This window comes from Theobroma cacao, chromosome 9, assembly GCF_053813885.1.
Source record: "Theobroma cacao isolate CCN51 chromosome 9, ASM5381388v1, whole genome shotgun sequence".
Taxonomy (NCBI): Eukaryota; Viridiplantae; Streptophyta; class Magnoliopsida; order Malvales; family Malvaceae; genus Theobroma; species Theobroma cacao.
Genome location: NC_142647.1, coordinates 11,869,223 through 11,941,311, shown reverse-complemented (window position 1 = coordinate 11,941,311; position 72,089 = coordinate 11,869,223). Strand labels below are relative to the sequence as shown.

General features: G+C 32.8%; 2 protein-coding genes and 2 long non-coding RNA genes across 6 annotated transcripts; 2 read left to right on the top strand and 2 right to left on the bottom strand.

The window, feature by feature from the left end:
- Positions 1–36,041: 36,041 nt before the first annotated feature.
- On the top strand, positions 36,042–39,107 carry LOC18589208 (uncharacterized). 3 transcript variants are annotated; one of them, XR_016028195.1, is made up of 4 exons: positions 36,045–36,426; positions 36,499–36,564; positions 36,961–37,134; positions 38,883–39,107. It is a non-coding gene; the product is annotated as an uncharacterized LOC18589208 (long non-coding RNA). The 3 variants fall into 3 exon arrangements; XR_016028194.1 differs by having other exon boundaries at positions 36,047–36,426; positions 36,990–37,134; XR_001929161.2 differs by having other exon boundaries at positions 36,042–36,426; positions 36,499–37,134.
- Positions 39,108–58,151: 19,044 nt separating this feature from the next.
- Positions 58,152–59,134, top strand: LOC18589207 (pathogenesis-related protein PR-1-like). The gene has a single exon (XM_007014075.3). The coding sequence runs from the start codon at positions 58,341–58,343 to the stop codon at positions 58,839–58,841; it is 501 nt and encodes a 166-aa protein (XP_007014137.1). The 5' UTR covers positions 58,152–58,340; the 3' UTR covers positions 58,842–59,134.
- Positions 59,135–59,959: 825 nt separating this feature from the next.
- LOC18589206 (CAP (Cysteine-rich secretory proteins, Antigen 5, and Pathogenesis-related 1 protein) superfamily protein) lies at positions 59,960–61,171 on the bottom strand. The gene has a single exon (XM_007014074.3). The coding sequence runs from the start codon at positions 60,949–60,951 to the stop codon at positions 60,364–60,366; it is 588 nt and encodes a 195-aa protein (XP_007014136.1). The 5' UTR covers positions 60,952–61,171; the 3' UTR covers positions 59,960–60,363.
- Positions 61,172–62,047: 876 nt separating this feature from the next.
- On the bottom strand, positions 62,048–64,498 carry LOC148760724 (uncharacterized). The gene is made up of 3 exons (XR_016028504.1): positions 64,364–64,498; positions 63,631–63,714; positions 62,048–62,761 (listed from the first exon to the last, which is right to left on the bottom strand). It is a non-coding gene; the product is annotated as an uncharacterized LOC148760724 (long non-coding RNA).
- Between the last annotated feature and the right edge of the window lie 7,591 nt (positions 64,499–72,089).

The following is a 72,089-nucleotide window of genomic DNA, read 5'->3' as shown; positions in this document are numbered from 1 at the left end:
CTCCATGTAGAATATTGATGATGATTTTGATTTTATTTCAAGTGATTTGGTTAGGAATTAGTGATTTATGGTGTGAGAATCAAGCTTGAAAAATTATAGTGTTGATGCACCCACCATGGCTGAATTTTCCAAGAGAAAATGTGAGGATGATTTTGCCATATTTCAAGTTATTTAATTTGTGTTTGATGATTTGGAGTATTGGGAGAAAAATGCAATTATTTGGAGTTGAATTGGACATATTGGCCAATTAATCGAGTGATAGATCGAATTAGGCCAATATCATTTTATTTAGGTACACAATTGAATTTGTGTAGAACATCGTGTTTAGACGATAATTCGAACAATTTACATCCCATTTCATGCATTAGTATAGAGCCTGAATTGGTTTTATAACAATTTAGTATAAATGTAGTAAATGGCTTATTGTGCATTATGTCTAGGTGGTGAGCATTCTGGCAAAAGTAAAGAGATAGTACCTGAGGATCAAGAATCAGAGTACTCGAAATTCGACTCCCGAAATAGTGAGTAACCTTACTATCATCTTAATTATCTAAAGTGGTTTTTATACGATTTGGTGATTTTATGAAAAATGAGTTAAATGGTAAATCTTTGTGTTTTGTAATTAAAATGTGATTTAATGAAATAATTTTATAACATTGCCTTGAAATGAAATGATGGTTTGAAAATAGAGTAATTGGAGACTAATTGTTGTGTTATAAATCATGGTTTGAACTGAATGGCTTATGATAATATTGGCACGAATGGTTGATTTGGTAAATGTGCTGAAAAAGTATGAACTGTTCATTTGCCTTGAGAGGCTGTAAAATGAAATAATTGTCATTTCATGCTGTTGAATTTTATTGAATTTGTGGGTTATAATTGGTCACTGCAGTGGATAGGTTTCGTGGACCAACCTATTAGAGGGGCACGGTAACTCTATTATATTCATACCTCAGTATGAGAGGCGTGGATGGATAACTCCTAAGGTTAACATTTTAGAGTTCACTTCACGCCAAACCACCACGTGAGGGTGAACTCAGCCAACTCCAAGGAACGGCTATGTTTTCAAAATAAAAACACGATTTATGCATACATGATTTTTAACAGCCTTGGCGGACTCGGTTGGGATAGCCCTCGACCAAGGTATCCTTAATAACTGAGTATGAGAATGATTTTGACATGAGCCAAACTTTTCAAGAAATCATAAGCCTCGTTGCTTATTTGGGTGAAATGAATCTATTTTATCTTATTAAAATAAGTTCGAAATGTTGTGAATCATTTTTATGTTAAACTATTTTATTTGTCTCAATTTACTCAGCTTTAGATATTTTAGATGGTATTTGTTTACTCACTGGGATTATATAATTTCGCCACCCTCCTTTTCACCCATTTCAGGCTCAAGATAGTCGGTAGATAGCTCACTTTGTTGAGGGTTACAGTTGGACTTACATCCTCAAAAATTGTAGGTTTATCGCTTTTGATACTTTTGGTCGTTCGTGAGCCCACGTGTCACTGTAAATTAAATCTTATGCTCTGGTTATTTGTATTACAGTATGTATGAATTTATTTAGCTTTTACGCTACAAAAATTATTTATCGGTAACTCTATAAATATTATTTTATAAGAAAATAAAATATTTTATTGAATATTTTTATTACATTCAAATAGTTATAGTTTCACTTTAAATGAATGTTTTAGATATCTAAACTTATTTTTTATTATGAAATATGTGTTTTCCACTTGCATACTATATTTTTAGTTGGTTTCGAGATTTTTGAAAAAAAAGACCAAAATGCGCTTGTGAGATAGAAATCATTTTTTTTTATTCATTTGAGTTGGAAATAGCTTAAAATCTTTTAGAACATGATATTTGGCAACGGTTACTTACAGGGAAAATGAGAAACTGATATTAAAGCCTTGTAGGGTTCCGATTGACATTTCGGGCAATGAGTGTCGATCGGGACACCGAGGTGGTTATCATGGGCTCGAGGGCAGTATTGGGTCGTGACAATGTCATCATCCAATTTCATATCCGTAAGTGTGTCTGACACTTGAATGATTCAGTCTTTAGCTGCGATTGCGTCCAAATCACCCGTAAAAGAAATGCAACCCAGCTGCCTAGCCTTCTGAAGTTTCTTAGAAATGGTTACATCAGGTACCTGTGGTGGAACAGGAAGTGGTGGTGGTGGCACTGAAGGAGCGGCCGGAGGAACAGTAGGAAGAGCTTGATCAGCCTGAGCCTAGCCAATAGTAGCCGTGAGGAAAGCTACCAATGCTTGAATTGCCTCAGGAGGCATGACAGGAATACCAGTAGGTGGTGGAAGAGGTGGAGGATGTGGAGGAGTCTCGGTCTGCTTAGCAACAGCTGCTACCCGAAAAGTAGACGTAGTCAATTCCCCCTCTACAGGATCTGGCTGATGATGTTGAGAACGACCTCTTTCCCTTTCGATTGATCTAGAGAGAGGTGGGCGTCCACGTCGACAAGGCATGGTGATCTATAAGAAGAAACAAAGTGAGTTTAGACAAGCTAAAGTTCTATATGCTGATGCATGCATTCACCTCAACCTAACCTAACTTAACTAGGGCCACACTGACACTGTAATTTTTAAAACAACTTTAAAACCAATGGCTTTGATACCAATAGAAATGTCACGACTCGATACTCCTTTCGAGCCAGTGACATCCGCTGCGATGTCTTGATAGACATTCATTACCCGGAATGTCAATCGAAACCCCGCAAGGCTCTTGCATTAGTTTTACATCTCTCATGTGAGCAATAATTACTAAATATCATGTTTTAAGGGAATATAAATTACTTTTAAATCAAAACAAACAAAAATAAAAAAATAATTTCGATCACACAGGGATATTTTTGTCATTTTTACTCAAAAATTTTGAAACCTGCTGAAAATATAATATATAGGGAAAAATACACATTTCATAATTAAAAACTAGTTTTTATGTCTTAAACATTCATTTAGGGTGAAATTGTAGGTAATAGAATAAAATAAAAATATTAAATGAAATATTTCATTTTCTTATAAAACAATATTTATAGAACTCTGCGTAAATAATTTTTATAGCGTAAAAGCAAAATAAATTCATACATACAGTAACACAAATAACCAGAGTATGTAATTTAATTTACAACGACATGTGGGCCCCCGAATGACCAAAGGTAACAAAGGCTATGGACCTACAATTTCTGATGAGGCAAGTCCAATAATAACCCTTGATGTAATTAGCTATTTACGAACTGTCCTGATCCTGGAATGAGGAGAAAGGTGGGTGGTGAGCTCATATAAACTTAGTGAGTAAACAAATATCATTTAAAATATCTAAAGTCGAGTAAATGGAGACAACTTAAAATAGTTCATCATACTATGATTCATAACGTTTCAAACTCATTTCAACTAAATAAAATAATTTCATTTCACTCAAATAATCAACATGGCTTATGAATTTCTTAAAAATTTGGCTCATGCCAAAACTCATTCTCAGGGATACCTTGGCCGAGGCATCCAATCGAGTCCACCAAGGTTGTTAAAGAAAAGTTCATATACGCATAAAACACATTTTTACGTTTAAAAGCATAGCCATTCCTTGGCGTTGGCTGAGTTCACCCTCACGTGGTGGTTTAGCGTGTAGTGAACTCTAAAGCTTTACCTCAGGAGATACCTTCTGCGCCTCTCGTACTAAGGTAAATATAACGAGGTTTACCGTGCCTCTCTAATAGGCTGGTCCACGAAAACCCGTCCACTGCAGTAGGCTAAATACATAACCCACCAAATCAATAACATTTTGGCAGCATAACATGGCTAATATAATACTATCCAGCCTGTTAAGGCAAAACAAACAATTCATACAATTTCAACATAATTTTCAATTCAGCCATTCATGCCAATATCACCATAAGCCATTCAATTTAAACCATAAATTTATAACGCAATCAACAGTATCCAATTACTCAATTTCTAAAATCATCATTCAATTTCAAAATGATTTATAAAACTCATTTTATTTAATCACATTTTACTTATAAAACATAAGGATTTACCATTTAAACTCATTTTTCTATAAAATCACAAAAACGAATAAAAACTAATTTAGATAATTAAGAGATAATAAGGTTACTCACAATATCGGAGTCGAAGTACTCCTAGTCTTGGTCTTCGGGTACAATCTCCTTACCCTTATCAGAAGTTTCACCACCTAAACATAATGCACGATAAGCAATTTACTATATTTGTACTAAACCGTTATAAAACTAATTTAGGCACTATATGAATGTTGAAATGGGATGCGAAATGTTCAGATTATTATCTAAATATGGTGTTCTACGTAGCTTCAATTATGTATCGAAATAAAATGGTATTGGCCTAATTCGATCTATACACCGGTTAATTGGCCAATACATCCATTTCAACTCTAATTAACTTGATTCCACTTCCAACACTCCAAGTCATTAATTACAAGTTAAATAATATGTAATACCACAAAAATCCATCATCAATATCTTCCTTGTAAAATTCGACCATTGAAGGTTTAGGGTACAACATGTAATTTTCATGCTTGATTTTTACACCTTACATCATAAAACAACTAAAAACACCTAAATAGCATGAAATTCATCAAAGTCCATTATCCAATTTCTCTCTTGAAATTTTCAGCCAAGGAGTGTGGGTGAAAGGCATGAAATTTCTTTTTTGTTTTTCATGCTAAACATCACCAAACAACTAAAAACACTAAGATACCTTGAAATCTAACCAAATAAATCATCAAATCCTCTCTCTCTAAATTCAGTCAGCCATGAATCCTTCATGAGATCTTGAATTTTAACCATGGTAATTGAAAAGGAATGCATAGGAAAGGTAGATCACAAGCTAGAATTAAGAAATTTTACCTTTACTTTCTTAATTCCTTGAAATCCAATGAATTTTCTCTTGATTTTCTTCTCTAGGGTTTGTTCTATGCTTTTTCCCTTTTGTTCTTGCCTTGGCCGGCCAAGAGAAATGAGATGGGAGAGTTTTAGTTGTGTTTATAAAGGAAAATATAATAATATTAAAGCTTGACACTTGTCACCATGTGATTGGTCCATACATAAAACTTAATAATTAGGCATTTCTTCTCCACCACATAAAATCCCTTAATTATCCAAAGTATAAAATGAATTTCATGGGTTTGACAAGTGCCAAGGTGGTGTAAAATTCCAAAAATTCTAATTACGTCCTTATGAACATGTGAAATGACCTTTTTACCCTTATGTTTGAAAAATTGTCAGGGTTAAAAGTTTTCACTTGTCAAGCTCAAATTATGTTCCAAATAGTCAAACGTAATCAAAATTTCATCCACCATCCTAAATTTGCCCTCGAGTGGAAAATTGACAATTTTATCCCTACGTTATGAAAATTTCAATTTAACTCCAAATCAATCCTCGAACTTCGAATCACCATATTAAGTCATTCTAAGGTTTAATAACTCTCAATTGCATCTTAAAATCTTTATTTGAATTAGTTCGAGGCTTAAATCAACTTAGTTGTACCATTAGGTACACTACCAACTTTTGACAATTTTTTCGAGGTATTCAAGCATGCAAGCATGTTGTCAATACATGAATGACATGGCAAGTATATTATAGGGCTAGGTTTGACACAATTGCTCTAATATATATTGACATCCTAGTACTCCAATAAGGGTAATTTGGGCCATCAAATAGAGGTGGTTTGTTTGTTAATTGTCCCTCAGCAACTATGGATTTTTAAATAGCCATTTGGATCTTCCCAAGGGTGTTAGACCTTAACAAGAGGAGTTAGGCTTTGATACCACTTGTTGATCGCAAGTAAATGTGCTAGAGAGGGGGTGAATAGAACAATTTGACTCTTTCTAAAATTGGTTCTAAGTGGGAACAAATGCAAGATAAAAAAAGGAATGAAAATGAAACAAAAATAGAATAGACAACACACTAGAATTTAAAGTGGTTCAGTCCAAGACTTACATCCACTACCTTGATTGTTTAATCAAGGATTTTCCAAACAAATCTATTATGAAAGGTGAAATTCACAAGCTTTCACCAAGCTTTTACCATGACTTTTACCAGGCTCAGCCAAAACCTTTCACATTAGTTTTTATCGGAATCAACTAAAGCCCAACGCCTAACTTTTTAAGGCTAAGTTAGAACCTATACTCAATCAAGCAATTCTAGCTTAAATCAATCCCTTTAGAATGACTTGCTCACTCTAAGAATACAATGTGATAAGTGATAAGAGTGTACCTATGATCACAAGATTGATCTAAGTGGTACAAAGTGAAGTGCATATCATAATTACAAAGATAGGAGTTGAGTGCAGTAAATGAGCATAGAGTATTTGCTGATTTTTGAGCTCTTGTTGGATTTGGAAGCCTTAATTACATTTCTAGCCGTTGAAAGCCTTTTAATTACTTGAAAAATCAACTCTGATAGGGGTTAGGTAGTTTTTGACCATTGGAAATAGTTTTTTTACAGTTTTGGCCGTTAATCTGTCTTCTAGTGCACAATTCAAATTTTCTAGCAGAATGCTCTTAGTCACCTAACATAAGTCTTAGTCGACTAAGTTGTCTCTATTTTCTGTTTTCAGTTTATAGCAGTGAGCACTTAGTCGACTAACTTACTTCTTGGTCGATTAAATTGGTTCTGTCTTAAAGTCCACATTTTTGGCAGTAGACTCTTAGTCGACTAACCCATTTCTTGGTCGACTAAGTCTTTTCTGTTCCTCAATACTTTTAAGCCGTCCAACTTTTGATTCGAATCTTCGTTGACTAACCTTTCCTTATTCAACTAAGGAGCTTTTGTTTTGTTGATTAGTTGTGGCTTCTTATTCACATACCATTTGATATGTCCCATGGAATTATTTATTTATCATTGGCATATAATTCTTGTCTTGCCAAGTAGAAATATTAGACACAAATGAATAGGAATGTTTTATTATCATCAAAAACTAATAGAGCCAACACATTCTTAAGTGAAAAACAAGATTGGAACATAAGTATGTAGCTCCAATGTTGTCACAGTGCAAGGTGTGGAGGAAGAAGAGACATGCAATTCATTGAGAAGATTCTTGATCCATATTAGTTTTGCAGTGGGGTTGGCAATAGCTCTATGTTTAACTTCTGTGGAGGATCTTGCCACTAATCTTTGCTTGGATGATATCAAGGATACAAGATTACTTCCAAGATATATTATGTAGGCAGTAGTGTAGGTTCGATTATCAAGATTTCCAGCCCAATTAGAGTCACAAAAGGTAGAAATATTTAAAGATAATTGTTTGTTTAGGTGCAGCCCATGATGAATGATGCCTTTCAAATATCTTAGAATCTTTTAACGACTTGACCAGCGAGTAAGAGTTGATGAATGCATGAATTGAGATAATTTGTCGATGGCATAGGTGATGTCAAGTTTGGTCAGTGAGAGGTATTAAAGAGAACCAATGAGCTTTCTGTAATATGATGCATCAGCTAATCTAGTTCCATCTTTGAGTTGCAACTTGACATTGGTGGCCATTGGTGTGGCAACTTCTTTGGCATTGTCCATTTTAAATTTTTGCAGCAATTCTCTTATATACTTGTGTTAAGATAGGAACATGCCTGTAGGTGTTGTGGTTACCTCCACTCCTAAAAAGAAATTTAAAAGTCCAAGTTCTTTCAAAAAGAATCTCTTAGAGAGCTGCTACAAAAAGTTTTTCAGTGTTGTATCATGATTGCCAATAACCAAAAAGTCATCAACATATACCAAAAAATAAATAATGGTAGAATTTTTTGTATAAATAAATCATGAAGCATCTGGAATTGAGTTTTAAAACCATAACCAGTAAGAAAACTGCTTAATTCTCAATACCAAGCACAAGGAGCCTGTTTAAGACCATAAATTGCCTTGTGAAGCTTGCAAACATGAAAGGACTTGTCTTTGTCAATAAAACTAGTGGGTTGTGCCATGTAAACCTCTTAAGATTAAGTGCCTTAAAGAAAGGCATTATTGACATCAAGTTGTTGAATAGGCCACCGAATAGATAAGGCAATGCTTAGAATAATCCTAATGGTATTAGGCTTAATGACAAGACTAAATGTGTTTGTATAGTCAATGCCTTCATGTTGATGAAACCGTTTTGCCACTAATCTCACTTTATACCTATTTATTAAGCCATCTAGCTTTTTTTTTACCTTGAACACCTATTTGCAGCCTACAACATTCTGCTAGGAAGATAGAGGAACTAATACCCAGGTTTGATTCTTAACTAGTGGATTGAACTCTTCTGTCATTGCTTGTCTCCACTTTGGGTCTTTCATAGCTTAGCTAACACAAGTGGGTTCAATAGGACAAGAAAATGAATGTTTGATGCAATGAACACTCTTTTGGGTTTAAAGATATTATTTTAGGATCTTGTGGTCATGGTATAAGCTCTAGTGGGTTAGGATTGAGGCAAGCTCAAAGGTAAGTTAATAATTGGTATTAGAGGTGAATGAGAACCATTACTTGATGAAGAATTCAAAGTAGTAGGAAAGAAGTGATTAGTTTGAGTAGGTGTCTGTTGAGTAGATGAGCTAGTTATATTTTTTGTATTAGCAACATTTTGGATTGAAGAGCTATAAAATTCAGAAGGTTGCCGAGCTGCAATTGAATTTGGAGAAAGCCATTGTTGAACGAAGGTAGTTTGCGTCTTGGTTGAGGTGAATGGAAATATGTGTTCTTGAAACATGACATGCCTAAACACAAAAATCTTTTGAGTTTTAGGATAAAAGCATTTGTAGGCACTTTGGTTGACAAAATATCCTAGGAAGACACACGGTTTGGACTTTGGTTGAAGTTTGTGTTTGTTGTAAAGCATGAGCCATGGATAGCAAAGCCAACCAAAAACCTTAAGTTTGCAGTAGTTTGGTGGAGATTTGAAAAGAATTTCAAAAGGTGATTTGAGATTAAGAAGTGGTGCTGGAAGTTTATTGATTAGGTAAACAGTAGCTTGAAAGACATGCGACCATAATTTTAAAGGCTTAAAGGCATGATGAAGTAAAGTTAGACCTGTCTCAACTATATGTCAGTGTCTGCTTTCTACAGCTTCATTAAGTTTTGGTGTGTGTGGAGGGGTTGTTAGATGAGAAATATCATGCGTTGCAAGATATTTGGTCACTTCTAATATTCTCCTCTATTGTCAAAGTATATGTAAGTGATGGATGTGGTAAATTTTTTTTCAACCAGTGCTTTGAATGTGGGAAACAAAAGGTAGACATCAAATTTGTGTTTCATAGGGAAAAACCATATATACTTAGTGAAATGATTAATGTATAGACCATAATATATAAAGATTTCAATGGAAAAAATTTGAGCAAGCCCCCATACGTCAGTGTAGAGTAATTTGAAGGGTCTAGTGCTTGACAAAGCTAACTGACCGAATGGCAGTTTATGACTTTTATTGCTAGCACAAAAATTACAATTAAATGCTTCGTTGGAAGTAGTAGATGGTAAACCAAAAGATTTTAGCATAAAGGTAAGGATTTGGATGATGGATGACCAAGTCTACTATGCTAGACATCAAAGGAAGTTTTGACACTAAGGAATGTCATTACAATCATTGAAGGAAGTGACATGCATCTTGGAAGCTCATACAGACCATTCTTATTCAGACATCTCAATAGTGGGGCCCTTGTGCTTGAATACTTCACCAGAAAATGAAAAAGGAAAAATTCAACAGATACATTGTTAGTTTTACAAAAATTTGGATACTGATACGAGGTTTCTTTTCATGTTAGGTACATGTTAGACATTTGTTAATTTGGGAGGTTTATTAATGGTAGAGATAACAAAAAAGCGACTATGATTAATTGACAAACCTGTACCATCACCAACAGTTAACTCTTCTAGACCACCATATTCAGTGTACAGTGACAGATTGTTCAAGTCTATTGCCACATGGTGAGATGCCTCTGAGTTTACCACCCAATTCTTGTTATCATGAAATTGAGAGGCTATTGCAATGTTGGCAACTAGTTCCTTGATGCTTGATTTGTTGAGCCTACAAATCTTTACAGTGTGACCTGGTTTCTCACAAAGCTAACACACTGGATTATGAGTATTATGTGCATAATTTCCAGTGAATTTCTTTCTTGAATAATGAGAGTTATGATGATTGGCATTAGATATGAAGTTATTCCTGGAATTACCTCATCTGGATGTATAGTTACCTCTAGGTTTTCTGATGACATAGTTTGCTATGATAGGATAAGAATCATCATGTTTCAATGCTGTCTCAAAGTTTATGAGTTTGTCATAAAGTTCTTCAAATGATATGGCAGACTCTTTTGCTCTGATAGTTGTTGATAATTCCTTGAATTCAGGTGCTAGGCCATTCAATATGAATGTAATGATCATTCCCCGATCACTATCGACATCCGAGACTTGCGAGAAAACCCACCAAATCCTGAACAAGCCTTAATTGAATCTTTGGTTATTATGCCATCAATTTGTGAAACTATTTGAACCATATATCTCTTTGTAATAAGGATTAAACATAATCGTAATAAACCATCTTAACCTTTATTCACCATACCCGTAAAGATTACATTATAGTTTATAATTATTCAATTGTACACTTTCATTGACACTACTTACAAATACATTATACTATGAACGACTCGATCTTTAGTAGCGGAGCGACTCGGGATAAAGTGCTACGAGATGCCTTTACCTATCCACGGCAGACAACATGTGTCGATGAACGCACACTAAGCCAAACACTATATGCAAAAGGGAAATAAGGGGGTGAGTCTCACAAACTCAATGATCATTGGCTCCGTGAGTAAAGACTAGATGGGAAACAAGCTTAAGGCAGATCATTTGATGATAAAACCAGAATAAAAGTAATAATCTTAGAAAAATCGAATCACAAGTAGAGTGTTTGTGTCTTGTAAAAAAAATGATGTTGTCAAATCATCGTGTAATATTTCACTTGGCAAAACGATGCCGAAAACAAGTGTAGCAAAACCAAGTTCAATCATAGAAAACATCACTTACTATCAAAATGCGAGAAACAATATAAAAGTATGCACACTCTCAAGTTGTGTGGCACGTAAAGAGATCAATTTATAAAGCCACATAAACCAGCTCATGATCATCAAACAAGCACTGAAAGCTTTTATTCAAATAAGGGGAGCTATAGAAAAAATCTTAACTCTCCACCATGCAAAATAGTACACGTAGAAAAGCTCACAAGGCTCTTAAGTAGGAAAGTATAATATCAACACGTGGACCCACTTCCACATAATAACAATCCAAAAGCACCGTTTCTACTGGATTCCCATGTACCATGGCAGTCTCGACGATGTTGGCAGACATCAGAGAATCAAGCGGTTGCAACCGTGAATATCACTTGTGGCTTTGCCGCATATAACAACCCATGGCCTTACCATATATACCACAAACCATGGCCCCGGCCATGTCTAATAGCCCGTCGATGACCCAAAGGTCTCTAGCTATAGCTTACTTGTGCACAAGGGTCACACTTAATCGAAGTGACATCCAACCTACTCTCAACGCTCTCGATTTGTCAAAACCATTTTCGAAACCAAATCAAATTTTTCAAGACTTTTTCCTTTAAATTGAATGAAATCAAGGTTTGATAACCCGTCAAATTGCATTTCTCATTAATTGGCATGGTGTAAACACGTGTACAAAGGTTGGAATAAAATCGATACTCAAAACTTGTATTTAAATCATCTTAACAAATGCATTTAGCTATGCAGATCACACAAAAATAAAAGGCATAAATTTTGATGCAAACATCGTAAAAAGGCTTGTTTCTCAGTTTTTAAAACACTTTACATATATAGATTATCTATAGGCATATCCAAACTAACTTTTAAAACAATTTGCATCCACAAAATACCTAGGATTCTACCAGCTCATGCGTTCCACAAATTTGCATTTAAAATAAATCATCACATTATATATTATGGAAATTTTGAAATCGACACCCCCTACTCACTTTACAATAGCGGGACACTTTGTTGCTATTGACTCAGGTGTGTATCTAGTTATTTCTACTTGCAAGTCCCTCATTACCTCGTCTAGCAATCCACCATGGCAAACTTTCCTAGCAACAAATTAAACTCAATACATTTAGTGTATATCATTTCCACTTCTCTTTCTCATTCAATCATGAATCCTCATTCTACTAACTTGAATCTTAACACATTTTTGATAAGGTTATTTGTATCCTTTGTTTGCATAATTCTTTAGATTATAAGTACCGTCAACTTATTCATAACTTTAGCACACATATTAATCTTTTCGATATTTATCAAGTTCAACTATCATTTTCACACCAATAACCTCGCATATGGCAGCAATTATAAATCTAATTCCATCAAGCATATTCTAAGTTTACATGCACCACAATTCACATTTACATGCTGCCTCCAAGCATAACATCAATATTCATTCATATGCATAAACATTCATAACTTTTTAAACCTTTCACAAAAACACATATCCACACATTACACTTTTCTAGGCTTTCAACTATCATAATTGCTTTTAATTGTACCCATGACGTAACAATAACACTACACATTGCATGCCTTCCCTTGTTGGTTCCTATAATATATGCTAGAGGGGGGTGAATAGTATAATTTGGTTATTAACAATATTGGATACTAATTTTCAAAACCTAAGAAAATAAAAACAGAGTATAAGATGCACAGTAATTTAGAGTGGTTCAGTCCAAGACCTACATCCACTACCTTGATTATCCAACCAAGGATTTTTCCAACAAATCCACTAAGATTCGGTGAAATTCGCAAGCTTTCACCAAGCTTTACAATGGTTTTTCAAGGCTCAGCCAAAACCTTTTACACTAGTTTTTCACAGGCTTAACTAAAACCCAAAGTGGTTTTCCAAGGCTCAACCACAACCTACAACAATCAAGTTATCCCAAGCTTGAACAATCCCTTAGAGTGACTTTCTCACTCTAAGAATACAAAAAAAGTAGTAAAAGAAAGTACCTATGGTCACTGGTTGATCTAATTGGTACAAGATTAAGTGCAACATACAAATGCAAAGAGTAGGCATTTAAGTGCAGTGAAGATTTTCTGGTTTTTCAACTTTCTATTGCTCAAATCTCATTCAAGGCTTCTAAAAACTTGTTTCTAATTGTTGGAAGACCCTTTTATACTTGGAGATACAACTCTGATGGCAGTTTGGCAATTTTATGTTCGTTAGAAACAATTGAGGATGAGTTCTAGTCGTTAATCTATCTTATAGTGCTCTAATTCAAATTACAGACAGAGAGCTCTTAGTCGACTGACTTGGTCGACTAAGTTGGTTCTGTTTCAGGTTGTAGATTCTGGCAGAGAGCAGTTAGTCGACTAAGTTGGTTCTGTTTCTCAAACTCTTCAGCCTGTCATTCCTTCAATTTGAAACTTGGTCAACCAATATTCTTCCTTGTTTCACCATTAGGCTTCCTCTTTGTTAGATAGTTACATCTTGTTACTTTTATTCCTCTTTTTCTTTTGATATACTCTTTGAGGAGTTAAATGATTAATTTCATATATTAATTTTCTTGCACACTCAAGTAAAGATATTAGACACAAATGAATGGAAATGTTTTATTATCATCAAAAACTAATGGAGCCAACATACCTTTATGGTGAATTTGACCTTGCATGCAACCTCAATGCTCTCCCAATATTCCACTCACCAAGCTGCCAACAATTGCACAATCATTCCTCACAATATTCAACTAAACGTAGGCTTCAAAACATAGTGTTAAGCTTACCGCTTTTCTTTCACCTTGAACCCATTATGCACCCACGGGTTTGGTGGCTTGCATGTCACCAATTTCTCTTAGTCATCAACTCATTTTTCAAGATTACTCAAGCTAAAAACAAAAATCCTTACCTCTCTTTGTTTGAATCACAAAACCAAACTTTATACCTCCATTGACTCTCCACGACTTCTCTCTTGAGTATTGAAGGTTTCTTGAGTGAAATAATAACATAAATCTACAGGATGAGGGAGGAAATCTCACAGTTCCTCTTGGTTTTGTGCAAAACTAAGCCTTTCCCTCCTTTCTCTCTTTTTATTTCTCTCTTTTTTTCCTTTCCTTTCTCTTTTCTTCTTTCTTTCCTCTCCTTTCTCTTTTTTTCTTGGTTATAGGCAGACTTCTCAAGGCCAAGCCTTGAAAATGGCTTTCATTTTTTCATTTTTCTCTCTCATGGGTGGATTGCCCAAGGTCACTCACCTTTTTCTCTTATTTCCTTTTCTTTTCTCTTTATTTTTGTAAAGCCTAACCTTATAAATATTTTCCATGACATACATGTGATGGATAGCATGTTTGCATGTTAGGAGAGTCTCAAAAAATTTACAAAAGTCTGTATTGTACCTAGAGGTACAACAAAGTTGATTTAAGCCTCGAACTAGATCAAATAGAGATTTTAGGGTGAAATTCAAAATTTTTATAGTCAAGGAATGACTTAAAATTGTGATTCGGAGTTCGAGGATCAATTTGGAGTCAAATTGAAATTTTCATAACCTAGGGGTAAAATGGTCATTTTGCCACCCGAGGTTAAGATGTGAGTGTTGGATGAAATTTTTTATTAAGATTGATCAAGATTGACTATTTAGGATAATTTGAGGTTGAGAAGTGAAAAATTATAATCTTGCTATTTTTCAGAGTATAGGGGTAAAATGGTAATTTTACCACCCTATGGGGCAAAATAGTAATTTTCCACCACCAGGACATTTGTCTAGCACATGGTCTTCCCTTATCATCATTTTGACCTTTGACTAATCATGTGGTGGAGATAAAAGGATTAAAATTTTTAAAGTTTTAAAAATAGATCAATGGAAACATGCCATGTGTCAAGCTTAGAATATTTTATTACTTTCTATAAAAATCAGCCTATAAACCCCTCATTTCTCTCTAAATATTTGGCCACACCAAGAACAAAAGGAAAAAGGAAGAGAACAAACCCTAGGTGGGGAATTTGAAGAGAAAAAGTGTGGAAAATCAAGGAAAATAAGTGAAAAAGGTAAGATTTTTCAATTTAAACTTGAAATCTATCTTCCTTAAGCATTTCTCCTTATTTTTCATGGTTAAATTACATGTTTTCATGATGAATTCATGGCTGGTCAAAATGGGTATGGAGAGAGAAAGACGTTGGATTGAATTGATTTTAAGTTATGTTAGTGTTTTTAGTTAGTTTAGCATATTTAGAAGCAAAACAACAAGAAAGGAATCCATTTTCCCCATGAATCTTCATGGTCGAATCTTCCTTGATGTGTGTAGGTGATGGATTGTTATTATTTCAAGAGAAATGGCTTAGAAAATGATGAATAATGGTGAGAAAATTAAGTAGGAAAAATCACGGTGTTAATGCACTGTAATGGCCGAATTTTTCCATGAAGAAATGGGAAGGTTTTGATGTTGAAATTGGTGTTATTTGAATAATGTTTGGTGAATTGAGGTATTAGAAAAGAAATGGAGTAATTTGGGATTAAATTGGATGCGTTAGTAATGAATCGGGTGATAAGACGAATTTGACCGGTACCGAAATTTAGATGGTTACTTGTGCATTTTTTCATTCCATATCATGCATTAGTAGTCTAAATTAGTTTAATTTCAATTTAGTACCAATGTGGTGAATTTTTTGATTTTGTACTATGTCAAGGTGGTGAGTCCTCCGATAAAGGCAAGGGAATTACACCCGAGGACCAGTAATCTGAGTATTTTGAGAATCTGCACTCTAGACATTGTGAGTAAACTTACTGTCATTTTAATTATCTAGGGTGGTTTTTAGATGATTTCATGAATTCTATGAAAAAAGGGATTTAAAAAGGTAAATTTTCATGTTTTATGAATAAATGTGTTTCAATAAAATTAATTTATAAATTGTTTTGAAATTAATAATGATTTTGAAAAATAAAGTACACGGAGATTGTTAATTGTTGCAATTCAATTGTTTAAATTGATTGGCTTATGATAAATCGAGCATGATTGGCTAAGTGGCAATTATATTGAAATACGAATTGTTTGGTTGCCTTGAAAGACTACGAATTACAAAAATTGCCATATCATGTTATTGAGTTTTATTGTATGGTGGATTATATATTAATTAATCACTGCAGTAGGGGGTTTTTGTGGATCAGCCCTTTAGAGGGGCACGGTAAACCCCATTTTATTCTTACATCGATCGGAGAGGCGCGTAGGGTATCTCCTGGGGTAAAGTTTAGGGTTCACTTCACGCTAAACCACCATGTGAGGGTGAACTCAGCCAACGCCAAGGAACAGTTGTGATGTCCAACGAAAAATGTGTTTTATGTGAAATGTGAGTTTTTAACAGCCTTGGCAGTCTCGGTAGGATGCCTCGGCCAAGGTGTTCCCGAGAATGGATTTATGGCACAAGCCTAGTTTTATGAGATTCATAAGCCTCTTTACGTATTTTGAATTAAATGTGTTCTACTGCTGTGACCCAGATTCCGATGATTTATTTTATTGTCTCAATGTACTCAACTCTAGATGTTTATGATGATGTCTGTTTACTCATTGGGATTTTATAATCTCACCACCCTCCTTTCCATCCATTTCAAGCTCAGATTAGATTGTGGATAACTGATCTCATCGAGGACTATTATGGGATTTGCATTCTCTAAATCGTAGGTTCACAGTCCTCTTTACTTTTGGTTATTTGAAGGTCTACCAGTTATTGTAAATTAAATTTCGTACTCTAGATATCTATACTACTGTATGTAGGAATTTATTTTGCTTTGACACTATAAAACTTATTTACGCAGTGTTTTAAAAATATTGTTTTATAAGAAAATCGAATATTTTACTTAATATTTCTTTATTTTCTTCTTATGTCCAATTAATCATAATTTCATTTTAAATGAAGATTTTATACTTTTAAACTCATTTTGATTATGAATTATGTGTTTTGTACTTGTAAATTACATATTAGCCAGTTTCGAATTTTTTTGGAAAAAATGACCAAAATACCCTTGTGAGACGAAAATTATTATTTTATTTGTTTTAAGTTGAAAACAGTTTAAAATCTTCTAGATCGTGGTATTTGGCAACAGTTACTCACAGGGGAAATGAGAAGCTGATATTAAAGCCTTGCGGGGTTCCGGTTGACATTCGGGGCATTGAGTGTCGACCGGGACATCGCGGCGGTTGTCACGAGCTCGAGGGGAGTACTGAGTCATGATAATTTTTCCTTCATGGGCAGGTTACCCAAAGCTTGCTCATTTTAGCCTTTTTCCTTTTTCCTTTTATGAGGTAAAATTGCAAGTCAAAAGGCCTTTGAACCATTCCACCCGTCCTTCACTTTTCATTGTCCATTCTTTCTTCATTTCTTTTTCATCTCTTATTTACATGCCATGCCATTCAATTACCTTTCTTTGTTTTCTTTCTATTAAATATTATATTTATGCCTTTTTCTTTTCAAATCACATCACCTTTCTTACTTGCTTACCATGGGCTATCTTTGCCAAACCATGGTTTTCTCCAATTAAATATCTTTTTATTCTTTTTCTCTTGTCAACTTTCACATGGTGGGGTTCCACATGTTTCCCACTAACTTCCTCCTTTTTTTGCATGTAATGATTTGCATGCAATAATGAATTTCACATGATCTCCATTGGCCTCCAAATATTAAAATTGCACATAAATCCTCAAACTTTCTTTTATTTACCATGTAACCCTCTAAACTTTCATCTTTTACAACTCGATCCTTCCAACACGTTTTAAATTCCAATTTTCTTCTATTTTTCTTCCTTTACACGTGTAAAATCCAAATGTTTAAGTTGCACTTCACCAAGGCGTCACCATAATTTTTAAATATATACTTACCCGTGCTTACTCTATTTAATAAAGGCACACGGGCCCCATTAATGTCGTTTTTCTTTGAAATTCTTTCTTATTTCTTCTCTCTCACTTAGATTAGTCATATAATCCTCTTTCATGACTAATTTCAATAATAGTTAAGATATTAATATTTTAATATTATTTTATTAATAAAATATTCTTTTATTCCAAAATCTTTCACTTGTCTCCTCGGGTCTTAAAATGTCTTATTATACCCCAGTTCACTTCCAAATCACCTTTTAACTCACTAATTCATCCTTAATAAAGATATTATTATTTAATTACTAATTCCTCTCGAACGAAATATTTTATTCCAAACTAGTCCTTTCACCCTTCATCACTATTAAACATTCTAATTAACCTCAATTGGTATTCGATAAGCTTTATTAGCCACTATATCAAAGTACGGGGTGTTACAATGATGATCACTAGGCCTTCCTCGTCTATTAGAGCTTGAGCCATTTCAAGCTGATCTGCAGTGCTTTTCATGAGTTACAAATATTCTGTAACAAATCTACCTTCTTATGTTGACAATGTCAGCTTCCTTTTTAAAGACATAACTCCTGTATGAATTTTGCTGGCAAACATCTTTGATAGCTTCTCCCATACTTCTTGAGAGGTTTTTGCTGTTGCAATGAGTGGTAATATTGTTTCGAAAACTAATACCATAATGGCATGCAAAATAAACTGGTATTGCTTAAACCAGAAAGTGTATTCTAGATTTATGGTGTGTGAGCCATCAATATTCATGGCTCGAGAACAAGCCTTTTGTCTTGTAATGAAGCCAGTTAAATCATACCTTACTAATAGGGACTTAAATTGTATTTACCAAAAAAGAAAATTGGTTGAGGTCAATTTGGGAGGTATTTGTGCTGCTACACTGATAAAATAAGAGTGGTGGTGTTACATGAGGAAAGGTTGGTAGCTACCATGAGAGAGTTTTGAAAAAGGATCGCAAGGCTAGTGATGCAATATGTTTTGATACCATACAAGGAAAGGTATTTGTGTATTCTTAAATCTTTACAATGTTATACATATCTATTTATACAGATTCGTGATGATCAGTTTTTATATAATAGTTGCAGAGCATTATGGTAAGACAGATTTCATGAAGGCAAATTCATGTTTGACAAATTTTGGTAGATTTCATGCTTGAAGGCATTGATTCTGTTATTTACATTGATACTGAAAAACCTGGTGAGTTAATGTTCTGCTGTTACTTTTTGTCTTTCCTCTTGTTGTCCTTTATACAACCAACTAAGAAAACTTTAGCAATAAGTCCTTTGCCTCCTCCACTAGCCTACCACCAGACAAGTAATTTTCTTGTCTTCTTTTCCATCAATCGCCCACTATAAGCTATTTATTTTTTTAAAAAAGATAAACCAAAGATTTAGAAACATCAAATTGCAGTCAATTTTACTTGTAAAGATATAGAAAAGTAAAGATTTCTTTTATATAATGTTTTTTATTATTAGCGTGATAATTCTAAGTATTATTATAAAAATTATTATTTTTAATATTTATAAGCATTATTATAAAAATAAATATTTAATAATTTTATTTTTTAAAAAATAATTTTATATATTTTAATATCTAAATAATTAGTATTCAAATATTATGTTATTTTTGTCATATTATTATTTATTATATTAAGAGATAAAATTTAAAAAAATTAAAAATTTACATTAAAAAATATAAATTTATTTAATTTTATATCTTTATATATAAAAATAATTTTATAAATTAATATTATTCTTAATAAAGTGCTCCTAAATGGTACAATGTTGTTTTCTCAAACGTCAAAACATTTAAGCCCTAAAAAATGACATAGATCAATCAACTAGTGTACTGAATTTGACACGTGTCAAGCATAAAACTTAAATTGGGTTGAATTGAACAATACTCAATTGCAGTACTCAAACGATTGAAAAATACTAAAGTATATGTCTTCCGCTGCCAAGTTAAGGGATGCTTGCTTCTAGTCCAAAGTTTTAGTTTTTTGCACTTTTTTGTGGGATAAATTGTTTGGTTAACAAATACTTTAATATCTGTGGATCTTATATGCGTAACTTACATGTGGCTTTGACATTGCATCTAATTTTTTTTAATGGCATTTAAAACTAGCAGTGTAGTTAAAAACTTATCTATCTGTGCTTCTTTGCTGCCTTATATATGTATGTATTTAAAAACTTATGCATCATTGGATATAGTTTCACTAATTACTTGTTTTTGTTAAAAAAATGTATCAAGCAATTTTATTAATTGATGTAAAGGTGTACAGAAAGAACTGAGTCTAGTACAATCAGGGCTGGCCCTTGGGTGAAGCCACCCAAGTAAGGGCTTTAGGCCCCCAATTTAGAAAGGTCCCAAATTTGGAAAGGTTCTATAATTTTATAATATAATTAAGTATATTAAAAATATATAAAAGTTAAAAAGTAAATAAAAATAATTAATAATTAATAAACTTATTTATTTTCTCACTTTTCTAATTATGTGCTTAATAAATTTTAATTTTTTTATCATTTTTTAATTTCTAAAATGCTATTAATTCTCAATTATTTCTCTTATTTCCAATCAATTAACGGTCATATGTATTTAATCATCTCCAATAGCTTTTTTTTTTCTTACTTATTTCTCCTATTTTCAATTAACATATTTAATAAATATCAACAACTATTTTTTTCCTTATATATAAAATCAATTATTTTTTTTCAATGTATAATATCTACTTTTGAATTCTTATTTTCTCATTTGCTCTTTCTTCCTTTTCTTTTTAACTTCAATTTTCCTTCAAAGAATAAATAAAAAGTCTATTATGTTATTATCTTTATAAAACCGTGAGCCTTATTTGCGATTTGTAATAAGTATTCAACAATTAAGTACTATTGTTCTAATATTTACAGACTTTTTTATTTTAATTTAGAGTTTGTATCATATTATTATATTATCTTTATTTTATATGATAGTTGATTTATTTGAATTAAAAATTTTGATTGTTGATTTATATTAGTCATTTAAAAAATATATGATAGTCGCTTTAGGCCTTTAAGCTTATTGAGCCACCCTTGAGTATAATTCTCTATCCAGGGTTGTAGTCCAATACAAATTGGCTGCACAACAATAACTCCGCAAGCTAAGGAAGTAGGAACATTGTGTAATCATTTTACTACACCCAAGGGAAAACACGAAAGTAACTTAACAACTTTTGCACACACACAACAACGCCCTAAGAAATGTAATAACATATCAACATAATCAAAGTTAGAGATGGATTCTCAAATTTTTTTTAAATGGTGTTATAATTAAAATAATAATGATAAATAAAAAATATAAATATGTTAAAATTTATAAATTAAAAGTTTTAATATTATACCTTCATTTAATACAAATAAAAATATTTAAAATAATTATAATTGTCTACGACTGGTTTTCATATTTTGAAAATAATGCATGATAACATTAGTAGAAATATTATCAAATACATCTTTTTGAATATATGTCACTAAACAATTATTCGTCCACTCGTCACTCATTCGATATAAGATTTGAATTTTTAGATACGGAGAGTGAAAAACGCAACCAAAGACTAATAAGGGGAAACGTCATTATAGGTCTCAAGAGTAGGATTGAAAGGGAGAGTAGTTTAGGTTTGACTTTTTTAATATAATCTTAAATTATAGAAGAAAATTTTTTTATCTTCCATGTAATATTTAATTATTAATATATAAATTACCTTTTAATAAATTTACTTTCACTTAGAATCTTTGATCCCATTCCTTACAAAATTGCAATGTGTTCATTAGTATCTGCATAAAATTTAATAAAACTCTATAAAAGTTGTATTATAAGCAAAATTTTTTGCTAAATGAATAGTGTCATGTGACACCACTCTCCTCAAGGTGGGTCCGCCCTTGACCAAAACTCAATCTTAGCCATTAGCAACAACAACATTATCTGCAGCTTCTAGAGCTTTTATGTCATGACCCGAAACTCTCATCGGGCCCATGAAAACCGTCGCGACGTCTCAATAGGCACTTATTACTCGGAATGCCGATCGGAACCCCGCAAGGCTTAGCACCAGCTTTCGCATCTCCCCAGTGAGCGACAGTTATTAAATCTCACATTTCAAGAAATCATAAGTCGTTTCCAAATCAAAACAATATAATATTATTTTCTGGTTTACAGGGGTATTTTTGTCATTTTTCTTCGAAAATACATAAACCCGCCAAAAACATGATGTATGGGCAAAAAACACATGTTTCATAATTAAAGTAAATTTAGATGTCTAAAATAATTATTTGAAATGAAATTATAATTGTTTGAATAAAATACTAATATTTAATAAAATATTCTATTTTCTAAATAAAAAAATAATATTTATAGAGAAATTCGTAATTAATTTCTGTAATGTAAAAGCTAAATATATTCATACGTACTTTAAAGCAGATAACTGAAGTATAAAATTACTTTTACAGTGACACGTGGGCCCCCAACAAACCAATAAGGTGCGAGTCTGTGAACCTACAATTTTGTCGATGCAAGGCTAACTGAAGTTCTTGATGCAATCGGCTATCTACCGGCTATCTCTAGCCTAAAATGTAGGGAATTGAGGGTGGTGAGATTATAAAATCTCAGTGAGTAAATAGACACCATCTAAACTATCTAAAGGCGAGTAAATGGAGACGAATTAAAATATTCTTTTCCAACATATGTTTCATAACATGAATATTTAGTTTACTCAATTAATCAACATGGCTTATATATCTCACAAAACTTGGCTCCTGCCAAAATCATTCCCGAGGATGCCTTGGCCTAGGCATCTGACCGAGACCACCAAGGTAGTTAAATATCTTTACATCCGAAATTCTGGCCATGCCTTGGTGTTGGCTGAGTCCCACCCTCACGCGGTGGTCCACGTGAAGTGCACTCAAATCTTTACCTCTAGAGATACCCTTTACGCGGCTCTCCGATCGAGGTAAGCATAAAATAAAAATATATAATTCTGTGCCCCTTCTCTTAGGCTGGTCCACAGAACCTCCACTACAGGGATTTTGGATTATTTTATCTACCACCTGATTTATAAAATCTTTTTCTACATGACATGACAATTTATCGCAACCTAGCGTTTCAAAGCTGAATACACAGTACAAATATAATTTTGATACAAACACCGACTTTGCCATTCATGCTCACATATTGCTATAAGCCATATAATTTAAAACACAATTTATAACACAAGTAGGCAGTCTTCAATTACTCTGTTTTCAAAACCAGTATTTAATTTTCCAGAAACTTTATAAAATCATTTTACAAAATCACAATTTCTCTTAAAACATAGTAATTTACCATTTAAACTCATTTTCTATAAAATCACACAATTGTATAAAACTACTCTAGATAATTAAGACGATAATAAGTTCACTCACTGTTTTAGGAGTCGATGTACTCCTAATCCCAATCTTCAAGCACAATCTCTATACTTTTACTGGTGTAATTTGCTCACCACCTATTCACAATGTACAATACATAATTCACCACATTAATGCTTGACAATTATAAAATCAATTCAGGCTCAGTGTATATGCATGATATGATATGCAACTTATCCGACTACCGCTTAAATGCGGTGTTGACCTAATTCGACCTATTACCCGATTAAATGACTATTGTGTTCGATTTGGTTCCAAATTGCTCCATTTCATTTCTAATACCTCAATTCACCAAACATTATTCAAATAACACCAATTTCAGCATCAAAACCTTCCCATTTCTTCATGGAAAAATTCGGCCATTATAGTGCACTAACACCGTGATTTTTCCTACTTAATTTTATCACCATTATTCATCATTTTCTAAGCCATTTCTCTTGAAATAATAACAATCCATCTCCCACAAATATCAAGGAAGATTCGGCCAATAAAGATTCATGGGGAAAATGAATTCTTTTCTTGTTGTTTTGCTTCTAAATATACTAAACTAACTAAAAACACTAACATAACTTAAAATCAAATCAATCCAACATCTTTCTCTCTCCATGCCCATTTTGACCAGCCATGAATTCATCATGAAAACATGTAATTTAACCATGAAAAATAAGGAGAAATGCTTAAGGAAAATAGATTTCAAGTTTAAATTGAAAAATCTTACCTTTTTCACTTATTTTCCTTGATTTTCCACACTTTTTCTCTTCAAATTCCCCACCTAGGGTTTGTTCTCTTCCTTTTTCCTTTTGTTCTTGGTGTGGCCGAATATTTGGAGAGGAATGAGGGTTTATAGGCTGATTTTTATAGAAAATAATAAAATATTCTAAGCTTGACACATTGCATGTTTCCATTGGTCCATTTTTAAAACTTTAAAAATTTTAAACCTTTTATCTCCACCACATGATTAGTCAAAGGTCAAAATGAGGATAAGGGAAGACCATGTGCTGGACAAATGTCCTGATGGTGGAAAATTATAATTTTACCCCTGGAGTGGCAAAATTACCATTTTACCCTTATGCTCCAAATTATACCAAAAATTAAAATTTTTTTCACTTCTAAACCTCAAATCATACTCCAATACTCAAATCATATTCCAATAAGTCAAATGGGGCCAAAAACTCTTTTCTAAAATTCCTATTTTATCCCCAAGTGGCAAATGACCATTTTACCTCTAGATAGTGAAAATTTCGGTTTAACTCCAAATTGATCATCGAACTCTGAATTACCATTTTGAGTCATCTCTGGACTGTGAAACTCTTAATTTCACCTTAAACTTTCTATTTGAACTAATTCGAGGCTTAATCGACTTAATGATACCATTACGGGCAAAATCGTCTTTTAACGAATTTCTTTAACTTCCTAAATATGCAAACATTCTATTGAGCATGTAAATGACGTCGTAATTATTTTATAGAACTGGGTTTGACAAGACTACTCTCTTAAATAAAATTTTGTCCTCAAAATTTCACTTATCAAGCTCAAAGAAAATATAGGGTATTATCTTTTTATTTGATGCTCAACTTCTCATGTTATCCCCTTTATAAGGAATCTTGATTTGATCATCGAATACGATGCAATATCACAATTCCTCAGAGTCATTCCTTTGTCCTTAATCATCTTTCACGCCTCTGTATTGCTTTGTATCCTTCTTGTATTTCGACATTAATTTGTTACTTAAGATTTAAATTCATTTGAACTTTGTATACCTCAAGTATTTTTGAGTTCTAATTTCCACAATATAATAAGAAATTCTTACAGCAATATTTCATATGAACTCATTTACTACATTATTCTTGAAACCTTTATTTACATTCTCCTCGTTTGATATTAATATCCCTTGTCGCTATCTCACATTTCATCTAACTTTTCACTCACTTTCTCTAGGTTGGACTCGTGATTCATCTTCCGTTACAGTAAAAACTCTTGTCGAAGAACAAGTCTGTGGTCTAGAAGGTGGATATACTAAAGTGTTACTCTCCACTCCAAATTGCATGGTCACACCTTGCCTCTACTGTGATTCAACCGAATCTCTCCCTTGTATATCCGTACGAACTAGTGAGAATGGAGCAGCTACAGTGGCTTGTCCTAATTGGGTATAGTTACTCTTAATGTGACTGGGTTGATCACAATGAAAACATCGTACCAGCCCACTGCACAGCCTTACATGATAATTCCCACACGTTCTGCATCTATCAGAACTTTAGGATCTTTTCCCAGAAATAGTCATCTCAGACCTACCGAATCTTGGAAGCCTTTGTTGTGTCTGTGAAAATGAAGGTTGGGAAATGTTACTAGAACAGAGGTATTACTTCCTGATACAGGTGAATCCTTGTCCTTTTTTGGTGGCTAGCTGGAGGATACACTCAGATTCCTCCTCTTTGCAAACTCAACTCATATTCACCTATTTTCATTTACGAGCTTCTCAACCCTTAAAGCCAATTTGCACTACTTCCTTATGCAGCTCCTTACTAGTCACTGTCATCCGCTCTCTAATCTCATTACGGAGCCCTTCCTCAAAATAATTGGTCTGATCCTACTCACATTCACCAAATCTAGCACATATAACATTAACTCGTTAAAACGAGTCTCGTACTCCTCTACCGTTAAATTCCCCTGTTTCAAACTCAGAAATTCTCTCTTCTTTTTTTTCTGATGGAAATAAGTAAAATACTGACCATCAAATTCTCTTAGGAAGTCTGTCCATGTATGAAGAGTAGTGGAACGGGACTTCACTGAATTTCACCAGGTACGAGCCCTCTTATCTAGTAATCTCGTAGCCACCATAAACTTCATATCGTCGTCTAATCTCATGTCAAAGAAAGTATCTAAAACCTAGTTAATCCAGTCCTTTACCACAGTGGCATCCAACTCACCCATGAAAGATATGCAACCAAGTTGCCTAGCCTCCTTCAGCTTCTTAGAAATAGATACATCCTGTATTGGCGAAACTGAAGGAGTAGCTGGAGGCACTATAGGTGGAGCCTGACCAGTCTGAGCTTGACCAGCCATTGCGGTAAAGAAGACTGCCAATGCTTGTGCCATCTTAGGAGGCATGGCAGGACTACCAGTAAGTGGCAGAGAAGCTAGATGTGGAGGACTCTCTACCTGCTCAACAGCAGGTGCTGCTCGATACGTGGATGCAGCTGATCCTTCATTTACTACCTCTTATTGACGATGTTGGGGACAACCCCTTCCTCTCCCTGCTGATCTAGTAACAGATGGGCGTTCGTGTCTAGGAGGTATAGTGATCTATAAAGATAAATAACACAATCTTAGGCAACCTCAAGTTCTATATGCAAATGCATCCTATTCAATCTAACCTTACTTAACCTAACTCGAGGCCACGCAGTGTTAGTGTGAATTTCTAAAAACAACTTTAAAACAAAAAACTTTAAAATCTAAAGCTTTAAAACCAAAATCTCTGATATTTAAACAATGCTCTGATACCACTTTAATTGTCACGATCCAGAACTCCCATCGGGCCCATGACATTCATCGTGACGTCCCAATAGGCACTTATTACTCGAAATGCCGATCGGAACCCAGCAAGGCTTAGCATCAGCTTCCGCATCGCCCCGGTGAGCGACAGTTATTAAATTTCACATTTCAAGAAATCATAAGTCGTTTCCAAATCAAAACAATATAATATTATTTTCTGGCTCACAATGGCATTTTCGTCATTTTTCTTCGAAAATACCGAAACCCGCCAAAAACATGATGTGTGGGTGAAAAACACATGTTTCATAATTAAAGTAAATTTAGATGTCTAAAATAATTATTTGAAATGAAATTATAATTGTTTGAATAAAATACTAATATTTAATAAAATATTCTATTTTTTAAATAAAAAAATTATATTTATAGAGAAATTCGTAATTAATTTATGTAGTGTAAAAGCTAAATATATTCATACGTACTTTAAAGCAGATAACTGAAGTATAAAATTACTTTTACAGTGACACGTGGGCTCCCAACTAACCAATAAGGTGCGAGTCTATGAACCTATAATTTTGTCGATGCAAGGCTAACTGTAGTTCTTGATGTAATCAACTATCTACCGGCTATCTTGAGCCTGAAATGTAGGGAATTGAGGGTGGTGAGATTATAAAATCCTAGTGAGTAAACAGACACCATCTAAACTATCTAAAGGCGAGTAAATGGAGACGAATTAAAATATTCTTTTCCAATATATGTTTCATAACATGAATATTTAGTTTACTCAATTAATTAACATGGCTTATATATCTCACAAAACTTGGCTCCTGCCAAAATCATTCCCAAGGATGCCTTGGCCTAGGCATCTGACCGAGACCACCAAGGCGGTTAAATGTCTTTACATTCGAAATTCTAGCCATGCCTTGGCGTTGGCTGAGTCTCACTCTCACGCGGTGGTCCACGTGAAGTGTAGTCAAATCTTTACCTCTAGAGATACCCTTCACACAGCTCTCCGATCGAGGTAAGAATATAATAAAAATATATGATTCTGTGCCCCCTCTCTTAGGCTGGTCCACAGTACCTCCACTGCAAGGATTATGGATTATTTTATCTACCACCTGATTTATAAAATATTTTTCTGCATGACATGGCAATTTATCGCAACCTAGTCTCTCAAGGCTGAATACACAGTACAAATTTAATTTTGATACAAACACCGACTTTGCCATTCATGCTCACATATTGCTATAAGCCATATAATTTAAAACACAATTTATAACACAAGTAGGCAGTCTCCAATTACTCTATTTTCAAAGCCAGTATTCAATTGTTCAAAAACTTTATAAAATCACAATTTCTCTTAAAACATAGCAATTTACCATTTAAACTCATTTTCTATAAAATCACACAATTGTATAAAACTACTCTAGATAATTAAGACGATAATAAGTTCACTCACTGTTTTAGAAGTTGATGTACTCCTAATCCCAGTCTTCAAGCACAATCTTTATACTTTTACCAGTGTAATTTGCTCACCACCTATCCACAATGTACAATACATAATTCACCACATTAATGCTTGACCACTATAAAATCAATTCAGGCTCAGTGTATATGCATGATATGATATGCAAGTTATCCGACTACCGCTTAAATGTGGTGCTGACCTAATTCGGCCTATTACCTGATTAAATGACTATTGTGTCCAATTTGGTTCCAAATTGCTCCATTTCATTTCTAATACCTCAATTCACCAAACATTATTCAAATAACACCAAATTCAGCATCAAAACCTTCCCATTTCTTCATGGAAAAATTCGGCCATTATAATGCACTAACACCGTGATTTTTCCTACTTAATTTTATCACCATTATTCATCATTTTCTAAGCTATTTCTCTTGAAATAATAACAATCCATCTCCCACACATATCAAGGAAGATTTGGCGAATGAAGATTCATGGGGAAAATGAATTCTTTTCTTGTTGTTTTGCTTCTAAATATGCTAAACTAACTAAAAATACTAACATAACTTAAAATCAAATCAATCCAACATCTTTCTCTATCCATGCCCATTTTGACCAGCCATGAATTCATCATGAAAATATGTAATTTAACCATGGAAAATAAGGAGAAATGCTTAAGGAAAATAGATTTCAAGTTTAAATTGAAAAATCTTACATTTTTCACTTATTTTCCTTGATTTTTCACACTTTTCTCTTCAAATTCCCCACCTAGGGTTTGTTCTCTTCCTTTTTCCTTTTGTTCTTGGTGTGGCCGAATATTTGGAGAGAAATGAGGGTTTATAGGCTGATTTTTATAGAAAATAATAAAATATTCTAAACTTGACACATGGCATGTTTCCATTGGTCCATTTTTAAAACTTTAAAAATTTTAAACCTTTTATCTCCACCACATGATTAGTCAAAGCTCAAAATGAGGATAAGGGAAGACCATGTGCTGGACAAATGTCCTGGTGGTGGAAAATTACAATTTTGCCCCTAAGGTGGTAAAATTATCATTTTACCCCTATGCTCCAAATTATACCGAAAATTAAATTTTTTTCACTTTTAAACCTCAAATCATACTCCAATACTCAAATCATACTCTAATAAGTCAAATAGGGCCAAAAAATCTTTTCTAAAATTTCCATTTTATCCCTAGGTGGCAAATGACCATTTCGCCCCTAGATAGTGAAAATTTCAATTTGACTCCAAATTGATCCTCGAACTCCGAATTACCATTTTGAGTCATCTCTGGACTGTGAAACTCTTAATTTCACCTTAAAATTTCTATTTGAAATAATTTGAGTCTTAATCGACTAAATGATACAATTAGGGGCAATATCGTCTTTTAACAATTTCTTGAACTTCCTAATTATGCAAACATTCTATTGAGTATATAAATGACGTCGTAATTATTTTATAGAATAGGGTTTGACATTTTAGCTTAAAACTTTCGTCGACAGAACACCCACACACCCTAACTATTCACTAGCCAATCACACGACTAGCAATCTGAACTACAGTGGATAAGGGCTAACCAACCACATCTTGCACAAACCACAATAAACACATCCAGCTTTCAAATGGTGAGTTCCATGAACCTATTACCACAGCTCATCCCTATTAACAGTAGTGTGCACCATTGGATAAAAGATAACGTTTATGCCCCTTTTGAGGGAAAGGACAAGATTTTAACATCATCACACAAACACAACACCAACCTAAATTCCCTGCTTACCTGACAAATTCTCCATTATCACAGAAGAGCTACCCTTTAATGCTACCAGTTACCTTTCACATTGACAATCATCAATTACAACATGCACAACTAGGTTTTCTCCCTATCCAAATCCACCATTAAGTATTTGAGTAATAATGAACCATATGTAGCCAATCACACTCAAATTTGGTCAATTTGCAAAAACCACAAACAGAAACAATTTCCATAAACCATTTTAAAACCACATTCATCTAATTGAGAACCAGCAACAGCTCTTGTTCTCGTTGGTCTCTAACCTTTGCAAGCCTATCCGTCATGTCTTTTGCCTCTCTTTGTGTTTAAAGGATCTATCATCGACTAATTTGTGTCTTTAGGCATTCAATATTTAGAATGTACTTTCTTATTTTCGACTAGGACTCTTATGGATTAACGATCCATTTAACTACATGTTTACACTAGACGAGTCACTTTCAACAACAAAGCTATGGGAGTTTACCCGTTTTGAAGTAGTGAAAACCTCTAAAGCCTTTCTAATAGCAACAATTTCGACAAGGTTTGCATAATCAACACTTGTTGCTTTGCGAAACAAGATATTAGTGGACTCATTCTTATCCCTTAGGGCACCACTTATTCTCACTTCTCCCAAGATGCCTCTTAGCAACCCATCTGCGTACATTGAACTTGAGGAACTCACATTAGGGGTTTTTCCATTTTGCCTTTACCTTTTTCAACTTTTATTTCTTCGCTATTATGATGGTTTTAAGGTATTTATTCAATTCATGATTGAGTTGTTCTCTAGAAATTTTACTTTTATCTAGCTTGTTGTTAACAATATAATGAAGCATAAGAACAATACAAGAAAGCCTGAGGCATGAAACACTGTCCTTAAGGATAATTTTCGCCCCTTCGGAGTATGAAACTGGATGCAAAAAGACTGTAGTGGTTCTCCCTATGATTCAACAAACTCTTTTGATTAATTTGCACAAACTATCAAGGATACCAAGAATAGCAGAAAATTAAAACTAAAAAGTAACCTAACAGAAAAAAGGAAGGCAAGAAGTAGAAAGTAGAAAAAAGGAAGAACTGAGAGATAAGGTGTTGTGAACTAAGGTAAAGGTTGGTATTTATAGGATGAGAATAGAGGAGAATCAGGAATAACGTTGCAGAAAATCAAGAGAAAATTATAACGTTATACAAGATTCTAGAAAACTGAGTCTATAACATTATAAAAACTAAGCTTGATAGACTGATTCAATCAAAGACTAACTTTTTACCACGGTAAAAAGACTGAGTCAAGTAAAGTAAAAAATAAACCATTAAGGTATAAAATATCACTTAGGCCTAGCCCACATGTATACTTGCCCATATAGGGGGAAATCTGCAATTTCTCAAGACTTGGTTTGATCTCGTGTGCACTTGAGCCCACTTTCTTTTTTTACTTACAACAAGCTCATAATGGGTTTGTTTATATAAAGCACTTAACATCTTTTGTATCTAAACAATGTGAGATTGAAGCTTTATGAAATATCATTATTTTTTCAACAATCCTCCACATATTTCACAAGGTTTCATGATAGGAAGTTTTTGCTGGGTTTAATCTCACTCAAGTGTAATGCATCGAGACTAGTGCTTTTTAAGCTATGAATCAAGCCTAAAAGAATGAAACATAAATCATAGAATTTTGGTGAAGTTTATAACTTATATGAACCAAAAATTCTTTATGTGCAATATGATTTTCATCAATCACATTACACCCCTCAATTTCTACTATGCAATGCAATTTTGCACGAATAAACCATATGTGTGCTTGGTTATTCCTAAGTGCTCTAGAAAATTTGCCACCATTTTCATAAGAACGGCCTCACTCCATACTTATATAGGTGATTCCATGAAGTGTATACTATAATTTAATACACCACCTATAAGGAATATGTAATTCATTAAGTGTTTAACTCAACCTTTTTTGCATTGCAGTCTTGCACTATTCACACATCACAAGAGAGACAATAATTTTAATAGTGCATCAATTTATTAACAAATTACTTGTTATTACTCATACGAACCTAATTCATGAGATCACCACTCACATAGGTTGGGTTACCATTATTGTTGATTTTTCTCAATTGACTTAGTCTTATTCCCCTCGATGTATCATTAATTAATTTTCTTTCCAAGGGTTTAGTCAGAGGATAGATCAAATTCAGCTTTGACCTCACATAATTAATGGACATAATTCCATCTCTAAGCAGCTACTTTATCACATCATGTCTTAAGTTAATATGTCTATTCTTAACATTGAAAGTTTTATTTTTTGCAACGGTTATTGCCACTTGACAATCACAATGCATAGAAACACAGGGTGTTGGTTTCATCCCAAATAGAATATCTATTAAGAGGTTTCTTAACCACTCAGCGTTATTGTCAACCAACTCTAAAACTACAAATTCTGATTTCATTGTAGATTTAGTAATTATTGTTTGTTTGATTAATTTTCAAGTAATAGCACCTCCATCACAGGTGAATATATAACCACTTGTGAATTTTATCTCATCTAAATCAGATATCCAGTTAGCATCACTGTACCCTTCTAATACAACGGGAAATCTATTATATAAAATACCATTGTTTATAGTATCTCTCAAATATTTCATTACCCTGTTCAAGGTAGTCCAATGATCTTGATTGGGACTTTATATATATTTGCTCAATCTATACACAACATAAGTTATATCAGGTCAAGTATAATTCATCAAATACATCAGACTCCCAATAATCTGTGCATACTCAAACTGAGCCATACTATCACCTTTATTTTTCTTTAATTGTGTATTAGCATCATAAGGAGTATTCATAGATGTGACATTAAAATGTCTAAACTTTTTAAGTAACCTCTCAATATAATGCTCTTGTGTTAGCATTAGGCTACTATCACATCTTATGATTTTAACACTCAAAATAACATTAGCTTATTTTAAATCTTTCATATCAAATTTAAAAGTTAGAAAACATTTTATTTTATTGACAACATCAATACAAGTACCCATTAGTATTTAGAACATCAATAATAATAATAATAATAATAATAATAATAATAATAATAATAATAATAAGCATAACCATTTAAATCAAGGACTCTATCATAGGTTAAATCAAGTAATTTAAAAGCATGCTATGGTAATAATAATGAATACTATGCTTGTAGCATATTCAAAATAATGTTATGTACATGTCATTGCTCAATAAATCATGTCATGGAAAAATGTGGATGGCAAGCATCATCACAAATCATGTATCCTAATTAAAATAAAGTATAATGCACTAAAACGACCATTATATGACTTATGTGGCAACATTTTCATTTAAAGGTGAGTTAGGGAAATAAACATGACTCAAAGGCTTGTTTCCTAAGGTTAAAACCATATATATATATAGTATTATAAATATTCACTTTTCAAATCAACATTGAAATCCATGGTTTGCTTATATTAATGCTCAATATATTTTATGCTAGTGAAGGTTGTAAACACTATATTCCTCAATGCAACCACTAATGCCAAGTTTCAGTAGTTTAAGCGTTTAAATGAGACCTAAAACACCATGATATTTCTCAAATCTAGTATAAAAAATTTCCTTTAGTCCATTGTCCACAATTGGGATGCATCACAATATCCTAAATGATGTCATACCACAAGAACCTCAATGACTAAAGTAGTTTCTGCAAATTGACATAGCCTTACATGAGAAATCATGGATTGAATCAATATTGCAATGAATCCCTATGTCCCAAGAATATTCCACATAAAAATATTGCATATCCACTAATGAAAACTTTCATGCGATTAGCTTCATGGACAGCATGTGTTTCATCAAGCAAATGGTGTTATATTTTATAACACGATCCTCACTTTTTTGTTTAAGCTAAATAGAAGCATCAATGAAAACAAATAGCAATAAAGCAATCATTAATAATAAATTTATTTAAAATAAATAATGTTGTCATGCTTTTTAAATCAATAAAGCTCAATAAATCATGCTTTCTAAGTAAACTAATGGGAATTTAAATAATAATTATACAATTGAAAAAATCAACACCTAAGGCAACTATAAGCTCATGCTTCTCCAATATCAATGCAATTCAATCATGCTTATATATACATATATATTTTCAAAGTGTATTTTGAAATAGACACACCTACTTTCGTTGGTTCAAGGCTGAAAATTATCCTTAAGATTATTGGCGAAATAATGAAGCATACAAATAATACAAAAAAGTCTAAGACGTGTTTCACGGTCCTTAAGGATAATTTTCATCCCTTCGGAGTATGAAACTCGATACAAAAGGACTGTAGTGGTTATCCCCCAAGATTTGACAAACTCTTCTTGATTAACTTGCACAAACTATCAAGGATACCAAGGACAACAGGAAATTAAAACTAAGTAGTAACCTAGCAGAGAAAAGGAAAAACTAAGAGGTGAGTTGTTATGAATTGAGATAGAGGCTAGTATTTATAGGTTGAGGATAGAGGAGAATGAGGAATAACGTTTCAGAAAATCAAGAGAAAATTATAACGTTATACAAGGTTTTAGAAGACTGGTGTTTTATAACATTATAAAGGCTGAGTTTGATAGATTGATTCAATCAAAGACTAACTATTTACCACAATAAAAAAATTAAGTCAAGTAAGGTATAAAATATCATTTGGGTAGTATCAAAGACTAACTCTTTACCATGGTAAAAAAGCTAAGTTAAGTAAGGTAAAAAATAAACTACCAAGATATAAAATATCACTTGGGTTTTTCCTATGTGTATACTCATGCACAAGGGGGAAAATTCACATTTTCTCAAGGTTTGACACAATCTCATGTATACATAAATCCACTTTCTTTTCTTGCTTACAGTAAGCTTATAATGGGTTTACTTATATAAAGCACTTAGCATCTTTTGTAACTAGACAATATGGGATTGAAGCCCTATGAAATATTACTATTTTTCCAACACTTATTACTTGGTCACCAAGAATTCCTACACATTAAGAACTCTTACCTATTAAATATACTTTCCTTTTAAATAAATTTAATCACCAAATAACTCTCAACTAATAGAATTTTACCCAAATCTAAACCAATTCTCAATTGAAATTTAAGTCAAATATTTGACACTACCATTGTTGATGGTGTATCCGAATCTTGTGGCCACATATCTGAAGTAATTGTTATTGCTTGACAATGAGCTCACAAAAATCCTTCACAAGGAAGAGAACAAAATGTTATTCATCAAGGTTTGGGAAAAGGCTGGTAGAGTTTCCTCCATTTTCTTCTGCAATAATGACTCTCATAAATTGTTTTATTTGTTGCATAACTCCAAATCCACTTATTAAGATAAATTTTGTTTTGAGTTACAAGTCTATCAACCAAAACTAATTGCTTAAATTTTAATGCTTAAATAATTTTCTATTACTTTACCTAATATATCTCTTCATATTAAGCTCAATGCAAAAATTTTGTCCTTTTTTTTTCAATTCTTAAAGACTCTCGATTGTACAATTACGTGTAATTGAAAAACCTAAGCATTGAGATGCTTTTTTTAACATCCCATTTCCTGGTATATTAGGACGGTTTTGATCATCCACTAAATACGAGGGTGAAAATAAATTTCGAAGCCAAATATATAGGAATTTAAACTTGATTGGCTAAATAAATTAAAGGAAAATTATGCATGAGGATTGAATTCTAAGAACAAGAACGTAGAAAATAAAAGAATAGAGATGGAATGGAAGGAGGAACAATGAAATTTCAAGAGGAAGGATGCAATTGCATAGAGTAAAATGTGATTAGATGAAAGGACTAAATTGAAAGGGACAAGAAATATATTGGAGGACTAAATTAAAAAGGAGTAAAATCGTCATGGACTAATGAACAATTAGCCCACCCTTAAATTTAAAGCAAATATATATATAAATATATTAATAAAATATATAGAAATAAAAATTAAAAAAAAAAAGCATGGGCAGACAACACAAGGTTGTCTCCCTTCCCCCCCACCCCAACCCCAAGCTTTAACAAAATGGAGTGGCTTTCTTAAATCACTTTGGGCAATTCACCGAGCCTTAGTAAACTTAATCATTCTTTTACTTTATCATTCATGCGGCTATTTGTTTGTTTCTTGACTCTTCTTAATGCCAAGCTTTACTCCTCCAAGGATTTAGCACCTCCACGGGTTCTTGATAATTTTCCTTCTTCAAGCTGTTTCCTTGTTACACCAAGCTTATTCTTGAAGCCTTTTCAAAAAAAAAAATAAATAAATAAAATATTCCTGGCAGAATAATTTCAAGCTTCTCCCTGGCCTTCAAGTATTTGGATCTTCAATTTAAAGCTAAGAAATCAGCAACCAAGGTGAGGTCAAGCTCCCTAGCAGCCTTAGTTTGAATTTAACTGGTTGTAACTTTGGTTTTGATTATGTTTCAGCCAAGTTGTGATTTCCTTGGTTGGAGAATTTCTAGGAGTTTTGTTAAGCTAAATTCAAGCCAAAAGGTAAGGGTTAGGATGTTTTGATGTTGGGCATGAATTGTGGTTTAAAGCTGCTAGTTAAACACATGGGAAACTAGTTCAAATTTTAAATGACAATACTGGAAATTTGAACGTCCGAGAAAGCTTAAGAAAATGTATTTTGAAAGCTCAAATAAATTACTAAGATAAAGCATGATACTGGGTTGGTGATTTAGAGTTTTATATAGCATGATTGAAGGGTGAAAATTTAGCATGGTTTAAATATTTATTGGGATAAATGTCTTGCTGGAAATAAAGTATGGTCTTATGTTCCTAAGCTTAAGCTTGAGTTTAATGCTGGGTTTGTAAATAGTTTACTGGGCATTGATTTTAAATGTAGGAAGCTAAGCTTAAGCTAAATTCTGTAAATTCGAATGCTAGAAAACTGTGTTATGTTATTGGAATACTAGGAAGCTTAAGCAAATATTGGGACTTAAAGAATCTGTTGAAGCTCAAAGGAAATATTTGAAGCTTAAGGAAGCGATTTGAAGCTCAAGAGCAGTAAGTGGTCAAAGGATTAGTGGATTGGTGCTGGTGGGAAATCACACCATCAATGTGAGTGGGCGTATCTATTTCAAAATACACTTTAGAAAATATATATATATATATATATTTATGCACATAAAGCATGATTGAATTTCATTGATGTTGGGAAGCATGAGCTGGTAGTTGACTTAGTGCTGATTTCTCTTGAATTTGGTTTTGAATTGTACGAGTATGATTTGTACTACTGGAAATAAATAAGCTGGTAGCTATAAACATGATTTATGTGCTGAGTTTGGTGCTCTAAAATGTGTTGAGCATAACTTTAAAATGAGGGAGTTAAATGCTGGTTTCAAAGTGGATTTTCAAAAGAATACTACTATGTGTATAAACTAGTATATAAGTAATCTTAAATTGGGAAACAAGCCCTTTGAGTCAATTTACTCCTCAAACTCATTTTTAAGGAGAATATTGTCACATGAGCCACACAGTGGCTGTTTTACTGTTCTATACCCTGTTTGAGTAAATGATATGATTCATGAGCATGGTTGCTAATCATTAATCTTGGGAAGGGTTTATTGAGCTTGCCATGTGCATAACATTGATTTAAAATGCTGCCAACATCACTTTTCATTAATATCATGGCATGTCTTTGAAATATATTTGAAAACCCCTGGTTATATAGTTGAAAAAAAAAACCTATCTCGGGTTTAGGTCCTGTAGTTACGACAGTAAACGTAACCTATATGCACATAGATTATACTCTAGCTAGAGGGATCTGTTATGGGGGCTGATGGGAGAGGATGCCCTAGATATGTTTATATGTGGGCTGATGGGAGAGGATGCCCCATATATGTTTATTATGTGGGCTGATGGGAGAGTCCCATAGAGTTACATAGACCTACCCGAGTTTGATTTGTTGGTAATATATGACTTGATTTGCTCGTTAATACTTAGCATACTTTGAAATTTTTATAAGATGAAATTTGATCATGGCTCGGTTTGACTATTGCGTTTGGCCTTATATTTGGCATGACATCGATTTGTCCGAATATATTTACATGCCTTATGCATTTTAAGTATTATTTGGTTTCACAAGCAATGAATTGATTTAAAGGAGTATTTGACAATTAAAGGCAAGTTGAAAATGCTTTGAAACTTGAGGGATTTTCTTGCATAATTAAATAAGCAAAGGTTTTAGCAATGATTTGGCATTTGATGCACTGAATTTGATTCTGTTTTCTTTTGCCAATGCTTTGCACATTAGTTGGTTTAAAGTAAACCTGGATCCTATCTGGCTGGTGGTTTATTTATGTACTGGATTTGGCATGGTATGAATTTCAAATGAATTCATTATTTACTTGCCGTGCATTTATATCTATCACTTAATTTACCAGCCATGGAATAATTTTTGAATGAGAGCATTTGGATATTAAATACTGTTTTGAAATGTTTGTATAGCAAGAAAAGGGAAATTTCTGGTTACATTGTATTGAACACTGTTTTGGCACTAAGATGCCTTGAAATTATCCTGGTCAAGGATAGACCTTAGATCCTGGTTTTGAGAAAGATGAGTGCTCTTGAGTAGTTTTCAACAAGTTTTCACTTGGGATTTTCGTATATAGTTTATGCATGTCATGTACCCTGATTTTATTCATAATTTGAGATGTATACGACATATATTCATCATGTCACAAGCTCATACTTAAATTGTATTTAAAGGTTCAGTATTTATCCAGTATTCAACCTTTATGCTTGTTTCCCATCTTCACTCACTCACTGAGTATGAAAGGCTCACCCCAACTAGTTGACAATGGCAGAAAAGTGAATTAAATGGGGAGCAGCTGTGGTGAGGGGACTTCAACTTGCTGCATAGGTAATTGGCATCTCATAGCACTTTCCTTATGCCACTTTGCCGTTTAGAGGTCAAATTGTCTACTGTTTTTAAATAAAATGATGTATTCATAAAACTATTTTGGTCTGAAGCCCTTGGATACTGTTTGATGAAATTTAAATGGTGTAATGTTCGAAGGATTACATTTCAAGACGTGTTGTACATATATTTTAAAGAAGTTTTATGAATGTTTAAGAATTAAATTTTCAATTCTAGTTATATAACATTGTTAGTACATGATAAAAGAAAGAATTTATTTGGTAAGATTAATATGTTTAGAAAGCTTTCCGAATTGGGTAGGGTTGCTTACATGACTTGTGCGCCGGTAGCAGCTGGAGGAGTAAGTCGTTACACTTTTGCTTAGGGCTTTTTATCTAATTTACTAATGCTACAAGTAAGATTATCTTTGAGACGCCTAAGCTAGATCCAATACATTTCCAAGTGTTAAAAACATGGCAGTTTAAGGTTTTTTAAAACATTGCCTTTTATCTGTGATTTCACTTTTAATTTATTTTGAGAATCCATATTATATATATATATATATATATATTTATATATTTATTTATATATATTGTTAAAACATCCATATTCCTTGTCAAGAAGCACGGTCCTTTTGCTAGTATCAATTTAGAAGTGAACCCATTAAGGGCTTATTTTAATTGCACGACTTACTTTTAGTAGCATGTATAGATCAACCACAAAGTAGTTCACATGGGATGTGAAAAATGTGCTTGAGATTTCGTTTTCCTCTTCATGTTTTTCTCGTCTTGACATGAAGTAACTTCTTTTTTTTCGTATTTTCCTTGTCATTTTATAAGACTGTTAACAAGACAAAATATTCCAAAACAGTCGATGTTTCATTATCTTGGGCTAGGTCTCTTATCTCAAGCAAACCTTACTAAAATGCTAATATAAACTATTTTTTAATATTTTAATAATATATAACTTAACGTTTTTAAAGTGTCGACTGCACTCGGTCTGGCCTAACTCGTCTTGTAAACACTTAAATTTTAACAACCCATGAACAATTCTATTTCAATTTTATAAAAATTAAAATTGAATTTCTGACTTTAAATAAAATTTTAGGAAAACGAGCAAATGAAGGTGAAAATTGATAGAAAATTTTTAAAAAATATATTTTAAATAGAGCAAAATATTCTTCATTATTTTAAATAAGTTCAATAAGATTAAAATAAGAATTCCACCATATATAACCATGGTTTTTGAAAAATTCTACGTTAAGAGCACTTTTCCTACAAACTCATTGGGCTAGCGATAAGAAGAGTACTTACTCTTTTAAAAGAAAAGTCAAAGTAAAAACCAGATATATTTGGCCCCAACCGACAAATCATACTAGGATGGAAACAAGGCGTCGACGTCTCGTCTATTTCTGGCTCAATTCTCATGTCTTTAAAAGGGCAAAGAATAGTTCATATTGGCACATTCACTCTATAGATGGGAGAGTAAGTAAAAATAAATAACATAAAATACGCTAATCTCTACAACTTTTGATTATAATTACCCGTGAATTCTTTAGTTTTTAAAATGAACACGCCGTTATAAAAGAATATTTTCGTCAAACACATAAGTTTTGTTATTAGTCAACCATCAATATTTCTATTAGTTTGATAAAGTGACAATATTTTTAAAATAATTTTACTTTTCATTAGTTTTAAAAATTACCACTATATATATTATAATTTTCATTTAAAATGTTTTGCTCTTTTTCAAAAAAAAAAAATCTTTCGACCGACCATTTGCGGCTAACCCAAGGGAACACCGATTTGGCACTTCCTTCGAGCTCCCTCGGTGCTCTCCTAGGGAGTTTGAAATTGAACTCCCTTGATGCTCCTTTCGGGAGCTCAATTTGGGGCTCACCAGGGGAGTAGTTCCCCAACAGAGCATCAGTACTCCCCTAGGGACCCTGATTTGGGGCTCCCCACAAGAGCACATGGTGCTTCCCAAGGGAGCCTAGAGAGATTCAATCAGATTTGGTATTCTATGGTCAGATTCAACTAGTGTAAGGAAGCGTCGTCAACCGACCTGAGAGAAAGGAAGAGTGTGGAAAAAAAAAGGAAAGACATTTTAGACATTTCATAAATAGGCATTAACTTCGTTTATACATTTAGGACAGAATGTTCATTTTGAAAACTAATGGACTCACGTATAATTATGGTCAAAAGTTGAAAGGGTCAATGTATTTTACCCAAAACAACATTTACCTAGCAAAAGTAGATAACTTTTATTATTATTCTTGAAAAAGGAAATTCTATTATGAATATTTTTATGAATATCTATTTATTTTATGTATATCTAGATTTGAATGTAAATTAGATTGGATCAATATTAGACTTTAATACATCCAACTAATCTCCAAGTATTATCTTCATCTTATAAATTTTATCTAGATAAGAGATCATTAGCCTAAAATAAGCCCCTCACTTCATTTATAAATACACAATTGAATAGGATCTTTTTACTCCCTCTAAATACTTTCTCTTATATTTCTCTTATAGTTGTTATTTCAAGTTATACTTCATAATACGTTATCAACATGATCATCTAATCTCTCAAGTTTTGATATTATTTTGTTTTCATTATCTCCAAACTTCAAAAGAATTTCAATGGTTATTCTTTAATTTTTTTTTATTTTAACAAATCAAGTAAGTGACTTGTTTTCTAGTTTTAAGATATTAGGTAAGTGACTTGATATCTCTTTAGTGTTTTCATTCCTGAAAACTCAATCTTAATGTGAATTTTGCTATCATGTAGTATTTATCATATTTTTATCTTTTAACTTATTAAATTAGGTTGAGCATGAAAATATATATGATATTTAAATAATTTATTTGTTGAAGTTCTACTATGATTTTACTCAATATATGTAAATCTATCTTTAATATTATGAACTTTTGCATAAGATATTTTTAAATTGAACATATGAAATTGACTTTGTATGATATCCAACTTTGTATGATATTTATTTTGTAACAAGTGAAAAATACTTTTTTTTTGGTAATCCAAAAATACGTTTTGTTTTGGATTTCATGTTTTTATGGTTGAGCAAAATAGCGAGTTACTAATGAAAAATCATGAACCTTGTCCATTCTCTAAAATGAATGCAATATTATTTAATAATTATGGTTATGAACATGAAAAAGGTCGCCATAATAATTTACATTAATATCTATTTTAATTCTAAGAATAACTTTACCCACCAAAAGTTGATGGATAACTTTACTCGCAAGGGATGGATGGATAACTTTAGTTTTACCCACCAAGAGTAGATGGATAACTTTAATTTCACCCACAAAGAGTGGATGTCTAACTTTAGTTTTACTTACCAGGAGTGGATGTATAATTTAACCCACCAAGAGTGGGTGAATGGTAAAAAGATATGAGAAAAAGACAAAAATGTATAGAATAAAACAACATAAAAAATATCGTATTATTGATGTGGTATAAAAGGCCATTTGTCACATATTTGTTATATGTCGAAATATATTGTTGAACCTTTATTAAACATCACTGACTGCTAAAAGGAAAAAACAATGTTGAACTTTATAAAGTATCACTAAATGCTAAAAAAAATATCGAAGTAAATTTTGTTTAAGATGATTTTAACCATAGCCAAGTTGGTATAACACATCAAGATGTCGTAGATTTTCTTATCCATCCTAAAAGAGAAATTGATCATCTGATTGGTAATGAAAACATTCAAGACTAAAATTTCTTAATAGTTTGTTAGTATATTTTAATAGTATAACTTTATTATGAAGATGCTTTTATATATTCTCATTATATTTAAATGATATATTTTTATTATGTATTTTAATTCTATATTTAATGTTCTTTTGTGTTAACTTGTAAGTTTCTTATTATATATATCTTTTTTTATTAAAAAAATATAGATATTCATCTTATTGGATTCAAGATCTATAATGTAAATGTATGTCTAGCAAACATTGCTACAACACACATTATAGACAAGAAATATTTTTTTTACTTAACAATGGAAGAAACCAATGTCAGTACAATATCTGGTAGTACAAAATTAATTAAAAACTTTGAAATAGCCAATATTTTATTACCTAGAGGAACAAAGTTTATAATAGAGGATGTATCAATTTCAACTAAGTCTTAAAGAAGTTTATTAAGTTTTAAAAACATTTGTCTGAATAGATATCATATTTGTCAAGCCCGGCTCTATGATATACTTGCCATGTCATTCATGTACTTGATAGCATGTCTGCATACTTGGATGCCTCGAAATATCGTTAAAAGTCGGTATTATACTTAGTGGTACAATTAAGTCGATTAAAGCCTCAAACTAGTCCAAATAGAGACTTTATGATTTATTTGAGAATTATTGAACCTTAGAATGTCTTCAAATGGTGATTCAGAGTTCGAGGATTAATTTGGAATCCAATTGGAAATTTTCATAACGTAGCGGCAAAATGGTCATTTTGCCACCCGAGGGAAAAAATTGGAATGTTGGACGAGATTTTTGACCAAGTTTGACTAGTTAGAACATAATTTGAACTTGAGGAGTGAAAAATTTTAATTCCGAGCATAAAGGCAAAACGGTCATTTCACTTGTCCACAAGGACGTAATTCGAATTTTTAAAATTTTACACTACCATGACACTTGTCAAGCCCATGAATTTCACCTATTATCATTTTATACTTTGGATAATTATGGGATTATATGTGGTGGAAAGGAAAAGCCTTATTAGTTAAGTTTTAAATGTGAACCAATTATATGTTGCCATGTGTCAAGTTTTTATTATTTTATAATTTCCTTTATAAACTCAACATAAACTCTCCCAGTCACTCTCTCATTGTCGTTCAAGCCAAAGAACAAAGGGGGAAAGATTAAAAAAACCCTAAGGAGGAAAAATTCAAGAGAAATTAATTGGATTTCCAAAAAACGAAGCGATCGGAGGTAAGATTTTGTGATTTAGCTTAAGATCTACCTTACCCATGCTTTCTTTTTCATTTTCTATGGTTGAAACTCAAGTTTTCATGATGGAAGCATGTTGGCCAAATCAAGGGGGGAAGGTTTTGATGATGGTTTTTGATAGATTTCAGGCTATCTAGGTGTTTTTAGTGTTTTGTGATATTCGATATGAAAAAACAAGTAAGAAAATAATATGTTTTTCATCAAACCCTAATTGGCCAAATTCTATAGGGAATATTTTGAAGATGAATTTTGTCATATTTCATGTTATCTAGATCGTATTTGATGATTCGTGATGTCGGATATCGAAAATAGTTATCGAAAAGTATAGTTCCTTTAGTAAACGACTTGAACGATAATGAGAAAATTATAGTAAATGGATTTAGAATTGATTTCTAAGGAGGTATACGGACTTATTAGAGTACTGAAAGTGCAATGAATCTATTTGGAGTTGAATTGGATGTTTTGGCTAATTAAACAGTGTATAGTGCGAGTTAGGTCGAATACCATTTTAGTCCAACAACAATTGAACCTACGTAGAACACCATCTTTAAGTGATTATTCGAACACTTCTCATTCAATTTCATATTCATAAAGAGCCTGGAATAATTTTACAACAGTTTGATACAAATATATTAAATTACTTGTTATGTATTATGTATAAGTGGTGAGCCCTCTAGTAAGGGTAAGGATACTGTACCCAAGGACCAGGAGTAGGAGTACTCCCGTTATAGTGAGTAAACAGACGATCATTTTAACTATCTTAAATAGTTTATACTCGTTTTTATGATTTTAAAGAATAATAAAGTTAAATTGTTAACTATTATGTTTTATAACTAAAGTGTTGGTTAAATGAAATGAGTTTCATAATTTGGTTTGAAATTGAATCCTGGTTTTGGAAATTGAGTAAGTGGAGACTATATACTTGTGTTATATATGTTTTGACATATGGTTTGAATTGATGGCTTATGACAATGTGATGGCATGAGGGGTTGGATTTGTGTTTGTGTGGAATATATGAATTGTTTTGTTTTACCTTGACAAGCTGGGTAATATCATATTAGCCATGTCATGTTGTTGAAATTTTTATTGATTTGGTGGGGTAAGTGATTAGTTTACTGCAGTGGGCGGGTTTCCGTGGACTAGCCTATTAAAGGGGTATGGTAAATCCCGTTATATTTTACCTTAGTATGAGAGGCACGGAGGTTATCTCTTAAGGTAGTTTAGAGTTCACTTCACAGTGAACCACCACGTGAGGATGAAACTCAGCCAACGTCAAAGAACGGCTACATTTTTAAACGTAAAAACATGTTTTATGTGTATAAGTTAATTTAACAGCCTTGGCGAACTCGATTGGATGCCCGGAGCAAGGTGTCACCGAGTACGAGTTTTGGCACGAGCCAAGTTTTAAGAGAGTCATAAGCTTTACTGATTATTTTTTATGAAATGTAATTGTTTTATATGGTTGAAATGAGTTTTAATGTTATAAATCATATTATGAAGATATGTTTTAAATTGTCTCCATTTATTCGGTTTTAGATGTTATAAATGAACTTTGCTTACTCACTAGGTTTATAAAAACTCACCACCCTTCTTTTCACCCATTTCAGGTTCAGAGCAGTCTGTGGACAGTCAATTTTGTCGAGAGTTTGCTTTTAGATTTGCACCCTTAGAAATCGTAGGTCTACAGTCCCGTTTATTTTTGTTTTTTTGGGGCTCACATGTCATTGTAGAATATTTTTGTATACCCTGGCGTTGTGTGCTATTATGTATATGAATTTATTTTGTTATTACGCTACAGTAATTATTTATGTAGAATTTTATAAATACTGTTTTATATGAAAATTGAATATTTTATCCAATATTTTTATTTAGTTCTATTAGATAAAAATTCACTTTAACTGGATGATTTAGATACCTAAATTTATTTTTAGATATGAAATGTATATTTTTCATTTATATATTATATTTTTAACAGGTTTCGAAATTTTTGGATAAAAATGACTAAAATACCCCTATGTGGTAGAAATTACTTTTTGATTGTCTTTGATTTGAAAATAGTCCATATTCCTTTAAAACATGATATTTAGTAACTATTGCTCACAAGGGAGGCGAAAAACTGATGCTAGAGCCTTGCAAGGTTTCGTTTGACATTCCGGATAAGGTATGTCTATCGGGGACATTGCGGCGGTTGTCACGGGCTCGAAGAGAGTACCGAGTCATGACAATTCAATTGGAATCAGATTCATTGATTTTAAAGTTATTTTTTTTAAAAAACTACAGTGTCAGTGTGACCCCAAGTTAAGTTAGATTGAGTTGAATGCATGCATCTGTATATAGGATCTAAAGTTGTCTAAACTCGTTCTGTTTCTTTTAATAGATCATATGTGAACACGACATTTGCTTCCTTTTCTGATAGAAACCTGTCACCTTTAGAGGAGAAAATTGTAGTTCATACCCCTCTAAGAGAGTAGTTGGTTAAAAACACATGTTCTAGAGACTGTGGAATAAGGGTTGGTGAGGAAGAATTCAGGGCTGACTTAATTCCCCTAGAAATCTAAGATTTTGATTTGATATTGGGTATGGATTAGTTGACTACACAGCGGGCGAATGAGGATTGTTTTAGGAAGGAAGTTGTACTTCAAAATTCTGAAGGAGTAGAAGTTGTATTTGCAGGGGAACGCCGAGTATTACCATCTTGTGTAATCTCGGCTATCAAAGCTTTGAAACTAGTGCAGAAAGGGTATTCGGCTTATCTAGCACATGTGATTGATACCTTAAAGGTGGAACCTAAGTTAGAGGATGTCCCAATAGTAAATAAGTTCTCTTATGTGTTTTCGAGTGAATTACAAGGACTACCTCCTGATCGAGAGCTTGAGTTCTCTATTGATCTACTTCTGGGTACCACACCTATTTTCATTCTTCCGTATCGGATGGCTCCGGCGGAGTTAAAGGAGTTGAAAGCCCAACTGCAAGACTTGGTAGATAAGGTTTTATTCACCTTAGTACTTCTCCTTGGGGTGCGCCAGTCCTATTTGTAAAGAAGAAAGATGGCACTCTTCGACTATGTATTGACTACCATCAGTTGAACTGAGTGACCATCAAGAATAATATCCTCTACCATGGATTGATGATTTTTTTGATTAGCTACAGGGTGCTATGGTGTTTTTTAAGATTGATATGAGGTCTGGGTATCATCAGTTGAAGATCAAGGAACAGGATGTACCTAAGATTGCTTTCAAGACTCGTTATGGGCATTACGAGTTTTTGGTTATGCCTTTTGGTCTGACTAATGCCCCAATAATTTTTATGGACCTTATGAATAGGGTGTTTCACTCGTACTTGGATAAGTTCGTGATAGTGTTTATAGATGACATCCTGGTGTATTCGAAGGATGATGATAAACAAGCTATCCATTTGCGCATTGTGCTGCAAACCTTGCGGAGAGACAACTTTATGCCAAGTTTTCCAAATGTGAGTTCTGGTTGAAGGAAGTGGTTTTCTTGGGACATGTTGTGTTTGGAGCTGAAATTTATGTCGATCCCAAGAAGATTGAGGCAATCTTACAATGAGAGCAACCAAAAACGGTGACAGAGATTTCGAGTTTCCTTAGTTTAGCCGATTATTATAGGAGGTTCGTTTAGGGGTTCTCATTGATAGTTGCTCCTCTAACTCATAAAAGAATCAAGTTTGAGTGGGATGATGTTTACGAAAGTCGGTTTCAAGAGCTAAAGAACCGGTTAACCTTCTCTCCAATTTTGACACTTTTTGTTAGTGGGAAAGAATTTGTGGTATACAGTGATGCCTCTAAATTGGGATTAGGGTGCGTGTTAATGCAGGATGAAAAAGTAGTAGCTTATACTTCTCGGCAGTTGAAGAAACATGAGATGAATTGCCCTAACCACGATTTAGAGTTGGCAGCAGTAGTTTTTGCATTGAAGATCTAGAGGCATTACTTATATGGTGAGCGTTGTAAGATCTTTATTGGCCACAAAAGCTTGAAATACTTGCTCACCCAGAAAAAACTCAACCTAAGACAGAGATGCTGGTTAGAGTTGATTAAGGATTATGACTTAGTGATTGATTATCATCTAGGGAAGGCAAATGTTGTAGCAGATGCCTTAAGTTGTAAATCCTCATCTTCGTTAGCATCATTTCAGAATTCTTATCTTCCGATGCTACTTGAGATGAAATCTCTAGGGATCCAGTTGAGTAATGGCGAGGATGGAACCCTACTTGCTAGTTTTATTGTGAGACCCTCACTGTTGAATCAAATCAGAGAATTGCAGAAGTTTGATGATGAGTTGAAGTGGGAAGTTCAAAAGTTACGAGATGGAGAAACTAGTGAGTTCAGACTCGGTGATGATGGTATTTTGATGCTTGGGAATCGGGTTTGTGTCCTTAAGGATGATCAACTAAGACAAGCTATTTTGGAGGAAGCTCATTCTTTCGCCTATGTTTTATATCCCGAAAGCAATAAAATGTATAGGACTATCAAGGAAAGTTACTGGTGGCCGGGTATGAAACGAGACATAGCAGAGTTTGTGACGAAATGCCAACAGATCAAGGCGGAACATCAGAAACCATCGGGAACTCTTCAACCTCTACCTATCCCTGAATGGAAGTGGGAGCATGTGACTATGGACTTTATATTAGGTTTACCGCATACGTAGAGTGGGAAGGATGCTATTTGGGTGGTTGTGGATAGATTGACTAAGTCCGCCCATTTCTTGGCTATCCATAACACGTATTCCATTGAGAAACTAGCTAAGCTTTATATAGATGAGATAGTGAGATTACATGGAGTCCCAGTTTCGATCGTGTCAGATCGAGACCCCCGATTCACTTCTCGATTCTGGCTGAAATTTCAAGAAGTTCTCGGAACTAATTTGAGATTTAGCACTGCCTTTCATCCACAAACAAATGGTTAGCCTAAAAGGACCATTCAGACTTTAGAGGATATGCTACGAGCTTGTGTCATTGACTTTGCTAGGAGTTGGGACAGACACTTGCCGTTGGTGGAGTTCGCGTATAACAACAGTTTTTAGTCTAGTATTAGGATGACACCATACGAGGCTCTGTATGGGAGAAAGTGCTGAACTCCACTTTGCTGGGATGAAGTGGGTGAGAGGAAATTGTTTAATGTAGAGCTGATTGATCTGACTAATGACAAGATCAAGATTATTTGAGAACGATTAAAGACAACTCAAGACAGACAGAAAAGTTACTCTGATAGACGGAGAAAATACTTAGAATTTGAAGTTGATGATAGAGTTTTTCTTAAGGTTTCTCCTTGGAAAGGTAATGATTTGAATACTTTGAGGTATTAAGTTTTATTTGATTATACTATTGTAGTAAATTGTGGTATCTTGTTGGATAATAAAAGGTGTGATTCGATTTGCAAAGCGAGGAAAACTCAATCCGAGATACATTGGACCCTTTTTGTGTCATTGAAAGGATTGGGCTAGTGGCATATAGACTAGAATTACCCCCAGAGTTGGATTGAATTCACAATGTCTTCCACGTCTCAATGTTGAAAAAGTATGTACCTAATCCTTCCCATATTCTTGTGACACCTCCGATTGAGTTGCTGGAAGATTTGAAGTTTGAGGTACAGCCTGTACGTATTCTAGATCAAAAGGATCGAGTGTTGAGGAATAAGAGCATCCCAATAGTTAAGGTGTTGTGGAAGAATGCTCGAATGAAGGAGATGACATGGGAAGTTGAGCACTAGATGAGAAGCCAATATCCCCATCTTTTCTCCTAGTCCGATAAGTGAAATTTTGAGGTCAAAATTTTATTTTAAGGGGGGTAGTGCTGTCAAGCCCAGCTCTATAATATACTTGTCATGTCATTCATGTACTTGATAGCATGTCTGCATACTTGGATGCCTCAAAAAATCGTTAAAAGTCGGTATTGTACTTAGTAGAACAATTAAGTCGATTAAAGCCTCGAACTAGTCCAAATAAAGACTTCAGGATGTATTTGAGAGTTATTGAACCTTAGAATGTCTTAAAATGGTGATTCGAAGTTCGAGGATTAATTTAGAATCCAATCGGGAATTTTCATAACGTAGGGGCAAAATGGTCATTTTGCCACTCGAGGGAAAAAATTGGAATGTTGGATGAGATTTTTGACCAAGTTTGACTAGTTGGAACATAATTTGAATTTGAGGAGTGAAAAATTTCAATTCGAGCATAAGGGCAAAACATTCATTTCACGTGTCCAAGAGAATGTAATTGGAATTTTTGAAATTTTACACCATCATGACACTTGTCAAGCCCATGAATTTCACTTATTATCATTTTATACTTTGGATAATTATGGGATTATATGTGGTGGAAAGGAAAAGCCTTATTAGTTAAGTTTTAAATGTAAACCAATTATATGTTGTCATGTGTCAAGTTTTTATTATTTTATAATTTCCTTTATAAGCTCAACATAAACTCTCCCATTCACTCTCTCATTGCCGTTCAAGCCAAAGAACAAAGGGGGAAAGCATAGAAAAACCCTAAGGAGGAAAAATTCAAGAGAAATTAATTGGATTTTCAAAAATCGAAGCGATCGGAGGTAAGATTTCGCGATTTAGCTTAAGATCTACCTTACCCATGCTTTCTTTTTCATTTTCTATGGTTGAAACTCAAGTTTTCATGATGGAAGCATGCTGGCCGAATCAAGGGGGGAAAGTTTTGATGATGGTTTTTAATAGATTTCAGGCTATCTTGATGTTTTAGTGTTTTGTGATATTCGGTATGAAAAAACAAGTAAGAAAATAACATGTTCTTCATCAAACCCTAATTGATCGAATTCTATAAGGAATATTTTGAAGATGAATTTTGTCATATTTCATGTTATCTAGCTCATTTTTTATGATTCGTGATGTCGGATATCGAAAACGGTTATCGAAAAGTATAGTTCCTTGAGTAAACGACTTGAACGATAATGAGAAAATTATAGTTAATGGACTTAGAATTGATTTCTAAGGAGGTACACGGACTTATTGGAGTACCGAAAGTGCAATGAATCTATTTGATGTTGAATTTGATGTTTTGGCTAATTAAACAGTGTATAGTGCGAGTTAGGTCAAATACCATTTTAGTCCAATAACAATTGAACCTACGTAGAACACCATCTTTAAGTGATTATTCGAACACTTCTCATTCAATTTCATACATTCATAAAGAGCCTCAAATAGTTTTATAACAGTTTGACATAAATATATTTAATTACTTATTATGTATTACATATAGGTGGTAAGCTCTCTGGTAAGGGTAAGGATATCGTACCCGAGGACTAGGAGTAGGAGTACTCCCATTATAGTGAGTAAATAGACGATCATCTTAATTATCTAAAGTAGTTTATACTCGTTTTTATGATTTTAAAGAATAATAAATTTAAATTGTAAACTATTATATTTTATAACTAAAGTGTTGGTTAAATGAAATGAGTTTCATAATTTGGTTTGAAATTGAATCCTGGTTTTGGAAATTGAGTAAGTGGAGACTATATATTTGTGTTACATATATGTTTTGACATATGGTTTGAATTGATGGCTTATGACAATGTGATGGCATGAATGGCTAGATTTGTGTTTGTGTGGAATATATGAATTGTTTTGTTTTACCCTGACAGGTTGGGTAATATCATATTAGCCATGTCATGCTGTTGAAATTTTTATTGATTTGGTGGGTAAGTGATTAGCTTACTGCAGTGGGCGGGTTTCTGTGAACCAGCCTATTAGAGGGGCACGGCAAACCCTGTTATATTTTACCATAGTATGAGAGGCGCGGAGGGTATCTCCTAAGGTAGTTTAGAGTTCACTTCACGTAGAACCACCACGTGAGGGTGAAACTCAGCCAACGCCAAGGAATGGCTACGTTTTTAAACGTAAAAACATGTTTTATGTGTATATGTTAATTTAACAGCCTTGGCGGACTCGGTTGGATGCCCGGCGCAAGGTGTCACTGAGTACGAGTTTTGGCACGAGTCAAGTTTTAAGAGAGTCATAAGCCTTACTGATTATTTTTGATGCAATGTAATTGTTTTATATGGTTGAAATGAGTTTTAATGTTATGAATCATATTATGAAGAGATATTTTAAATTGTCTCCATTTACTCTGCTTTAGATGTTATAGATAACTTTGCTTACTCATTGGGTTTATAAAAACTCACCACCCTTCTTTTCATCCATTTCAGGTTTAGAGTAGTCTGTAGGCAATCGATTTTGTAGAGGATTTGCTTTTAGATTTGCACCCTAAGAAATCGTAGGTCTACAGTCCTATTTATTTTTGTTATTTTGGAACTCACATGTCATTGTAGAATATTTTTGTATACCCTGGCGCTGTGTGCTATTATGTATATGAATTTATTTTGTTATTATGTTACAGTAATTGTTTACGTAAAATTTATAAATATTGTTTTATATGAAAATGAAATATTTTATCCAATATTTTTATTTAGTTCTATTAGATAAAAATTCACTTTAAATGGATGATTTAGATCCCTAAATTTATTTTTAGATATGAAATGTATATTTTTCATTTATATATTATATTTTTAGTAGGTTTCAAAATTTTCAAGTAATAATGACCAAAATACCCCTGTGCGGTAGAAATTACTTTTTGATTGTCTTTGACTTGAAAATAGTCTATATTCCTTTAAAACATGATATTTAGTAACTGTTGCTCACAAGGGAGGCAAAAAACTGATGCTAGAGCCTTGAGAGATTTTGATTGACATTTCGGGTAAATATGTTTATCGGGACACTGCAGCGGTTGTCACGGGCTCAAAAAGAGTGCCGAGTCATGAAAATATTGAGACAACGAATAAAAGAGACATTTAATACCTCTATATTATATCTATTATCTCAAATAAGAAAAATGTGTTGAAAAAAATTACCTGCTTTATTCTCTAGATTATACTACACAATATTAAAATAATTGAAACTCATACTATAGTAAACCAGAAGTTTACTAATAATTTTAATGTTTGGCATGACCAGTTGGACCATCCCATATCAATAATGATGCCAAAATCATTGAAAATTAATGTGATCATCCATTGAAAATCCAAAAAATTTTTTTATCTAATGAATTCTTTTGCGTTGCTTGCTTTTAAGGCAAATTAATTATAAAACCATTACTAGCTTAAATTTGGATTGAATCCCCTACATCTTTTAAATGTATTTAAGATGATATATATAGATTCATACATCCACCATATGGATCATTTAGATATTTTATAGTTTTAATCGATGCATCGACTAGTCACATGTGTGCTTATTATCAACTTGCAATTTGGCATTTACAATCATTTATTTGCAAGTACATTTTCCTAATTTTGCAACTATGATTATTCATCTTGACAATACTAGTGAATTTACATCTCAAGCTTTTAATATTGCATATTAGTTGGAATAACTGTTGAACAACCTATTGCTTATGTGCATCAACAAAATGGTCTAGCAGAATCGTTTCTAAGACACTTCCAATTAGTTGCAAGGCCATTGCTTATGAAATCTAAACTCTCAATTTCTGCTTGGAGGCTTGCCATTGTAGATGCTGTAGCACTTGTAAACATTAGGTTCAACAAGTTATTATAAATTCCTCCTCATATGATTGGTTTATGGTCAGAAATCAAATATTTCTCATCTAAGAATTTTTGGATGTGCAGTAGATGTTTCAATCGTTCCCCCACAATACACAAAGATAGGTCCTCAAAAGAGGTTAGGAATATATGTTGGATACGAATCTCTATTTGTAATTAAATATTTAAAATTGTTAATAGGAGATTTATTCACGGCAAAGTTTGCCAATTGTCATGTTGATGAAACAATTTTTTTCAACATTAGGGAGAGAAAATAAGTAGCTGGAAAAGAAAATTTCTTGAAATGAATTATCATTATCTAGTTTTGATCATCACACAAATCAATGTGAACTTGAAGTTCAAAAGATAAATCTTTTGTAAAATATAGTATATCAGTTGCCAGGCATATTTACTAACCTAAAGAAAATAACTAAATCTTATATAATAGCTGCAAATACTTCTATTAGCATTGATATCCCTGTAGGACAAGGCACATTGGAAGCATGGAGACCAATCGGTTCCAAAGATAAAATCATAAAAAAAGAAAAAGAGCAAATATTCAAAATGGTCAGAAAAAGGAAACATAAACTCTATAAGAGACCCCTGACATAATTTCAGAAAAAATTTAAGTACCTGAAATCAATGAAAATAAAGAGATCTCAGTCAATTATATAATGACTGGAAAAGATAAAACTAAAATAAAATAAACATCGACAATTTTTTTATACATAATATAACGCTAAATATTATGAAAAATTGAGGATCTTGAACTTACTTATATTGAAAAATGTAGAAATAGAATTAATTGACCAATGTAGAAAGACGCAATCAAGGTGGAATTCACTTGCGAAATTGTGGTGGATGCAATTATAATTTTATATTAATTAGTCTAGCAATACATGAAAAGATTGAAATTAATGCTTTTAATGAATGTAGCTACAACCTATTTATATGGCTTACTTAATATCGATATTTATAATAAAACCCCCAAAGGATTTAAGTTGCCTGAAGCACGAAATTTGAATTCTTAGAATATTTATTCGATCAAATTAAATAAATATGTATATGGATTAAAGTAATCCAGACACATATAATATAATCGCCTTAGTGAATATTTGTCGAAAAAAAGGCTATAAAAATGATTCTATACACCCATGTGTTTTTATAAAAAGATTTGGATCTGAATTTGTCATAATTGATGTTTATATTGATGACCTAAATATTATTGAAACTCTTGATAAGTTATCAAAAGCAATGGATTACTTGAATAAAGAATTTGATATGAAAGACCTTGAAAAAAAAAAAAGTTTTGTTTGAGTCTTTAGATTGAACACTTGACAAATGGAATTTTTGTCCATCAATCTAATTATATAGTAAAGTGATAAAACGATTTTATATGGACAAAGCACATCCATTGAGTTCGCCAATAGTTGTAAGACCACTAGATGTGAAAAAAAACCATGTTTGACCTCGTGAAGAAGATAAACTTCTTGGTCCTTAAGTACCATATCTTAGTGTCATTGGAACACTAAGTATTTTGCTAGCAATACATGACTTGATATATCATTTGCTATAAATTTATTAGCAAGATATAATTCTTCTCCAACTCAAAGACATTGAAATGGAATTAAACATATGCTTTGATTTTTTTGAGGAACAATGAACATGAGTTTATATTACTCAAATGTATCAAAAAATCAAATTTAATTGGTTATGTAGATGCAAGATATTTATCTAATCCACATAAAGCTCGATCCCAAACAGGTTACTTATTCATATATGGAGGTACAGCTATTTCATGGCATTCTTCAACCATGCAGAAATTTTCGTTATTCATAAGGCAAGTCATGAATGTGTCTGGTTAAGATTTGTAACTCAACATATTTGAGAAACATGTGGCTTGTCAACTAAGAAGTAAATTCCAACAACATTATATGAAGATAATACCGCTTGTGTAAAACAATTAAAAGAATGATACATTAAAGGTGATAGAACAAAACATATTTCACCAAAATTCTTCTTTACTCATGATCTCTAAGAAAAAATTGATACTAGTGTTCAACAAATTTGTTCAAGTGATAATCTAGTAGATTTATTCACCAAAGCCCTTCCTACTATAATGTTTCAAAAGTTGGTACAAATGATTGGAAATCGTTTTAAAGATTTTAAATAATGCAATCATCAGTGGGGGTAAAATACGTATTGTACTCTTCTCATTCATCAAGGTTTTTCTCACTAGATTTTTTTTATAAGGTTTTTAATGAGACAATATTTGAAAAATTTATTTTTGATAAGAATTATGTACTCTTTTTCCTTCACTCGAATTGTTTTCGATGAGGTTTTTTCCTTGTAAGGTTTTAACACGACATATTCTTAATATAATAGATATTTAAAGGAGAGTGTTATGAATATTTTTCTGAATATCTATTTATGTTACGTATATATAGATTTTAATGTAAATTATATTAGATTAAGATTAGAATTTAATTCATCCATCTAATCCCTTAGTATTATTTTGATTTTGTAAATTTTATCTAGATAAGAGGTAATTAGCTTATAAATAGACCCCTCACTTCATTTGTAAATACACTCGAATAAGATCTTTTTACTCTTTCTAAATACTTTCTCTTCATTTAAATACTTTCTCTAATAATTATTATTTCAAGTTATATTTCATAACAAATTCAAATATTTATTTAATTTTTGGGTATTTTAGTAAGCGTCTTTTCAAACTCATGACTGTATTACCAACTCAGTTATTCTCATTAAACAGTCACTGAATAACAAGTATAAAAAGAGCTTTGACTTTAAATAACATGAAATTTAGAAAAAAAAAATTAAATCATTACGGGCATTAGTAGTAAAAGAATTAAGAATAACAACAAAAAGTTATAATTATTTTATGGCTTATATTAAAATGATTTATTTGGCGTTCCTTCAACGTTGATCTATGCATATAAAAAAAGGAGAGGGTTGTTGCAGCGGCTCCGTTGATTAAGGTGTTCCTGAGAAGCAGCATTGATTTAAGGCGAAAATTTTGACAACTCCGCTGATCTCGGTGGCATAAGAAATGATCAAAACATTTGACTTGCGCAAAAACTGAAATAATAATTTTAAACGAATGTTATATATTTATACTTGCTTTGTTTCATAAGTACGACCAAAGGAATCTTTTTGGCCCGAAACTGGTGATCACCATTCATTAGCTATGATATGTACCACACACACAGCACAAAGCTCCAAACTTGAAAATGTCCCCATTTCTTGCCCTACACTTATTAATAATTACATAAATATGTCTTTTATATTTAATTTAATAATAAATATAATTTTTAATAAAAAATTAAATTTCGATCCTTTGCTGTTTTTTCCTAGAAATACAATTACTACTCTTTGTTTTATTTTTCTAATTTCACAAATCAATACTTTTAGTGCTAAGAGAATAAAATAATATATACTTTCTAACCTATCAATGATAAGATAATAGAATAATACATAGTCATATTTTACTTTTAGGGAAAAAAGAATTTGTTTCTCCACCGCTTTTCTCTCTTAAACATTAATGACAACAATCCTTGTTATTGGTAAAAGAAGTTAAACACATTCTTTTGCGTATGCGTAATTTTAGGAAAATATTCTATACTACTGGTGGACCACATTCTTATCAATTTTCATGGAAAATCCTTAAAACTTCTCTATATATTTTTTTGAAAGTGAAGATGTTAAAGTTGAACATGAAAACAAAAAAAAAAAAAAAAGATTGTTGTGAAATCCATGAGTTTGTGAGATAAAAAAATTTCAAAGAATTTAGAATTCGTCGATGATGAATTGAAATAAAAAAAAAAATTGTACAACAATAATAGCCGAATAGTACCTCTTTATTTTTCTTTTAATGGGAGGATTTGAATTTGAGAATTTAACAAGGAGAGTGACCTATTATTAAGTCAAATGTTTGAATTTATCTATAAATCTTGAATATGTCAGAATATGTTATTTTTTGTTATTTTTGAAGTAGTAAATTAAATGTAGGAAAGTGTACAAATAGTAAGAGTTTGAGAGCATAAAGTTTTAGAATAAATCCATATTACAAAGTGTGAGAGAGATGGAGAGATGATAACTTCTTTTTTATTTTTGAGAAAATTAATATAACCCATTGTTTAAGAAAAAAAAATACATAAAGTTGGTCTGTAGATTGAAGAATCATTAAATCAGGTAGAGTGTTTGGAAAATAACCAGCAATTTAGCATTCTTAGCTGTATGGAATCACTTATTATAATATTCAATATATGATAGCTTTAACCAAACACTTTTACGTGACGTGGTGTAGTCTGATTGGGCTTATTGAGAACTAGATTTTATATAAAAATATGAAGTGAATATCATATAACTATAGAGAACCTTGAACAATTCTAGTCTATATATATCTAGATAATCTATTCCAAGACCAAAAAAGGAATAAATATTATTCAAAAGAAATGTAAAATGAAGACAACCTAATGCTTCCAGTCACCAGTGAGAGGTTTTGTGTCGTTTTATGTGTTGTATTATCGCAAACGTGAGGCGTGGATTGATCAAAATGATGACATGAGAAAAGCAAGCGCCAGTCTTGAAAATTATGAAATCTTAGAAAGTAAAATTTAATCTTTGAAAACCTTTGTCCACCCCACATTAATAACAAATGTGGCAATCATAATCGAACATGCTTGCCACCCCATAGTTGAAACCTTTTATTCAACTCCTTTCTTCCTTATCTAACAAAATTAAATAAATTAAAATTCTTCATCTTATATACCCTGAAATCCTTGTTGTACATTGGCCCCCAGAAACAACATTCCCCTGATGGAAAATTCTCAAACAAGAGCGTGCTATGGCGCAATCATCGTTTTCCTACTGCTCATCTCAACCACTCAGGCCAACTACCTGAGCCTGGTTAACCAGTTCTTGGCTCCTCAAAATGCTGCTCGTGCCGCCATTAGGGTGCGCCCATTGGTGTGGGATGCGAGGTTGGCGCGATATGCTCAGTGGTATGCTAACCAAAGGCGCAAGGACTGTGCTTTGAGGCACTCCAATGGACCGTACGGGGAAAATATCTTCTGGGGAAGCGGCAATGGCTGGACGCCGGCTCAGGCTGCTGTGGCCTGGGTTTCAGAGAGGAAATGGTACAATTACTGGTCTAACTCGTGCGCCGGAGGGGAGGAATGTGGGCATTATACACAGATTGTGTGGAGCAGAACCAGAAGAGTTGGGTGTGCCAGGGTGACTTGTGATGGAGGGAGAGGTGTTTTCATGACTTGCAACTATGATCCTCCTGGGAATTATATTGGAGAAAGACCTTACTGAATTTCATCAATGATTGCTTTCATGAAATTTTGCAAGTGGAAGTTTATATATGAAGATCAAATGTGAGATTAACTTTTCACATATATAGATATAATGTATGGGGTTAGTGTGATTTTATATGTAAGTCCTTTATTCCCCCCCCCCCCCCCCCACCCCCTTTTTTTTTTTATTTTAATTTGCTGATATTCATATATCGATATGGAATCTAAGCTTGGGAACAAACAAATATTTGGTACGATAAAATCTTGATTTTCGTAATCAAATTTTCTGCACATAGGAACCTGTTGCCTAAATTGTAAGGTTTTCCTTGCTTTTTCTTTGATTTATTTATTTTGGTTTTCTCTTTCTTTAGTGGAATAAATCAACCGCATGCCATGTATGTCTTCAATAATTTCATAAGAATTTGCGTATTAAGGACAAAAGCACGGCAATTATGGTCGCCCAATATTTTATTCCAGATTGGTAATATTACGTATTAAATAATGTCTCAGAACAAACTGTACATGGATAGATGAGTAGCATTGTAGAAAGAGAAAAAGGAAAGTGGTAATAATGTTAGGACCAATCCAAATGAGACCACTTGAACGCAGATAACATTGTAGAGGAGCGATGCAGAGCATACATGTATAACCTTGCAGTTGCGGTCGTGGCGCATGGGAAAATCACAACCACAGAGTAGTATGTGGTGACTTTACAGATGTAAAGGATTTGGTAGGGAAACGGTTGTCTTGTCTTCACTCTTGATACTCGTAACCAACTTTGTCCTCTATTCTTCTTCATCTTCTTCTATTTCCTCCTTTTAATAAAACTTTCTTCTATTCTAGCAATTAACTAAATACGTCCAATCATCCATAATATCCTTTCCAAATTCCAATCCTATCTGATATCACGAGGTTTTTCTTTTTTTTTTTTTTTTAGATTAACTTAAATGTCCAATATAATTTGAGCTACAGATAGTCCATCTCAACCAGTGTGGCCCAAATTTATGTTAGCCCTGATTCAGAGATAATCCAAATCTATAGGCCTGACACCAAGCAAAAAGTTTGTCATATGTCCTTACTCTTCCTCCCCTGAATATGAGTTTGGTACTTGCAATTGCGAGGGTTACAACAAAGAGATTGCACAAATTGCTTTCTGCCGAATTCCAGCAGAACATGCAGGATTTCAGATACTACTACAAATACTGAGAACAATACGCAGGACATATTCAGAATTCAGCCCCCTATTCCAGGTTCCATTTGATTTACACCCGAACACTATAAGATCTAGCTATTTCCACACTCAATTCCATACAAGTACAAAGTATATATATATATATATATATGTTTGCAGTGGATACCTTAAAATACTTGTTCAGTTCACTATTTTTGGAAAAATTTCTTGCCTTCAATGTAATAGTTGCATTGAAGTGAGCCAGCTAGCATCAGAAGTTTTTTCGAAAATAGTACTGAAGTTGAACAGGAGTAGTTAAGGTACCCCTTGGAAGAAGTTTACTACTAGTAAGAATATTCAAACTCCAGCATCAATATGGCCTTTCGCCAATATAGTTACCCGGCGGATCGTAATTGCATGTCATGAAAACATCTCCATCCTCACATACGACTCGAGCGCAGCCAAGTCTTCTGGTATTCTTCCAAACAATTTGCGTGTAGTGCCCGCACATCTGTCCCCCCTGGCACGAGTTGCTTGCATAGTTATAATATTTTTCTTCCTCAGACCATGCACTCACAGCATCACTCGGCCTCCACGTTGAGCCACTGCCCCAATATATGTTCTCCCCAAGCTTGAAATCACCCTCTGGAAAAGAGTGCTGAAGCTTGCAGTCTGCTTTTCTTTGGCTTGCCCACCACCGAGCATATTTCTCAAGCTGGAAATCCCAAAACAAGGGTAGCTCCCATTTTGCTGCCCTAACCAAATTGTGTGTGAACAAAAACTCTAGTGACTCGCCAACACAACCCCAACAGAGTTGCTTGGAAACTTTGTATATTGTTTCATTGTCGGGTATTGTGCCATGAGCTCCAGGAGATGGAACTGATTGGGAAGTTGCCAAAAAGTTACCTACAGCGAGAGTGTATGATAGAACGAAGAAAAGGAGGAAATGGGGCTTCATTTCACTTGGTAAAGAGCGGCAAAACAGGAGAGACGGTTAAAAGTCTTAGGTCGGGATTGTGTGTTGGCTCTGATTTTGGAGGATCCCTTCCTAATTTTTATAGGCACTCGAAGATGGGTTGGGCGTACTGTTGGATGACTAAACGAAATTACATTATATTGAGTGGATCACAAGCTCCAATAACTTGTTAATTAAAATGATTGTTCATTCTTTTCTGCTTTTGCCTTTTAAAGTGTGTGAGTTGGTGTAAGAAATGTGATTGGTGGCTGTGAATTTTTAGCATGCAACAATATATGATTGAAGGTTGTCTCGTGAGCTTAGGCTATGTGGTGCCCGTGAACTCTGTCTTGTTTGTATTATGGGACAATGTGCCCACTTTGGTACATTCTAGATTATCAGCAACGATTTGGTTCACGCGCGTCCGCCAACTACGCATTCATATGTCCGGCAATGATTTGATTTGTGCTACTGAGGCCTGCTCAGCTATGCCTCCGAGTTATCTGTTCTGGTATATTAAAAGTCTTTTGTAAGGGCTTCAATTGGACACCATCTGGCTTCTTAATTAGATGACAAGTGGCATGTAATTGAATTCGGAAAAACTATTTTTGGTTGTGGCATGTAGTTGGATTGGGAGAAATTATTCTTCGTTAAGCAATAAGATGTTTTCCTTGTATGCAGGCAAACGCAAGAAAATGAGCCCATTAAACTAATTGTCGGACACATGGATCATATTTATCTATATCTATATATTAAATTTGTCTTTTGAGAGGTCTACTTGATTTCGCGTGTCATGTCCAATTGATTACCACGTGGAAATCAATTGACTAAGTTGGATGAGAAGATTTTTTTGCGTTTGTTTCATTTGAAGATCTCTTTTAGTCTTTTAAATTTCTAGTCCTTTTTTTTCTTGAGGGCATTTTCGGATTTATAATTTGTTTTAATGTCTTTTTTTGTCTTTTTATGTTGTTCTTTCTTTTTGTACAATTTTCTTCTTCTCTTTCTCGAGTTTAATGCTTTTATTAGGTAAAATATTTGAAAAGCAACACATACAAAAATTTTATCTTTTTTTATCATAAAGTATTGGTATAGACGGAGTACAAGATTATTACTTGCATCAAATTTTGCATGAATCAGTATTTACAAGCAAGTATTTATAATTTAAGCTTCTCAAACATGCCAATAAAAGCACATAAGATGTCACGACCCAGAACTCCCCATCGAGCCCGTGACAACCGCCGCGAAGCCTCGACAAATATTTTTCACCCCGAATGTCGATCGAAACCTCGCAAGGCTCTCGTATCAGCTTTCGCACTTCCCCGGTGAGCAATAGTTATCAAATAATCAAAATACGAAAGATTACAAATCATTTTCAAATCATAACATAACATGTTTTTTTTTTGGCTCACAGGGACATTTTCGTCATTTTTGTCGAAGACCTCGAAACTTGCTAAAAATGTAGTAGGCAAGTCGAAAATATATATTTAATGATAAAAAAAATTAAGTATCTAAAACGTTCATTTGAAGTGAAAATTTGACCATTTGAATATGATAAAAATATTCAATAAAATAAACTATTTTCTTGTAAAATAATTTTCATAAAACTATCGGTACATAATTCTTATAGCGTAAAAGATAATTATATTCATATATACTATAAAGCAAATAACCAAAGCATAAAATTTCTTTTACAGTGACACGTGGGCCCATATCTATCCAAAATGCATCGGAAGCTGAAAACCTACAACTTTTACCGATTCGAGTCCAAATGAAGGTCCTTGTTCAAGTCAGCTAACTACGGAATTCCCTGAGCCTGAAATGTGAGGAAATGAGGGTGGTGAGATTATAAAATCTCAGTGAGTAAACGGATACCATCTAAACTATCTAAAGTCGAGTAAATGGAGACAATTAAAATAAATCATCATACTGTAATTTCATTACCATTCAACTCATTTCAACCAAATAAAATCAATCCATAAAAATCGAGTAATCAACTTGGTTTATGAATTTCTTAAAACTTTGGCTCGTGCCAAAACTCATACTCGGTGATACCTTGCGCAGGGCATTTAACCGAGTCCGCCAAGGCTGTTAAAATTTCGTATACACTTAAAATATATTTTTAGTTTGAGAAAAATACAGCCGTTCCTTGGCATTGGCTGAGTTCCCCGTCACGTGGTGGTTTGGCGTAAAGTGAACCCTAAGCTTTACCCCAGGAGATACCCTACACGCCTCTCCGTTCGAGGTAATAATATAATGGAGTTTACCGTGCCCCTCTAATAGGCTGGTCCATGGAACCCCCTCTGCAGTAAATAATTAATATATAATCCACCAATCAATAAAATTCATTCTAGCATGACATGGTAATTTATCGCAACCTAGCCTCTCAAGGCTGAATACACAGTATAAATAATTCTAACACCAAAATCAGTTTAGCCATTCATGCTCATTTATTATCATAAGCCATTCGATTCAAAACCATAAATTTGCAACACAAACTAGCAGTCTCCAATTACTCTATTTTCAAAACCAATATTCGATTTTCCAGAAAATTTATAAAATCATTTTATAAAATCACAATTTCTCTTAAAACATAGCAATTTACCATTTAAACTCATTTTTCATAAAATCACACAGTTGTATAAAACTACTCTAGATAATTAAGACGATAATAAGTTCACTCACAATGTCTAGAATGCAGACTTTCGAAGCACTCTGTCTACTGGTCCTCGGATGCAATTTCCTTGCCTTTATTGGAGGACTCACCACCTTGACACAGTACAAAATCGAGAATTTCACTAAGTTGGTACTAAATCAAAATTAAACTAATTTAGACTACCAATGCATGATATGGAATGCAAAAATGCACTGGTAACTATCTAAACCCGGTATTGGCCTAATTCGTCTTATCACCCGATTAAATTCCTAACGGGTTCGTTTAAACTCCAATTTAATTCTTTTCAGTTTCTATACCTCAATTGCACCCAAATTAACTTAATGTCCCTCAGTGTGATGCAAATTATCAGTCTCAATAGCAAATTACGAAAATACCCCTAGTGGGTAAAAATTCGTATTTTTGCTCCGAAAATTCCCATTATTTTTCTAAGCTCATAATTCATTATTCCTTAACCAATTCTCCTAGAATAAAATCAAACTCATCCTCACTCACTACATGGTAAATTCAGCCATTAATGGTTGGGGGAGAAAATAAATTCTTTTCTTATTGTTTTGTTTCTAAATATGCTAAACTAACTAAAAACACTAACATAAATTAAAATCAAATAAATCCAACAACTTTCTCTCTCCTAACCCATTTTTTCACAATTGAATTCATCATGAAAACATGTAATTTAATCATGGAAAATAAAGAGAAATGCTTGGGAATAAGAAAACTCAAGCTTAATAGAAAAAATCTCACCTTTTTCACTTAATTTCCTTGAAAATTCACACTTTTTCTTTGATTTTCTCTCTCTAGGGTTTTGTTTTCTCCTTTCTCTCTCTTGTTTCTTGCTTGGCCGAATGTTGAAGAAGAAGAATGGGTGGGCTGATTTTTTTATGCCTTTTTATTGTTTAATGAAATAATATTATTTTATTCATATTTTAAATATTTTATTAATTTATTTTTTTTTCTAGCCATCCACTTGTCCTATTTTTTCCACCATGCATTCCCTTTGACTTATCCAAGTCTTAAGTGAAATTTCCAGATTTTTCCAAAGTTTTGGTGGAGCAAATTTTTCAAAATTACACTTTTGCCCCTGAACTTTTCAAAAATTACATTTTTACCCCAAAAATTGAAAATTTTCCATAATGCATAATTTTCACTCCTCATACTCATTTCACACTCCAAATAATTAAATTTGATCAAAATCCTTTCAAAAAATTAAATTTTCGATTCCGAATGGTAAAATTACCATTTTATCCTTTTACTACAAATTATACCGAAATTAAAATTTTTCACTTCTAAACCTCAAATCTTACTCCAATAAGTCAAATTATACTCCAATAAGTCAAATGGGGCCAAAAAATCTTTTCTAAAATTCCCATTTTGTCCTCAAGTGGCAAATGACCATTTTGCCCCTAGATAGTGAAAATTCTGGTTTGACTCCAAATTGATCCTCAAACTCTGAATCACCATATTAAACCATTCTGGGACTTTAAAATTCTTAATTTCATCGTAAATTCTCTATTTGATCTAGTTCGAGGTTTAAATCAACTTTGTTGTACGTCTAGGTATAATACCGACTTTTATAAATTTTTTTCGGGACTCTCTTAGCATGCAAACATGCTATCCATCACATGTATGTCATGACAATTATTTTTATAGAGTCGGGCTTATCATCTTCTCCCCCACTTGGATCAACCATATGATCCTTCTTCTTGATTGACTTCGACATCCCACTAAATATTAATATTTTAATATTATTTTATTAATAAAATATTATTTTATTCTAAAAATTTTATCTTGTCTCCTTGGTACCCAAAATACCTTATTATGCCTCACTTGACTTCCAAATCGCCTTTTATCTCACAAATTCTCCTCCGATAAAATTATTATTATTTTCTCACTTGCGAAATATTTTATCCTAAACTACTCCTTTCGTCTTTTATCACTTCTAAATATTTTAATTGACCTCAATTTGCATTCGATCAACTTTATTTATCACCATATCAAAGTATGGGGTATTTCATAAGAAGGTTATTTTCTTAACCTATCTTAAGTAAAATTCTTAAAGATTTTAAAATCATGTGGATCACAAATAAGAAAAATTCTTCTAGATTTTGTTCATTTTAGTATTTTAAAATTACTAATTGTGAGAAAATAGTTCACAAAGGTTGCTTTTGTTTTAAATGTTGATTAATTTTAAATCTTAAGTAACATAAAAACATAGTAACACGCGTGTGCGGTAACTTACAATAGTATATTGTAAGATAGTCATATGACAGACGTATCTTAATTTGAGCAAAATGGTTGATTTAGTGTCACGATTCATGAAGTGCTATGTCATGATATTTACTTGACATCTACTAAATATCTTTGATCTATAATACTACAATTCCAAGTCTAAAACATAATATCTTTTATATAAGGTGTTATGGTAGCAAGCATAATACTTGATATCTTGATCTATAGTGATACAGTTCAAATCATTATACTTGATATCCTTGATTTGTAGTGCCATGCTTTCAAGCCTAATGTTTGATATTCTTGATCTAGGGTACTACGGCTTCAAGTATAATAAATGATATCTTTGATACTACTTAATTATATCTTTAATTTGTAATGCTACGTTTCAAAGTATAAAGCTTGATATCCTTGACTTGAGGTCTTACAGTTCTAATTATAATGCTTGATATCTTATTTTGTAGTGCTATAATTCCAAGCAAAATGTCCAATATCCTTGATTTGAAGTTCTATGGTTCCAAGCCGAATATCAATTACTATTAGTTTTAGATAATTGTTTAGTCATAAAGTTTTATGTTTTATTGCATACTATTACTACATTTTTAATATATGCTTAGAGTACTGGCAAAACATTAATACACTACCTCAAAAAGATGCAAAACGGTGCATCTTTTATGCAGCTTTGCCAAAGCCTTATTCTAGCTTTTGTTTACAGACACCGCTTTTTGTAACTAAGCTAACAATCAATATATAAAATTACAAATTGTCATAATATTGCTTTGCATTGTCTACTACTGGCTATAACATTTTGAATATGTAATTTTTAGTACATGGGCTTACTTTAGTCCTCACCTACAAAAAGTTATAGAATGAAAAATATGATAAACATAACTATTACAACATGCATTATTGTCTCCGTGTGCAACACGCCGGTAAATTTCTAATAATTAATTAATGAGAGCATTTCCTACTATTATTTTTTAATTTAATCCCAATTAAAATTGTGCACTATCTATCAAAATATTTTATACAAATTATATTTAAATAAATTTAACAATCTTTGTTTTCGTATTTTATCTGATAATTCTATTTTATAATTATTTTAGTCCAATTTTGTTATTAAATATTAGCTAAGTCTTTAATTTTTAATTATAATTTAGTTATTTTTGGTTGTTTTTATATTTAGTTTATTTTTAAGCAAGTTATCTTAATTTTATGTTATTTCTTTTAATTTGGTTATTATTTATTAGTTTTTATATTTTGTAAGAACTAAGGGAATTGAACTTAATTTTGGAAATAAGGTGTTGAAAGACCCAGAAGTCTGCTTGCATATGCTTCAATGTTTGGACCACAACTCGCACTACAGAATTCCAAATACTGCGATTCTTGAACCATTGAAAAGCTAAGAGACAGAGCTAAAACTTTCATTGGAGATCACTTTACCCAGTTCTGCCTTGAAGATAGAGAAAATTGCATTGGAAAATGGTTGGGCATTCTGTTGTGGGAATGTAATTTTAAGACTGATAGTTGATGTTTGGGACTCTCAGTACACTTTTAAGCCCAATTAAATTAGTAGGTCAACTTAGAGAATTATAAGTTAAGTTTGTTAGTATAAATAGGATATTTTGATGAGACATTAGAGGGATAACTTTTGAAGATTCAAGAAGCTAAAAGTTTAGGTTGAAACTTGGAAAGCAAGGTTATAGATACTTGTTTTGCTTTTTTCTTTAGCTTTTATTTTTCTTTTTACTCTCAATGGTTGAATTTTATATAATGTTATTTATCTTTGCAATTATGAGGAGTTAATTTTCTTTTTCAAGAATTACAATTGAACTCACATGTAATTTAAATTTTTAATCTCTTTCTTGCTTATTTTCAATGGAATTGAATTGTTTATTTCAATTAATTCTTAATACTTTTAATTGCTTGGTTACCAACTAAATTGATCTAGAAATCTAAACAAACTTGGAAAAGGAAGTTTAATGTAGACTAAGATTGGGATAGCATATTGTGAGACCTCGACCTCTATAGGCTCGTAACTAGACATAGACGTAACAACACGGGTTAGGGCTAATTTCGTCATTTCCTTAGTAAGCCCCTAAAAGTAAGTTTTAAACAATATTAAGACTTAAGTAAGCCTAAGGCATAAATGGAAGATTAAATATGCGTAAAATGATGAAGGAAATAAAAATGGTGATGATTTTCACGATAGGGGCAAAATGGTCATTTTTCACCTTAGGTAAAAATTTATAAGTTTTCATGAATCCGAGCATTTCTAGACCATTATGGACCTTGTCCTAGTGTCAAAGGAGCAAAAAGATTGCATAAAGGACTGGAGGAGAACAAGTTGACTTGTGAGGGCATTTTGGTAATTTAAGTAGAGTGGATAAGCTTGGGCTATCAATATCTCTTTCTTCCAGCAGCTTCTTTTCCCATTTTCCAGCAGCTTCTTCTTCTTCTTCTTCCTTTTTCTCTTTCACGTTGCTTCCAACCTCCATAGAAGCTTGATATGAACCTCTATAACCTCCCTCAAAATAGCTTCACTTTTCATGCTTTTGGTGCACCCTTTCATAAATCCTTGTGCTCTTCCACTCTCTCACTTTAAAACCCTTGAAAAATCCTACTTCTATACTTTCTCTCACTAGTTAGGTGTTTAGAGAGAGAAAGAGAGAACTCCCATAATAGCTTGGAAATTTTTTTGAAAGAATTTCAAAGTTACAAAGCTATCAAGGTGAATAGTAAATTGGAGTTGAGTTTTAAGTGTTGAGAATGTCTAGTAATTAAATTTGTGAGAGTTTATTTGTTGGGATTGTTATTCATTTAAGTGTGATTAGAGTATTGCAAACGATAGCCATTTAATGGCACTTTGAAACTAGTAGGTGATAGCTTGTAGAACTTGTAATTATGAGAATTGAGTTAATTGTGATGTTAATGTGATGATAGGTTCCAACGAAGCCCCACCGTTCCATTTGGACCATTAGGGAAGTTAGAATCGACTAAAGGTTCAACGAAATACCGGTGAATGGACTTGCATTTCAAACTTGTTTTGGGAATGTGAATGTATTTGCACAAGATATTTGAATGATTTTATCCAACTTTTCTTTGAAAATGTGTGCTAGGGAACAAGCCTTGATTAAACGTTTTTTATATTGTGAGATGTGTATAAGGATGAATCCATATGCTTTATATTATGTTGGTATGCATGTATATATCTTATGAATATGTGTTGTGTATTGATGAATGATGTTGGGTGATAATGTTGAGTGTGCGAGTAGGGAGTGCACACATGATGATGATAGAGTGTGCGAGTAGGGAGTGCACACATGATGACGATGTATGTATATGTAAATGTGTGTGTTATAGAAAGCTCATGAATATGGTTTATGGATGTAATGCATGTGAAATTTGGCATGATGAATCTTAAGAATTTCCCATTTTCTTGCAAATTGATTTTTATTGCAACACCAAATGAATTTTTAGTGCAAAGAAGGTCCTTTTAACACCTAGGTGCCCTGCTTCTCGCTGCAGCAAGAAACATTCTGTTTTGGCAGCCAACAACTCGCTGCAGCAAGAAACTCTTGGGTTTTGGTGCAGTTCTTTTACTTTGATAAAGATTTTGACTGCATTCCTGTCCGAAATGGGAAAAGTGGTAAACACAAAAGTTGTAGCCCTGCCTCTTAGTTTTCTAATGGTCTAAAAATCAGGTCAATTGGACTTCTTTAGTGGGAGATATGATAGAAAAACTGAAACATATGAAAATTGACACTATTTTCTCGCTGCAGCGAGAAACTTTTTGTTTTAGCCTCCCGAATCTCACTGCAGCGAGAATGAACTTCGCTACAGCTAGAAACTTACTGCCATGCTTGCTATCTTGCTTGATTTTGACATACTTTTCACCCATTTAACTTCATGGATTGATTATAGGTTTTTGCAACACTATGAGGTTATTAATCAGAGTTTGAAATGAGGGGTTTTTGGTAAGAAACTAAATCAATTGCATTGTTTTTGAAACAAGTGCATCATGATTTCCAAATTCTTCCTATTGATTGCTTGTTCCCTTCTTATGTTCACTCACCGGGTTTATACTCACCGTTTTCAACTCATGTTTTCATATCAAGAGGTAGCCGATAACTAGGTCGAGGTGCCCTTGTAGATTTGTTTCCTTGGTAGGTATCTCGGCATTCAGTAGCCGTACGTCACTTGGGTCTTTTCGCTGGAAATCGAGTCTCCTTTTTTATATGTATAGATAAACCTGATGTAAATTATTTAGACATATATTTTAGACAATACATGTATACTTGATTGGTAATGCCACTACAAGTTGGCAATGCTTAGTATTAATTTGATTCGAAGTTATGAAATGTGACTTAGCAACCTTTGATGGAATGATGAACAGTTCATATTAATAGGTTTGCTTGGGCTTAGTGGACTATGTCCATTGGGCCGTCGGTCATGGCCCGAAATTTGGGTCGTGACACATATGATCTTATTAATTGATTTGCGTATAGGATAAAGATACACCTATAAATCATATGTAACCAAATTAGAGCCTGAACTTAATGAGTTTGTTTTAATCTTAATTCACATAGGGATACCGTGTTTTAATCAAAATAGATATTCTTATAACAAGATTTGGGAGACCTTTAATAAATAATTGAGGACTCTAGGTTAGTAATTCAACCCATTGAAATAAGTTAAGGAAGAAATGTAAGATTTAGATGAAGTGTGAGGGATATTGTAATCTTAGGCTTTCTTGATTTGATTTTTACCCAAGTTATTATTACTTTGATTTATTCTTTTTAGTTTAAATTTTGGTTAATTATTTTCAGTTAATTAATTTAGTTATTTGATATTGATTGTTTGGATAAGATTAAATTGTTTTAATTTTAGTATTTAGTAAAATTTTATATCAATTCTCTATGAGATCGATACTCTGCTTGCTTATATACTATCTATTTGATACGTATACTTGTCTAGATAAAAATTTAACTAGCATTATCATATCGTATAAATATAAGATATTAACATTTATATGAATAAATATGAATATGACACGATTAACTAATCGTGTTAGAATTTTAAACACATACATGGATAAGTTTAATAAACATGTAACACACATTATATAGTTAATATGTTCATCAAACGTGTTGAGTTAAATTTTAAATGGTATAATACGATTTGTTCACATTATTAAAATTTATAGATTTATAACTTATTTACTTATTTACACTATTAACACGATTAAATTAATATATATAATTAAAATATAATTTTATAATTCAAATTTATAATAAAAAATTATAAGAATCATAATATTTATCAAATATAACAAAATTCGACATCAATACATCTTAATCATCAAAAAAATATTTGTTCTTATATGGATAATTAAATAGGTCTTAACTGCACATTAAATATGTCTACTCGACAAGTGAACACCATTAAATAAATAAATAATAAATAGGTTAGAGGTTATATGGTTATAAAATAACATGATTAATTAATTGTGTCTTAGACAGATCTTAAACAAATTAAGTGGATTTGATACGGTTAAAATACGATTTATTGGTATCTAAATTGTATCGACATGATTAAAACAAAAAACATGATTAACCTAAACCCAAACTTATTTAAATTCATATTATGTACAAAATTGTCAAAATTTGTACCTAGAAGCATAATAAAACCATATAGAAAATTGAAATTACATTAAAATGGAAAACGATCATACCTTAATTAATCCTCTTAAAATATCAAAGCTACTCATCATACCTCAATTTATTTCTCTAAAAATGTCAAAATTACCCATAAAAAGTCACAAAAGAGTCCAATATTAGGTCAACTGGAAATTAATCATGATGTATTTCTATAAGTAAAGCTTTTATAAATATATATATTATTTTCTTCATGAAGGTAATTAAAATTTAAAAGTATCTAAAACATCAAAATGAATATTAAAAATAATAAAAGGTATAATTATAAATTTATTTAATTTTATCTCCTAATTATAGCTGAGTTGGGCCTCTTACATCTTGATACAAACTCTATTCCATGGATACTTTAGGCTGTTTTGGTGGTCTAACTTTTTGGGCTTTCTGTTTCGTACTTTCGTTTCTTTGGGCTTCTGTTTCTTTTTAAATCCCAAGTTCTTGGTTTGGGCTTTTGTTTCTTAAGTGTGGACTCCTTTTTCTGTTTGTCATGCTACCTTAGTACATGCTTTCTAGGGGGTTGAATCCTG

Bases quoted from the DNA above. Each gene is read 5' to 3' on its own strand.
- LOC18589207 (XM_007014075.3), top strand. From the start codon at position 58,341: ATGGAAAATTCTCAAACAAGAGCGTGCTATGGCGCAATCATCGTTTTC.
- LOC18589206 (XM_007014074.3), bottom strand. From the start codon at position 60,951: ATGAAGCCCCATTTCCTCCTTTTCTTCGTTCTATCATACACTCTCGCT.